Genomic DNA, 72,089 nt, shown 5'->3' on the forward strand with positions numbered 1-72,089 from the left:
CTGCTCTCACCAGGTACAACTAAAACTCCTTATAAATCACAAGATATTGAACAAAGTATTGGGAGAAATTTTGCCAGTAGTGATGCAAAATTAGCCCTAAATATATTCTCTTAGTCCTACTAGATGCTTAAAATAAATACAGAGAATAAAACTAGCTCCTTGTAAGTTAACTGTATCAGAATTAAACACAATAATATAATTAGGAATGTAAAAATATTTAACATCGAAAGTAAAATAGAGAAATTAATCATCCCAGATATTACACAGACAATTGTTTTACCTTCTCTGTTGATTAATTCTATTATGACTTGCAGTTGTCCAAAATGCTGTAGCAAAGATTGAAAATATTAAGTGGAAATTTCAAAAGTATATCAACAGAAAAAACACAGCAATGTTTTAGAGATGAAAACAACAAGGACCAAGTTGAAAAATATAGTCTCTGGGATTAATGGCATATCAGAATGGCAGAAAAAGACAATATCAAGTATTAATATTAAACTTCAATGCATAGCACTAGAATCTATCCAAAATTAAGAATAATAAAAATAAATAAATAAATAGGATATCAGTGATCTGTGGAAAATATCAGATTACCCTATGTACGTATAAATTTGGAATCCCCAATAAGAATGGAAGTTGGACAACAGAACTATTTGAAAAAATGATGACAAAACATTTCCAAATTTGTTTAATAATATAAATTTACATAGCAAATAAGCTCAATAAAACACAAGCAGAATAAATATGAAGAAAACTACACCTTTTCATATCATGATCAAATTGCTGAAAAATAGTAAGGAAGAAATTTTTTTAGATCAGCCAAAGGTGGAAAAGTACAGGTGAACAAAAATCAGAATTATAGCTGATGTGTCTTCATGTAAGAATAAAGGAGACCTTTAAAAACTGCCTTCAATGGGCGCCTGGGTGGCTCAGTGGGTTAAGCCGCTGCCTTCGGCTCAGGTCATGATCTCAGGGTCCTGGGATCGAGTCCCACATCGGGCTTTCTGCTTGGCAGGGAGCCTGCTTCCCTCTCTCTCTCTCTCTGCCTGCCTCTCCGTCTACTTGTGATTTCTCTTTGTCAAATAAATAAATAAAATCTTTAAAAAAAATAAAAATAAATAAATAAATAAATAAATAAAAACTGCCTTCAAGTGTTGTAAAGCTGTCAAACTAGCAATCTATACTTCATACAAACATATTGAAAAACAAAAGCTTTCAGGCAAATAGAAGCTGATATGTCACCTATAGCATTTGGTAAAAAACAATTAGAAGGAATTCTTTCAGGCAGAAAAAAGAAATACCAAAAATAAATCTAAATTAAGAAATGGAAAACACTCCAAAAGTAGCAAATTTTTTTCTTATTTAAATAATAACTAGTGCCCCAGGGTGGCTCACTCACTTTAGTATCTCACACCTGATTTTGGGTCAAGTCATGATCTCAGGGTTGTGGGTTGGAGCCCCACATTAGGCTCCATGTTGAATATGGAGCCTGCTTGAATTCTCTCCCTTCTCTCTCTCTCTCTGTCTTTCCTCCCTGCTTGTTCACTTGCTTTCTTTCTCTCAGAAATAAATTAATAAATTGTTATTTTATTTAACTAAAATTAATATATACTGTGAAGTTTATAGTCTATTTTGAAGTAAGAAAATTAACAATAGTGCAATTGTTAAAAGGAAAGAAAATTATAATATTTTAGGATTCTTATACAGGAAGTGATATAATCACTTGAAGGAAGAGTATATTAAGTTTAAAATGAATAATACACTCCAAAAAGAAATCACTGAAATGACATTACAGGAGTTGTAGATAATTATTCTAAAAAGATGAAATCACAAAAAATATTCAATTAATTTAAAAGTAGACAGCAAAATGAGTGAAATAAGATAGTACAAGTACAAAATAGAAAAATGATAGAGGCAAACCTAAGTACATTAACAATTGCTTTAAATGTTAATGGGCTAAAGGCCTTCATTAAAAGGGAGAGGTTAATAGACTGCATAATAAAGGCAAGATTCATCTATATAGGGTGCCTACACAATCCATGTTAGACTTAAGGCATAGTTAGATGAAAAGAAAAAGAAAAAGCAATGATAATTCACACTAACATTAATCACAAAAAGCAGAAGTGGTAGTATTATTGGACAAAAGATATTCCAGGGAATAGAATATTGCTAATGATAAAGAAGATCATTTCATAATACAAAAGAGGTAAATTCGTCAAAAGGAACTATAATTTCTAATAAAGGTCAGAATACATGAGGTAAAAATAAAAAGAATTAAAAAGAGAAATAGACAAATCTTCACTGAAAATTATTGATTTCAGACCTTCTCTAAATATTTATAGAAAAATTCAATAGGAGAGAACCCAGAAATGGACCTTCAACTCTATGGTCAACTAATCATCAACAACGCAGGAAAGGATATCCAATGGAAAATAAAGACAGCCTTTTCAAAAATTGTATTAGGAAAATTGGATAGCCATATGTAGAAGAATGAAACTGGACCATTTTCTTATTCTACACACATCAAAATGGATGAAAAACCTAAATGTGAGACAAAAATCCATCAAAATCCTATAGGAAAACACAAGCAGTAACCTCTGTGACCTTGGTCACAGCCACTTCTTGCTAGACAAATTTCCAAAGACAAAAATGAACTATTGAGACTTCCTTATGAAACAACAACAACAACAACAGTTTTGCACAGGAAAGGAAACAATCAACAAAACCAAAAGACTACTGACAGAATGGGAGAAGATGTTTACAAATGACCTATGAGATAAAGAACTAGTATCCAAATTCTATAAAGAATTTATCAAACTCAACACCCAAAGTACAAATAATCCAATCAAGAAATGGGCAGAAGACATGAACACACATATCTGCAAAAAAGACATCCAAATGGCCAACAGACACATGAAAAAATGCTCAATATTACTCAGCATCAGGGAAATTTAAATCAAAACCACAATGAGATATTACCTCAAACCACTCAGAATAGCTAAATGACAAGTCAAGAAACAACTAATGTTGGTAAAGATGCAGAGAAAGGGGAACCCTCTTTCACTGTTGGTGCGAATGCAAGCTGGTATAGTCCACTCTGAAAAACAAGATGGAGGTTCCTCAAGATGGTAAAAATAGAGCTACCCTATGACCCAGCAATTGCACTACTAGGTATTTATCCACAGGTATTAACATAATGATCTGAAGGGGCAACTACACCACAATGTTTATAGTAGCAATGTCCACAGTAATGAAACTATAGAAAGAACCCAGATATCCATGGATAGATGAATAGATAAAAAAAAAGATGTGGTATATGTATATAATGGAATACTACTCAGCCATCCAAGAAAAAGAAATCTTGCCATTTGCAATGATGTGGTAGAACTATAGGGTATTAAGCTCAGGAAAATAAGTCAGAGAAAAACAATTATCATCTGATCTCACTCATTTGTAGAATTTAAGAAACCAAAGAGAGGATCATAGGGGAAGGGAGGGAAAAATAAAATAAGATCAAGTCAGAAAGGGAGACAAACCATAAGAGACTCTTAATCATCAGAAAAAAACTGAGGGTTGCTGAAGGGGAGGAGGCTGGGGTAACCGGGTAACTGGGTGAAGGACATGAAGGAAGGCATGAGATGTAATGAGCATTGAGTATATGTAAGACTGATGAATCACTGAACTCTACCTCTGAAACTAATAATACACTACATATTAATTAATTGAATTTAAATTTTAAAAAGTCAATAGGAAAATCTGGTTGTAAATTACATAAAGATAATATTTGGCACTTCAAGGACAGCTACATGATTGCAACTGAGATAAACATTATTTAGGTACTTTTACTAAAATGATCTGTAACTGGTACAGGTCTCACCTATTATCAGCATTAACATGACAAAATTGTAAATTTTACATATGGGCCTTAGTCCCAAGTTTCAGTCTCTTTAAAAGCTACAAATGGAATTTGAGTTTTTCTTTGTCACTGTGTTTCTTATCCTTAGGATGACCTAAGTCCCAGAAAAATGCAGTTCTGATAGTGGGACTATGATTGTTTTGTTGTTGTTGTTGTTGTTGTTGTTGTTTTCAATTTTGTATAGTCAGCCTAGAATTTTCAACTTCCAGATACAATGGCATCAATTTTTAGTGGTACTATTATTAAGAAACTTTCCTATTATTTAGAAACATCATTGTTCCTATCAGCCTAAATCAGTAGGGAAAACAAACAGTGGCATTCATAAAATGCCATTTTGAATATTGATGTTGAACTGGCCAAACTATCTGACACTCATGGACTTCCTTGCTTGAATGTTACCTCTAGTCCTCAGGGCTATGGGATCCACACTCTTTCACATTCCTCCATGCTTAGCATGTGAAGTTTCAAGATGTCTTCCCGTGAATTTGTGTGTTTTTTCCTGATAGGGATTTTGCTTCTGGTTGACATAGAAATACTGCCAAGGAATCATGTAATATCATTATATTCTAATTCATTATATATCATTATATATATAAGCTGCATTTCCTTTCTATCCTCTAAAGCAGATTATCCATGACATAAAACTCAGACCCTTTTCTTTTAAAATATATAAATTGCAGGAAATCATCTTGGTCAGCCAAAGGCAATTTTAGTAAACATGCTTGTTCCTTCTTAAACATGCTTCAAAATAATATAAACAATGAAAATAAGAAAGGAAAACTACACAGAAACTATGCCTTTAGCATAATGTGAAGACAGAGAATGCCTAGAATTTAAAATAACCTAAGGTAACAAGAAAAATCACAAAATCCCAGTGCACAATCTCTAACGCATTAACAAATACCCGCCTCACCATATGACTTTGTGGTTAGCAAAAGCAAACAGTTAGTGTGGGCAAGAGATAGAGAACTGTGATTAAGGAACCAAAGTCTGATATTAAAATTCAGGCAGAAAGATAATGTTCAAAATAAATTTGAAAATTCTAAAATAGAAGTATCTGGGTAAAAATAGAGACTATATAGAATAAGCTTTAAGATAGGTGTCACTTAAAAGAACAGGCATGATATAAGGGCAGCAATAACTTAAAATGCATGAGTGAAACAAAAGAGATATCTTAGAGACACAGGTTCTGGAAGAGAAATAAGATGAAAAGCAACTTTTACAAATTCAGGTGTAAAGGGGAAAGAATGAAAGGGGTGGGGGGGACTATAGTTCTGAAAGACAAAAGCAAACCATGTAATCAGAGCACTCAAAACTCCTACTCCTTCATGACAAAGAAATAGATCCTGCCAAATAACATGGACTTCAGTATGCTGACAGAAGTTTGTGCCATTAAACTAGAAATATTTTAATCTCCAAGCCATAAAATGAACAAGAAGAAAATTCCATACATACTAGTTGAAGAAAATGTTCTGCTTCTAAAAACAAAACAAAACCATCAACCAGAAAATAACTGTTAACACTCAAAAGAGAATCAAATATATTCAAGCAAGTATATTAGGGGGTATTAAAGATAACTAGAAATCTGAAATCCAGAAACAAAGAAATGTAAAAACAAAACAAACAAACAAACAAACAGAAAAAGGAAGAAAAATGGGGAGAGTTAATTGAACTCAAGAGGAAAAGCACAATTATCACAGAAGTGAAAAATTACATAAATGAAAGGCAGGAAAGCTATAACTAGGAGAAAGAAAATGACAAAGAAGAAAAGTTCAAAAGAAAGTAATAAAAATGGAAGACAGGTAAAGAATTATATCATCTTAAAACAGGCTTAACATGTAAAACTAATCCAAGAAATTAGGTTTCAGAAAAAGAAAGTGTGAATGTTGAAAGGGCTCAGGGAGTATCTGGCAGTGAAGGGAGGGGAGAACAATGTAATGACCTCCCTGCTTCTGAGACAAAATATAACTGGAAGACAGAGTTTAAAATGAAGAGGAGCAATAGCTTTCTTGCTTTTTCAGGCAAAGAAGGCTGCAGCTGGCTATGGCTTTCAACAACTGCAAGCCCTGCTAGAAGAATGAGGGATTTTGTAACGAAATATAGGATCTAGGCAGTTCCGTCAGGAGTTGTGTTTGGGTGGCCAGCCTCTTTTGTCCTATCTTTAGGGTGGTACAAGGCTCCAGCAACAAAAGGTTTAGAAGGGAGGAGGGGATGTTTGCAGAAGAGAGAAAAAAAGTTTCCTTTAAAATCAAGGTTCACTGAAGCATTAGTGCAGCCATTTTGATTTTTGTTCAACTTTATTCTTTTAAGTTGTCTCAGGAGTACCAAATAAAATACACAGATTTCAAAAGTAAAGGTGAAGTCTTCAAGACAAAAGGATCAAACTTCAAAGGAAATAAGCAGTAGCTTAGCATCTTATTTTTCAAAACCAGTGTATAAAACAGGGTAACAATGAAATATATTTTTAACTTTTTTAATTCAATGAATAAAGTTGAAGAGTTTTACAACTAGCCATGATTTCATTAAATCACAAAGGCTATAGGGAAAAACTTTTAACATAAACTTAAGGAATTCTGCATTCATCAGCTCTTCTTAAAGAATGTATTAGAGGATGACCTTCTTCCAACAAAATATTGACTGAAAAACTTGAGCAAAAATTCCTAATGGTGAATATTTTATTTTGTTTAAAGATTTTTTTTTTTTAATAGAGAGAATGTGGGGGGAGGGAAAGAGGGACAGAGAGAATCTCAGGCAGATTCCCTACTGAGTGTGGTGCCCAATGCAGGGCCAGATCTCACACCGTTGAGTTCATGCCATGAGCCAAAATCAAGTATTGGATGCTTAACCAACCAAGTCACCCAGGCACCCCCTAATGATGAGTATTTTTAAAAGGCTAAATATATAAGACCCTTCCCAAAAAGAAAGAGACAAGATGGGGAAATAATTTGAACTAATATCTGATAAAATAAAAATATATCAACAAAGTAGGAGGAGAAGGGAGAGAGAAACTGAAAATTTAAATTCTTTGTATTGACAATAGGTTGGAATTAAATATTATGAATGAATATAATAAATCAGTGAAAGGCTAATTAAGGAGAGGACTAAGCGTAATGAAACTATGTGAGTACAAGTGTGGACATTATAATAAAATGATAAAACTTCCCCCCCAAATTAAAAACTTTTCCTAAAATTGCAAAAAGTAGCTTTTAAGATTTATTTATTTTATTTTACTTATTTTTAGAAGCTTTTGTTTATTTATTTGACAGAGAGAGACACACAGTGAGAGAGAGAACACAAGCAGAGGGAGTGGGAGAGGGTGAAGTAAGTTTCCCACAGAGCAGGGAGCCCGATATAGGGCTCAATCCCAGGACCCTGGGATCATGACCTGAGCTGAAGGCAGACACTTAATGACTAAGCAACCCAGGTGCTCCTAGATTGATCTGTTTTAGAGAGGGACAAAGAGAGAGCATGTGTGTGAATTTGTGAGGGGAGGGACAAAGGGAGAAAATTTTCAAGCAGACTCTCTACTGAGCATGGAGCCCCATGAGGGCTCTCACAACCCGTGAGATCATGACGTGAGCCGAGATCAAGAACCAGACATTTAACTAACTGAGCTACCCAGGTGCCCTGCAAAAAGTATTTTATAGAGAAAATAACAGCTTATAAAGCAAAATATACATTATTACAAAAATTGTGACTTAGATTATAGTGATATGAGTCAAATAACTAAATATGAATTACTTTAATTCATGTGATAAATATCTTTTCACTTTGGCTCACAAATGAAAACCTAACTGTGCTCTAACTTGAGAGACACCTGAAACTGGGAAAAAAAAAATTATATATACATATAATTTTTTAATATATATATACAAAAAAAAAAAACAAAATGAAAACAAAACAAAGAAAAAACATAAAGGTGAAAATAAAGCTGGAGAAAAGTATATCATATAAAAAAAACCAAAGAAAGAAATTAGGAGTAATACCAACGTAGCATTTAAACCGCAAACATTAATCCTAACAAAGAACACTTTGTTTTTGTTTTTTTTTTTAAAGATTTTATTTATTTATTTGACAGAGAGATAGAGTACAAGCAGGCAGAGAAGCAGGCAGAGAGAGTGGAGGGGAAGCAGGCTCCCCGCTGAGCAGAGAGCCCGATGAGGGGCTCGATCCCAGGATCCTGGGATCATGTCCTGAGCCAAAGGCAGAGGCTTTAACCCACTGAGCCACCCAGGTGCCCCCAAAGAACACTTTCTAATGCTAAAAGCCACAAGTCACAATGAATTCACAATGTATACCTAATACATATGGCAGTTTATGTACCAATAACATAGTAAATTAGGTTTCACACAAAAACTATAGAGGATGCAAAGATAAATATGAATAGAAACACACTAATAATATATTTAAATATGTGACCCAGTACAAAGAAAGCAGATGAAATGGATAAGTAAGTAAGGAGATAAAATACTTAAACACAATACAAAAAGGTGGACCCATTGATATATTTCAAACTCTACCTCTTGATAAAAGAAAATACATCTTCTTTTCAAGTATCCAAGAAATATTTACAAAAAGTTCTTTAAGGTAACAAACATTAATTCTCATAAGGTAGAAATATTACATTTTTTCATCAAATAACAAAAAGGAAACCATAGAAATTACCAAGAAAAAAACAACAAACAAAAACAAAACAAAACAATACACCCTTTCAGCAAAGCAGAAAAGAAACCACTTTCTTCCACCATACACAGAAATAAATTCAAAATGTATGAGAGACCTAAATGTGAGATAGGAAACAATCAAAACCCCAGAGGAGAACACAGGCAACAACTTCTTTGACCTTGGCCATAGCAAGTTCTTACTAGATACATCTTCAGAGGCAAGCAAATATCAACTATTGGTACTTCATCAAGAGAAAAGCTTCTGAACATGGAGGAAATGATCAACCAAACTAAAAGGCAACCTATGGAATGGGAGAAGATATTTGAAATGATCTATCTGATAAAGGGTTAGTATCCGAAGTTTATTAAAACAAACAAACAAACATACAAACTTACCAAATCAACACCCTAAATAAATAAAAATAATCCAGTTAAGAATGGGTAAGAGACATGGAGAGACTTTTTTTTTTTTTTTTTTTTTTTTGCCCCAAGAAGACATCCAGATGGCTAAGAGACACATGACAATATACTCAACATCACACATCAGGGAACTACAAATCAAAACCACGATGAGATACCATCTCACACCTGTCAGAAGGGCTAAAATTAACAACACAAGAAACAAGTTTTGATAATGAGTCAGAAAAGGAGAATGCTTTGCACTGTTGATGAGGATGCAAACTGGTGTAGCCACTTTGGAAAACAGTATGGAGGTCCTCAAAAGGTAAAAGTAGAATTACCCTATGATCCAGAAATTGCACTACTAGATATTTACCCAAGTGATATAAAACTACTGATTTGAAGGGAGGACATGCACCCCAATGTTTATAGTAGCACTACCAAAAAAAAAAAATTATGGAAACAGCCCAAGTATCCATCTACTGATGAATGGATAAAGAAATACACACACACACAATATATTCCACCATCAAAAAGAATGATTTGCAATGACCTGGATGTAACTAGAGTGTGTTAGGTAGCAAAATAAGTCCATCAAAGAAAGACAAATACCATATGATTTCACCTGTATGTGGAATTTAAGAAACAAAACAGATGAACATACGGGAAAGGAGGAAAATAGAGAGGTAGGCAAACCATAAGAGATTCTTCACAACAGAAAGCAGAGTTTCTGAAAGGGAGCTGGGGAGGGGATGGGCTAAATGGTTGATGAACACTGGATGTTACATAGAAATGATGCATCAGCAAATTCTATTCCTGAAACCAACATTACATTGTATGTTAAGTAACTAAATTTGAAATAAAAACTGAAAAAAAAAGGTCCTTCCATTCAGAACTTTTCAGACCCTTTATCAAACAAATCTTGAATAGAAGGGAAAGTATACACTGTAACCAGACTTTTAAAAAGTTAGTGACAAGGAAAATACTACTCATCAGAATATGATACATTTAAATCAATAATAGATGAAAATTTATTTGTATCACTAATTTGTGATCTAATTACTTTATGATTATTATAATAATCATAATCACTTTTTGATATTATTAAATTTATATCACTAATCATTTTCTCAGTAATCTAGAAAGAAGGAAAATAATCTCTGCTTAGAAAACTAGGCAAAGGAAAACAATGTGCATCTTTTCATATGGAAATTTAAGGGAAGAAAAAATAACACAATATTATGAGAAAAACTAGATATAATTAATCAAAATTCAGAAAGTGGCAGTTAATTTGTTCAGAGATAAACAGAAAACAAGTAATGCAAAGGGAGAAAATAACCACTGAAACATGCGAAATAGTCTACCAATATTGATGTCATTAGCTTACATATTTTAAAAACAAATCAAGTAAATCATGATTAACTGTTAAGAAAATACACTCTCCCCTACCACCACACATACACAAAGCAGCAGCAGTAGGAAGGACTTATTTAACAAAGGAGTTCTAACAGATAGTCATTGGTCAGATACTGTATTCATTGTATAAATTCCATATTAAAAATGTAGAGGAACTTTCCAAACTTTTAATAAAGCAAGTATAATAGCGACACATAAAATTATAGACCTATAATTCTTGTGAATATATTATATAAAAATATCAGTAAAAATAATCTAATATGCTGACTCTGGTGTTCTCATATAAAGATTGTCTGGACCAATCATCTCCAGAGAAATAAAAGTGCAAACATCAAAAGAAAGGTTTGCAAAATGCCTGTCTTTTTCTATTACTTAATTCTGTATATTTTTCTTATAACTATTTGTTATAATCTTATATACTGGTTTATGGCCTAGTGACTTAAGGTTAAAGACAATTGTAGTATTCATTTTAAATTATACTATGATTATAAAGAAAGTCATATTATCTCTCCAGGGCTCATAAGAAAAAGTCTGTCAATTCATATTTTGAAACTGCTTTATAATCCTTTACCAAATTATTTTGTGAAGTTGGTTTCATAGAAACCTTTTTTTTTTTTTTAGAGTTATGGTTATTATTTTTTTTTAATTTTAGAGTGAGAGAGAGCATGGTGGGGAGGGGCAGGAGAGGGAGAGGGAGAACCTCAAGAAGACTTCCCCTGAGGGCAGAGCCCAACACAGGGCTCAATGTCATGACCCTGAGATTATAATCTGAACCAAAATCAAGAGTCTGTCACTTAACCAACTGAGCCATCCAGATGCCACAATTCCATGGAAAGTCTTAAACATAGAAAACAATATACAATATGTCATTCCACTTCCTCCACATTTCTAACCTTTATTGAAAAATTCATTTGTTCCAGCTGTCATCACAAATTTTGCCTGTCAATTATAATGCTAATTAGTATGTAGATCTGTTTATTTACAGAAGTGTCTCATGGTCTCTAGTGGTGCATTGCATATGTGCATTATGAAAAGCAGACTGGCATTCACCAAAACAAATCACTGAAAACAGCCAGAAAAAAGATTGAGTTTTTTTTTTAATTAATATTAAAGTTTTAATTTTTAGAACAGCTTTAGGTTCACAGCAAAACTGAGCAGAAAATAGTGCTCACATACTCCCTGCCACCTCATACACAGAGCTCACCCCACTACCTACATCCTGCACTATAGCGGTATACTTGTTACAATGAGTGAACCTACAATGATGCATCATGTTCCCCCAAGGTCCATAGTTTACACTAGTGTTCAGTCTTGGTATTGTACCTTCTTAACCTCCTATTTTGCAACATTTGCTTAGGTTTTATGTTTTTTAGTCTTAAGAAATAAAATATTAATTATGGATTGAGTTTTATAAAATCAGTCAGTTTGGATTTGCCTAAGACCTTTTCTGCCTTCCTCCTATCAAATATACCTGTCAAAGAGTAGGAATTTTGTTGGCCATTCAGGTTAGAAAGATTAATTCTTAACAGTAACATGAAAGAAAACGGGAGTCCAGAAAATCATAAGACTATTATATCTGTGTAAAGGGCATGTAAAAAAGGATTTCAGATATGCAAAAATAAATTAATTGTCAGAGTTCCTCAAGAACAGAGGAGCAGAAAGCTGTGCCTCTAATTTTCAGTTTCCTGGACTGCTTGAAAGTGACATCTTGATATTAAATAGTACTATTAATAATACTACCATTAATGATATCTACCTCTTGCTGAATACTTTTTGTCTCCCAAAGAAACTTACTCAAATTTTCTCTAATCCTAACAGCAACCCTTGTAAGCAGTCTAAGGTGAAAGAGGATAACTGTTTCCCAGGGTAACAAAGCTAATAAGGAGAACAGGTAATGTGAAAATGTGTATCAGTCTTCTTTCAAAACCATTTTTTTCTTTTCATGATACCGTATCTCTTATTCTACTCATATTAATGAGCCATATGTCATCGGTGTGGCAGTTATACTTGATATATTGCTTTCTTTTAGTATCTATCCGTAGGTCTCCCACCCTAATTCAACACACTGTGTACTTCCTTCCTGCCTTACCAAAACACTTTCTTTGATAACTTGGTCTCCTTGAAATGATTAATGCTGTTCTTTTTACTTGGACATCTCCTAACTCTTATTTTTACTCAGGTGAAACATTATTTACCCAGGAAAAGGCTTCCCCAAGTCTCCAGAAACAAAATTTTCTCCCCTTGTATTATACAGTCATATATCCTATTTTTAGCATTTGAATTATCACAAGTATGATGAATAATTGATAATGAAGTTATGTCTTTAAAATCACTATTCATTAGAATTTTAGTTAATAAAATTAGGGAAAATACGGGTCTTATTCAAGGATATAACCCTAATGCCTAACACCTATCTGGAGCTCAATAAATATTTATCAAAAAATAAACAAGATTTAAGGTTATTTGGGGTAACCACATAGAAAATAGTTGTGGTTATCTCTTGTATGCACTCGTGTGTCTCTCTTCCCAGTTTCTGCTTCATGGGAACAGTTGAGTAATATTCAAAATACAGATAAAATGTTAATGTTGTAAAGGTCTTTAAAGTTCATCTAGTTCTAGGTTAAATACTTAGAGTTTAGCTATAATATCTATTTAAACTGTCACGTGTTCTGTGGTTAAACATCTTTAATCTCAGAAAATTTAGTGTCCAGAGGAAACCCACTTTATATTGTTATTTAAGATCATTTCACCAAATCCAGGAATAATTCAATTAAAATGCCCACTTGGGTAGCATGTCAAACTTCTATCCAACACACTCATTACTGAATTTCTACTTTTCCAACCATAGAGAAGAAGTCCAATTAACAACTGGGAAATATTAAGAATAATGTCTGTCAGGGTGCCTGCGTGGCTCAGTGGGTTAAAGCCTCAGCCTTCGGCTCAGGTCATGATCCCATGGTCCTGGAATAGAGCCCCGCATCGGGCTCTCTGCTTAGCAGGGAGTCTGCTTTCCTTCCTCTCTCTCTGCCTGCCTCTCTGCCTACTTGTAATCTCTGTCAAATAAATAAATAAAATCTTAAAAAAAAAAAAAGGAATGATGTCTGTAACCCTTTTACATAGGCATAGACAATGTAGACTCTTAATATATACATTTACGTATAAACTCTGTGGATCTTTTTGACAATTAGATGCAATTCCACCTTGTGCTTTAGGTAAAAATCAGTTTGCTAAAATATCCACTGAGGGAGATTGTTCCAACTCACTAGAATTTTATTCTTTAGAGAATAATATCTAGCCCAGAACAACAAAGCTCTATGATTTTGAAATGTCACCATTTTGAAAGAGCCATAAATTGGACTCCTCTGAGAGTACTTATATAAAGTTTGGGGTGAAAAAAAAGTGAACAGATAGTAGTACAGTAGGATAATTTCCCAGTAGTCATAATGCTATTTTTGTATTAAATATTGGAGAGATATGCACATAAAAAGAAAATGCTCAGAGATCCATATTTCATTTCTAGAGTCACAGTTATGTTGTAAACTTTAATAGTGCCAAATCTTTTTTTTTATTTTTTTATTTATTCAGTCTTCTTTTGGAGCATATGTGCTTAAAGTGGAAACACTCACATAAATAGCTATGACATTAAGTGAAGGGAAATCTCTACTTTTATTCAATATGTTAGTCTCCCCTGGTCCTCAAGTATGAGAAGCTAGAGAAACTAGCTATTAGGACCTCTTATATCATACTGTCAGTAAAAGTAATTTTTTGCTAAAATAATTTTAAAAATCCATGCTTCTTCACAATAACTGTTTGCATTATAAGTTGCTTTTTCTTATGCAGTTGAGCCAATTCTCCACATGTCCTATACATGAAATGACAAACTAGTATTAAAATTTGAGCAAAGAGAAATGATTATACCTGCACATGTATGCAGTCACAACTAATTATATACCCATAACTGGTGGCGATAAATATTTTCCCACAAACATGGGCTGATGTTATAAAAACACTCACATTTACCCACAGATTCATGTTGTTCCCCATGGTGCATTGCAATATTTGTTTTGCTGACAACAAACACTGAAGAATCTGACATTAGATCACTTTCAATTAAGTATGAGAGAGTGGCAGACAGAAGCTTAGGGGAAGATACATTTTGACTTAATGCCAGTATAAAATACAAAAGTTCTTACTCTAGAAAACAGCAGTGTCAAATAAAATTCCAGACATTTTAGAATCAAAGTTGGTATAAAATGTTTATGATATACTTTATATTGGAGTATCTGGTGGGTCTTTTTTTTTTTTTTCTGGTGGTTTTATTCAGTTTTACCCAGAGTAGGAAAATAAGGCTATTGATTTGCATCCCTCCAAATTTGTTACTGTTAACAAAATATTGACTTTGCAACTAAGCCGAATACTTTTTAAAAAATATTTAACAAAATGAAAGGGAGTACCTGATATAGATTAAACATGCACTAAGAAATTACTACAATGGCGGTAAAAATAAATAAGTAATTCTATGAGATGGAGCTAAGAGAATCATTTCATAGAACACATTATAGATTAAGTAAATTGGCAAGCAAGTATGTACATAGTTGTGTTCTATTTGAATACCTTAGGTCTAAATGGGCAAAGTTCTCAGGGATTAGATTCTTTATATCTGTGCTTGTCCATTCTATTAGAGACTTCAAGCGGCAATATCTGACTGATTCTTTGAAACCACTTTTGGCACACAGCATCAGATGAGAGTTTAGTTAAATATCTGGTATATAGGTAACTGTGTCAGCAAAACAAGCCACATCTACTATCAGAAACTATCCATAAATCAAATGGAAATGCATTGAATTTTCATTTTATAAAGTTTATTTCTCAAGGCCAAGATCAATGCACAATAGAGGATAGAGTGGGAAAGTTCGTACCAGTGTTGGTGGTAGTTTAATAGTTCAAAGAGGAAAAGGATTTTTTTCCATTTCAGCACTTTTGCCCTAGCTCCCATCATAAATCCACTATTTCATATTTCAGAAATTATGTTGATATTAATTTCTTCACCCATTCACTGAGGTGTAGGCAGAATGAATATACGCTACCTAAACTATTCTAAGCTACAATTTACCAGGTTTTTCAACTCCTTTACTCTTTCAGCATACCCATTATCAACTAAAATCAAATGTTCTCTTTTTCTATTATTCTGAATACATTACAGCCTTCTTACCTTTTCATACCTTTTAATTGTAAATAGGGACTACAATCTTCATCCTTTTCTTTTCAAGTTACTGAAAATATCCTGCATTTATCTTAAACAAGGTTTCAGAAAAACTATCTTAGTCACAATGCTCCAATGTATGGACTCAGCATATAAATCCTCATGGTTTCTGCAAAAAAAAAAAAAAAATGAGGCTGCTTTATTTCTATTTAAGATTGTCCTATATTGTATGTAAAGTAAATGCATGAGGAAATTGTATTTAGGAGTAAAAATAAAATCAGTCTCCTTTTGATTTTGTTTTGAACTTGTATTTACTCACCACTGTATAATCACTCAATTAAATTATTGTTAATTATAATGATAACCAGTCATTATACTGAGTTACCAACATGTTTACCAATTGTTCTATTCACCCTTACTGATTATTACCCATTCTTTTCTTCTGGAATTAATTTCCCTCTTATTGTAGGACATTATTAGTATTTTTAAAATTCCCCTAAAAATTGAGCTATGATTAATTCTGTGTTTAAAGTGTCATTTTATTCTCTGTCTTGAGTGACCTATTAGCAGAATATATAATTCTAGTTTGACAGTTGTTTACCCTCAACACATTGACGGTATTACTTAGTTTTATAGATGCTATTGAGTGTGGTGAGAAATATAATATTTAAAGAACTGTTATTATTTTGGTATAATATATCCTTTAATAATTGCTATTATAAAGACATTATATTCTTTAGGAACTAAAAAACATTGTGTATGGAATTGTTCTTACTATTCCAATTCATTACTTGGTGCATTCCTTCGCTACATGGGTTCTTGCTTGTCTTCCAATCTAGGACATTCTCAACCATTATCTCTTTTAATACTCCCATACCTATGTTGTATATAAGTAACCTAAAAGAATAGAAAATTAAATATGTTTCTTTAGAGAACCTTGAGTTAAGTAGTAACATACATTTAAGTAGATCCAAACTCCCAAATATATATAGTAAGTAAAGTTCTAAATAAAACTAGAATATGGAGACAGTTATAATAAGGTAGAAAACAATGTATCAAAAAGGAATTAGTGAAAGCTAAAAGAATGAACAATCAGAAGAATACATATAATAATAGGAAAATATGGAGAACAGAATTTAATGGCAAATATTACATGGTAATATAATTATTGCACTGCCTATAGAACAAAAGTGATAGAGTATAGCAATGTCCACAGATCAGTAAGGAACCCATGGGGGAATTATCCTGACTTCTGTAGAAGTAGACCACAGACTGAGGGCTGCTGGAGGGGAGGTGGAGAGGACGATAGGGTAACTGGGTGATGGACATTAAGAAGGGCATGTGATGTAATGAGTACTGGGTACTATATAAGATTGAAGAATCACTGACCTCTACTTCTGAAATCAATAATATATTATATATTAATTGAATTTAAATTTAAAAATAAATAAAGTGTGGGGGACGGGAAGGAAAACCCCACTCTATCCCCCTCCCCCCAAAAAAGAAGTAGACCATGGCTCCCCAAAAGAGGAACAGTGATGTCAGAAGGGAAATGTAAAGTCTGATATTAGCCTAAATGCTGAAAAAGTATATGATATTAATACAATTCACCAATGGGTTAACTGGTTAGTTCCTATTAAAGTTAAGAGAAAAGCCAAATAAACAGTGCGAAGGTAAATTTTAGAAAGCAAGATTTGCGGACTTGGAAAATAAGAAACAAATAATGTAGAATTTTAGATAAAATTGATAATTCCTCCTAGATATCAATTAAAACAGAAACCTTACAGGCTTTCACATCCAGGTAACACAAATTTTACCTATTGGTAAGACCCAATGAGAATATCTGCTTGGTTCTGTGGACATACCTGAGTAAGGAAAAGAGTTGAGACCACTAAATGTTAGAATCTAATAAGATTCTATAAATATAAATATAAATATAAATATAAATATAAATATAAATATAAATATAAATCTGGCTTCATGAGTAAGATGGATTACCATGTACTAAAATTTCCCTGAGTCATGTATTCATGCTTCTTAAAAAAGAGAAAGTGGCAAGTATATTATCAACTAGTCAGTTTAAACAAAGCAATTTTTTTTTCTTTTTCTTTTCTTTTTCTTTTTCTTTTTTTTTTTTAAGATTTTATATATTTGACCGGAGAGAGAGAGAGTTCAAGCAGGGGGAGTGGCAGACAGAGGGAGAGGGAGAGGCAGATTCCCAGCTGAGCAAGAAGCCATATGTGGGGCTTGATCTCAGGACCCTGGGATCATGACTGAAGCTGAAGACAGATGCTTAACCAACTGAGCCACCCAGGTACCCCAAAACTGAGAATTTTCTTTTGTAACTTTAATTATTTTTCCTTATCTTTTATAAAATATTTTGGTATAAGCTTTAAAGAAATGATACTGTATAGTGTGAGAAAGGTAGACTCTATTTGAAAATACAGAGTAGCTATGACATAAAAGGCTAACACAAGGATAAATGGTGAAATACTAACAGCTTCTCCTCTGAATTTAGGAAGAAGAAAAAGCATGTCTGCTTTCACCAATTCTATTCAACCTTATAGTGCAAGTTCCAACTGGTACTATAAAGGGAGGAAAATAAAATGTATACATATTGGATAGGAAAAATTAACTTTATTCCCAGATGGCATGTTTGTATGTGGAGTAAATGTAAAAGAATCCAGAAAAAAATAATTACAAATAATAAAATTATCACCACTATATAATTCAATATATAAAATTCAATTATATTTCCATACACTGGGAACCAATAATTAAATAATAAACTATTCCTTACAACAGCATTACAAACTTTATCAGAGTTATAAAATTACAAAATTTATCAGTTTATTTTAGTTCTAAAATTTTAGTTCTAAAATTTATTTTAGTTCTAAAATTTACTTTATCAGAGGAAATAACATACATATAATATATATATTATATATGGATGTATATATACATACATATACTTCTGTACTTCAAACTATGGAACCTTGAAAAGGTAACCTACTGAATGGAAGAGTATTTTGCAAATAATATATCTGATGAAGGGTTAGTGTCCAAAAGATAGAAAGAACTGATATATCTCAACACCCATAAAACAAATATTTTAACTAAAAATAGGCAGAAATCATGAGCAGACAATTCTCCAAAGAAGACATACAAATAACCAATAGACACATGAAAAGATGTTCAACATCACTCATCACCAGGGTGCACTCTGCTACTTATTTAACCAAAGAATACAAGAGCACTTATTCAAAAAGATATATGCACCCTATTGTTTATAGCAGCATTATTTAAAACAACCAAATTATGGAAGCAGCCCAAGTGCCCATTGATTATTGAATGGATAAAGAAGTAAAATGTATGTATATATAATGGAATATTATTCATCCATAGGAAAGAATGGACTCTTGCCATTTGCAACAGTATGCATGTAGCTAAAGAGTATAATGTTAAGTGAAATAGGCACTGAGAAAAAGACAAATACCATATGATGTCACTCCTATGTGGAATTTAAGAAACAAAACAAAGGAGCAAAGGAGGGAAAAAACAGTCAAACCAAGAAACAGACACTTAATTCGAGAGAACAAAGTGATGGTTATCAGAGGAGAGGTAGGTAAGGGGATGGAGGAAAGTAGAGGATGGGGATTAAAGAGTACATTTATCATGATTAAAAAAAATAACAAAACTATAGAACATTGTTGAAATAATAAATATAAAGCTGGAGAGTTTAAACTATGTCCATGAATTGACAGATACAAAATTATTGTATTTTTTTCCAAAACTCTTCTAAAATTTTACTATAATCTCATTCCAAGTGTTGGCAGACATTGAGAATGCCAAACTAAATATCAAATACTAAGATATAATAATTATGTCAGGATAGTCATTAGTATAAGGAGAGAAAATAAATTATTCAGACAGATTTGTGTCAAGAAAAAGAACCACAGACCTGATTTTCAACAGACACCATTTAAATATGATGTTTTTTTTTTTCCCTTAAAATGATGCTGGATCACATATATTCACATGAAAAAAAAATGAATTTGTCCTTAGATCACATTATACTGAGAAAACTGAAAACCTGTATGTGGAAACTAAAACAAATAAGCTTCCAGAATAACTCACAAGAAAATACTCTATGATCTTGTGGTAGGCAAGAATTTCTTACACTCAACACAAACAAGTACTAGCCATAAAAGAAAAAAAATTATTAAGTTAAAAGAAAAAAAAAGTTTGGTCATTAAAATATAATACTAATGGAGTGAGTAGTAAAGCTACAGACAGAAGGTAATATAGACGTAATAAGAATGGAAAGATGACAGAATAAATGAATGGATAGAAACCTATACTGAATTATAAATTCATAACTGTGATATGTGTGAATATATGTTACATATATACTAAAGAACACATATATGGGATAAAGAATAATAAAAGCACTAATAAATTTCTCAGACTTTCAAAGGAATAACAAAAAGATAAACAAAAGCAAAACAACATTAATAGATTGAATAGGCCAATGAGACTATCCAAATAGTAAATAATATATGAAATACATCATTTATTTTTCAAAAAAATTAAATTAAACCACTAAGTTTCCAGCAGAAGAGCCAAAAGGAAATACCGAATATTGATAAATTGGAGGATATCTATCATACATTGCTGAAGGGAGTATAAATTGAAATTGTTCCTTTGGAAAATTGTTTGGCATTATACACTAAACCAAACTATTTTTCTAGCCTATGAGTCAGTCTCTAATTTTAGGAATAGATGAAGGAAAAAAATATATATATACCCCAATATACAAAAAGATATATATATAAACATGTTTGTACAAATTTATCATTTTTATTAAAATATAATTGATATAGCAAACTATTAGTTTTGAGTGTACATTATAATATTTGATGCTTGTATAGAAAAATTATCACTGTAAGTTTGTATAGAAAAAATATCACTATAAGCCTTGTTTGTTTACAGAGAAAGAATTCAAGTATGCATAGCCGCAGACAGAGAGAGGGAGAAGCAGGCTCCCTACTGAGCAGAGATATGAGGCTCCATCATGACCCTGGACTGAGCCACACAGGCAGCTCCACAGTAAGTCTAGTTAACATTTGTCATCATATGTTGTTATAATATTTTTGTTGTGTTAAGAATTTTTAAGACCTACTCTTAACAATTTTCAAATAGGCAATATGATATATAATAGTCAACAAGCTGTGCATTACATTTCCCAAACTTTCTTATTTTGTAACTAGAAATTTGTTCCTTCCTACCTGCTTCACAAATTTCACCCAACCCCCAATGCAACTACTAATCTGTTCTCTGTATTTAAGAGCATGTGTTTGTTTTATTTTGTTTTTTAATATCTATACATAAGTGACATCATATGCTATGTATTTTTCTCTATCTGACTTACTTCACTTAAAATCTCCTCAAGGAGATATTATCTCCTCCATCCATGTTGTCTGAAATGCCAAGATTTCAATCTTTTTTATGGTGGAAAAGTATTTCAGTATGTATGTATCTATATGTATATACCAAAATTTCTCTACTCATTCATCAAGGGACACTTAGGATGTTTCATGTCTTGGCTAAGGTAAGCAATTCTGATATAAACATGGGATCCATATATCTTCTTGAGTTTGCTTTTATTTTATTTATTTATTTATTTATGGTTAAATACTCAAAAGTAGAATGGCTGGATCAAAAGGTAGTCGTATTTTGTGAGACATTTCCATATTGTTTTCCAAAATAGCAGCACCAATTTCCATTTCTAGCAGTGCACAAAGTTTCCCCTTTCACCACATGCTCACCCACACTTATTATTTCCTTTTTACTGGTAGCCATTGTAAAAAGGTGTGGTGAAATATCTCCTTGTGGTTTTTATTAGCAATTCTCTGAGTACTAGTGATCTTGAACATCTGTTCCCGTATTGTCCATTTGTATATCTTCTTTGTAAATCTTTTTGTTAAAATGTCTCTGCAGATTCTCTTCCCATTTAAAAATTTCTGTTGAGTTGTATTTTTTCTGTATATATTTTGGATATTAACCGCTTATTGGACACATGATTTGCAAATATTTTCTTCCATTCAGTAGCCTGTCTTTTCACTTTGTTGATGTTGTCTGCTATGCAGAAACTTTTAGATTTGATGTAGTCTCAGTTTTGTTTTTCTTGCCTTTGCTTTTGGTGTCAAAGCCAAAACCCATCACCAAGGGCAATGCCAAAGAGCTTATTGCCTATATTTTCTTCTAGAAGTTTTGTGCTTTCAGGTCTTATATTCAAGTCTAATTAATTTTGAGTTAATTTTTGTGTATGATGTAACATAGTGGATACATTTCATTCTTTTGCATGTGGCTGTCCAGTTTCCGTTTTAACATTCATTTCATAATCTGTATGAAATATGTTTCTGTTTATTTGTGCCTTCTTTAATTTTTGTTTATTAATGCCTTATAGTTTTCTGTGTATGGGTCTTTCACCTCCTTTGTTAAATATATTTCTAGCTTTTTTGTTCATTTCAATGCAATTGCAAATGGGATAGATTTCTTAGTTTTTCTTCCCAATTGCTATTTGTGGTAATTTTTTTTTTAATTTTTAATTTTTTATAAACATATATTTTTATCCCCAGGGGTACAGGTCTGTGAATTACCAGGTTTACACACTTCACAGCACTCACCAAAGCACATACCCTCCCCAATTGCTATTTGTGTATATAAATGCAACAAAATTTTTTATATCGATTTCATTTCCTGTAATTTTAGTAAAGTCAGTGGTTAGTTCTAATAGTTTTTGGATAGTCTAGGAGCTTTCTCTATATATCATCATATCACTTATAAATACGGACAGTTTTACTTCTTCTGTTTTGTTTTGTTTTTTTCACCCCAATATGAATGCCTTCTATTTCTTTGTCTTAATGTCTTAGCCCCTGCCTAATTGCGTAGGCTTGGCCCTCTAATACCATGTTGAATACAAGTAATTAGAATGGGCATCGTTGTCTTATTCCTAATCTTAGGGGAAAACTGTTCAGTTTTTCAGCATTGTGTATGATGTTATCTGTGGATTTTTCATGTATGGCCTTAATTATCTTGAAGTGTTTTCTCTCTATATCCATTTTATTGAGAGTTCTTATCAGACAAAAGATGTTGAGCTTTGTCAAATGATTTTTATGCATCTATTGAGATTATTATATAATTTTTTATCCTTTATTTGTTAATGTGGTGTATCACCTTGATTGATATGTCAATGCTGAACCATCCTTGCATCTCTGGAATAAGATCCGCTTCATCATACCATATAATCCTCTTCATATATTATTGAATTGATTTTGCTAATGTTTTGTTGAGGATTCTTGCATGTATGTTCATCATGGATATTCATCTATAATTTTCTTTTGTTATGGAGTCCTTGTTTGGTTTTGGTTTCAGAATAATGCTGGCTTCATAAAATGAGGTTGGAAGTATGCTATATTTTGGAAGACATTGAGAAGGACTGGTATAAATTTTACTCTGAATCTTTACTAGAATTTACCAATAAAGACTTCTGGTTCTGGGGTGCCTGGGTGGCTCAGTGGGTTAAGCCTCTGCCTTCGGCTCCAGTCATGATCTCAGGGTCCTGGGATTGAGGCCTGCATCAGTCTCTCTGCATAGCTGGGAGCCTGCTTCCTCTCCTTTCTCTCTGCCTGCCTCTCTTCCTGCTTGTGATCTCTGTCTGTCAAATAAATAAATAAAGTCTAAAAAAATTTTTTTTTGTTAAAGCTGCATGTGCTCCTTGTCCATTCTCTACCCAGCCACTGGATACTGCACACATTCACTGCACTGAGCCCACAGGTGCTGTGGGGCACCTGTCCAGCTGCGCACATAGTTGCCTCAAGCACCATGTCCAGCCATCATACACTATGGCCCAGACTTGTGCCCCAGCTGCCACAGTGTTTCAGGCAATCTTTCAAGCTCCCCAATGGTTATGTCCTGCTCAGAGCTGGTCTGACTGGACCCCAGTAACATCACAGAGAGCAAGCATAGACCAAAACAACCAGACAGTCTGTGCAGATGACTACACTGTAAGGAAAAGTAACTCAGACACAAGAGCCAGGCATAAGGAACACACATGCTCTCCTGAAGTGCTGAGTTCTGAAATGGTACAGGGTACTACAGGGCACTCAAGAACCTCTTCTTCATAAAGTCACTATTTTTAAAAGCAGAAGACACAACTGGCTTCCTTAACATACAGAAACAGACACAGAGAGGCAGACAAAATGAGGAGATAGAGAAATTTATCCCAAATGAGAGAATAGGAAAAGGCCACAGCCAGAGATCTAAACAAAACAGACATAAGTAATATGCCTGATAAAGAATTTAAAGCAATGATCATAAAGATACTCACTGAACTTGCAAAAAAGAGGAGGAGACATGAGTGAAAGGAAACCTTAACACAGAGGTAAGGAATAACTTAACAGAGATAAAGGGCCCAAAAACAAAATGAGAAACTTGTTTGATGGAACAAATTGATGGAAGAAGCAGAGGAATAAATTAGTGACCTAGAAGACAGAGAGATGGAAATTAATCAAGTTAAACAAAAGAGAGAAAAGAAGAATAGAGTAAAAGGAGAATAGACCTTGAAAACTTAGTGACTCCATCAAAAATAGTAGCATTCTTATGTATAGAAGAATAGTGGAAAGGGGGCATAAAATTTGTTTGAAGAGATAATAGCTGAAAACTTCCCTGACTTGTGGAAGAAAACAGTTATCCAGATCCAGGAGGCACAGAGAGCCTACAACATACAAAAGAAAACCATTAAGGCTAGCAAGAGATTTTTTCAGCAGGGACTTTCCAAAGAAGAAGAGAGTAGTATGATATATCCAAAGTGCCAAATGAGAAAAAAATATACAGCTAAGAATCTTCTCTCCAACAAAGCTATTGTTCAGAAGAAGAGAAAGAGTTTCCCAAACAAGGGCAGAGGGGTGGGTGGTTCATTGTTTAAGCATCTGACTCTTGGTTGAGATTTAGGGTTGAGATCTAGGTTGAGATCTAGGCTGAAGCCTAGATTATGATCTCAGGGTCATGAGATCAAGCCCTGCATTGGGCTCCATACTCAGCACAGAGTCTGCTTGAAAATTCTTTCTATCACCTTCTCCCTCTTCCTTTGCTCTTCCCCCTGCTCACTCTTTCTGTCTCTCAAAGAAATGAATAAATTAAATCTAAAAAAAAAAAAAAATTTCCCAAACAAAAACTAAAGAAGTTCATGATCCTAAATCAGCTCTAAGAAACATTAAAAGGAACACTTTGAGTGGAAATGGGAGACAAAAAGTCACAGCATAGAGGTAGGAAACACAAAAGCAGTAAAAAATACATATTTATCTAAAAATTAAGTCAAGGAACTAACAAAAAAAGGATATGAAATATAAGAACATATACTTAAAACATGGGGAGGAGAGGAAAAAAGAATGGATTCAAACTTAAATGACCACCTACTTAATAGTCACCACTGTATTCAGGAGAGATTATATATACAAACATAATGGTAACCATATTCAAAAACCATTAATAAAGAATAAAGAGAAAGACCTCCAAACGTAACACCAAAGGAAATCAGCAAAACATGAGAGAGAAAGACAATAAAGAATCAAAGGAAATCTTCAGGAACAACCACAAAATAAGTAAAAAGAAAAAGTGGCAACAAATACTTATCTATCAATGATTACTTTAGATGTGAATGGACAACATGATCCAATCAAAAGACATAGGGTATGACAGTAGGAAACAATCAAAGACTCATCTATCTGCTGCCTACAAAAGACCTATTTTAGACCATGAGGATGGAGAAACAACTCCCACACAAAAGGATGTCATAAGAAAACTGGAGTAGCAATGATTTTATCAGACAAACTAGAGTTTAAAACAAATACTGGAATAAGAGACAAAGAAGAACACTATATAATAATAAAAGGGATAATCCAACAAGAAGATCAAACAATTGTAAATATATATGCACCCCTCACAGGAGCACCCAAATACATAAAATAGTTAATGACAAACATAAAGGAACTGATTGATAATAATATGGTAAATAGTAGGTTACTTTAACACCACACATAAAAGGACAGATCATTTAAACAAAAAATCAACAAGCAAACAATGGCTTTGAATGACACACTAGATTAGGTGGAGTTAACAGATGTATTCAGAACATCCCATTCTAAAGCAGCAGAATACAAATACTTTTTAATTACGCATAGAACACTCTCTAGAATAGATCATATATTAGCCCACAAAACGAGCTTCAACCAATGCAAGATGATCAAAATAATAGCATGCATATTTTCTGACCACAATGCTGTGAAACTATAAGTTAAACCCAGGAAAAAAATCTGGAAGCAACACATATACATGGAGATTAAATAATACGCTACTAAACAGTGAATAGGTCAACCAGGAAGTCAAAGATGAAATTTAAAAGTACATGGAAATAGGGGCGCCTGGGTTGCTCAGTGGGTTAAGGCCTCTGCCTTCGGCTCGGGTCGTGATCCCAGGGTCCTGGGATCGAGCCCCATATCGGGCTCTCTTCTCAGCAGGGAGCCTGCTTCCCTTCCTCTCTCTCTCTCTCTGCCTCCCTCTCTGCCTATTTGCGTTCTCTGTGAAATAAATAAAATCTTTAAAAAAAATAAAATAAAAATAAAAGTACATGGAAATAAATGAAAATGAAAACACAATGATCCAAAATCTCTGGGATGCTACAAAAGCTGTTCTAGGAGGGGAGTTCATACCAATACAAGCCTACCTCAAGAAGCAAGAAAAATCTCAAAAATCTTCAATCTAACCTTGCACCTTGGATATAGGAAAAGAACAAACAAAACCTAAACAACCAGAAGGAAGGAAATATAAAAATAGAACATAAATAAATGATACAGAAACCAAATGGACAATAGAAAAGATCAATGAAATCATGAGCTGGTTGTTTGGGAAAAAAATCGATAAAACTAATAAACCCATAGCCAGACTTATCAAGAAAAAAAAGGGAAAAGACTCAAATAAATAAAATCACAACTGAAAGAGGAGAAGTAACAACCAACACCATGGAAATACAACAATCCTAAGATAATTAAAGGTTTATTTATTTATTTATTTGAAAGAGAGAGAGTGAGCCAGTGGAGGGAGGGGCAGAGGGAGAGAATCTCAAGCAGACTCCCCACTGATCCAGGAGGCTGACACAGGAGGGACTTTATCCCAGAACACTGAGATCATAACCTCAGCTGAAACCAAGAGTCAGATGTTTAACTGACTTAGGCAACCAAATGCCCCTCATAGAAGGATATTATGAAAAACTATATCTCAACAAATTGGACAACCTACAAAAAAAATGGATAAATTCTTAGACACATAAACTACCAAAAGTGAAACAGGAAGAAAAAATAAATTTGAAGAGAGCAATTACCAGCAAAGAAATTGAATCAGTAATCAAGAATCTCCCAAAAAAATGAATGTCCAGAAACAGATGGCTTCACCGATGATTTCTACCAAATGTTTAAAGAGTTAGTACCTGTTCTTCTCAAGCTATTCTAAAAATAGAAAAGGAAGGGAAACTTCCACATTCATTCTATGAGGCCAGGATTGCCCTGATAACAAAACCAGATAAAGACACCACAAAGGAAGAGAACTATCAGCCAGTATCTCTGATAAACACAGATGCAAAAGTTCTTAACAAAATACTAGCAAAATGAATCTAACAATACATTAAAAAATCATTCTCCATGATCAAGTAGGATTTATTCTTGGATTCCAATTGTGGTTTACTATTTGCAAATCAATCTGTGTGATACATCACATCCATGAGAAAGGATCAAAACCATATTATCACTTCAATAGATGCAGATAAATCATTTGACAAACTCTAACATTTATTCATAATAAAAGCTCTCAAAAAAGTAGGGTTAGAGGGAACATACCTCACCCTGGTAAAGCTTATTCTCTGAGATCAGGAACAAGACAAGGATGTCCACTTTAACCACTTTTATTCAACACAGTACTGGAAGTGCTAACCATAGCAGTCAGGCGTGCATATATATACATACATACATACATCTAAATCACTAAGAAAGAAGTAAAACTTTCACTATTTGCATATGACATGATATTATATATAGAAAACCTGAAAGACTTCACCAAAAAAAAATAAAAGCTAGAACTGATAAACTCAGTGAAATTGTAGTTATAAGATTAATGTACAGAAATATTACATTTCAATACATTAATTTTGAAGCAGGAGAAAGAGAAATTAAGAAAATAACCATATTCACTAACTGTACCCACAACAGTAAGATACCTATGAATAAACCTAACCAAAGAGGTGAAAGATCTGTACTCTGGAAACTATAAAATATTGATGGAAGAAACTGAAAATGACACAAAGAAATGGGAAGACATTTTGGAGCAAAAAATATTGTTAAAATATCTACATTACCTAAAGCATTCTACACATTTTATACAATCCCTATCAAAATATCAACAGCATTTTTTTCCAGAACTAGAGGGAAAAAAACTAAAATTTGTATGGAACCAGAAAAGACCTCAAATAGCCAAAGCAATCTTGAAGAAGAAAGACAAAGCTGGAGGCACCACAATTCCATACTTCAAGCTATATTACAAAGCTGTAGTAAACAAAATGATATGGTACTCACACAAAAATAGACATATATATCAATAAATTGGAACAGAAAATCCAGAAATAAATGTAAAATTATACGGTCAATTAATCTTCAACAAAAGAGGAGAGAACATCCAATGGGAAAAGACATTCTCTTCAACAAATGGTATTGGGAAAACTGGACAGCAACATGCAAAAAATGATACTGGACCACTTTTTAATGCCATACACAAAAATAAATTCAAAACTGATTAAAGGCCTAAATGTGGGGCCTGACACCATAAAAATTTTAAAAGAGAACACACACAGTAGCTTTGACATAAGGCATAGCAACCCTTTTTCTAGATATGTCTCCTAAGGAAAGTGGAACAAAAACAAAATTAAACTATTAGATCATATCAAAAATAAAGTTCTGCACAGTGAAGAAAGCAATCAACAAAACTGAAAGGAAACCTAATCAATAGGAAAAGATATTTTCAAAGGACATATCTGATAAAAGGTTAGTTTCCAAAATATATAAAGAATTTTACATCTGAACACCCAAAAAGCATACAATCCAATTAAAAAATAGGAAAAAAACATGAATAGACATTTCTCTAAAGAAGAGATCTAGATGGCCAACAGACACATGAGAAGATGCTCAATATCATGTACCATCAGCAAATGTAATAACTAAATCAAACTACAATGAGATATCACTTCACACTAGTGAGAATAGCTAAAATTAACAACACAAGTAACAATAGGTGTGGAGAATAAGGAACCCTCTTCCACTGTTGGTGTGAAATCAAACTGGTGTAGCCACTGTGGAAAACAGAATAGAGTTTTCTCAAAAAATTAAAAATAGAACTACCTTATGATCCAGCAACTGCACTATGGGTATTTACCCAAAGAAAACAAGAACACTAATTCAGAAGGGTATATGCACCCTGTTGTTTATAGCAGCATTATTTACAATAGCCAGACTATAGAGGCAGGCCAAGTATCCACTGATTGATGAATGGGATAAAGAAGGTCTCTAGATCTATATAGATGATATAGATAGATATAGGCATATAATTTAATATATATGTGAAGTTGAATATTGGCATAAATAATGGAATGAATATATGTAATGGAATATTATTCAGCCATAAAAAGAATGAAATTTTGCCATTTGCAATGGCATGTATGAAACTAGAGAAAATAGTGTTAAGTGAAATATATCAGAGATTGACAAATACCATATCATTTCACTCACATAAAGGAATTAAGAAACAAAACAAACAAGCAAAGGGAATAAATAGGCAATTCCCTTAAGTTATTAGGAATTGTGAGAGAAAAGTTAGTTTACTTAATAACAGAGACTTACACACATTTGAATCCTAAGCATAAGGTTTATACATCTACATAACTCATCACAACATCTACTTAAGAAGAAGAAATCTGAGATATTACAAAGACCCTAATTCTGTTCTGTGTGGCATCTCAAATGTTACACTTAATAAATGTTTGCTAAAAATAACATTTCTATAATCAGTTAGTCCACTGATATCCATTTATAAATATAAGGTCCATCAAATGGGTACTAGGGTTAATAAACTTGCTATTTAAAAATGATTTCTGGGACGCCTGGGTGGCTCAGTTGGTTAAGCAGCTGCCTTAGGCTCAGGTCATGATCCCAGCGTCCTGAGATCAAGTCCCACATCGGGCTCCTTGCTCGTCAGGGAGCCTGCTTCTCCCTCTGCCTCTGCCTGCCATTCTGTCTGCCTGTGCTCGCTCTCTCTCTCTCTCTCTCTGATAAATAAATAAAATCTTTAAAAAAAAAGTTAAAAAGAAAGATTTCTTATTCCCATAAAATGATAAAAGTGAATCAATGCTTTTTAGAATAAAAAGATAAACAATACATAGTTATTTCCAACTTATGTGTATTTATCTATGGCTGTGTATTTACATATATACATATATATCTGTCCGTGTTGTTATTTATTATTAAAATTGCTAATTTTCAAAATTCATATGTATATTCCTCAGTTAACACCTTGATCAGAACAGATTTTTTGGTGTAGCAACTGCTTATAATAAGGAGATGCCATATCTTTCTATTTTTTATTTTTTTTTTTAGATATTTGCTCAATTTTGCTGTAATATTAACAGAGAAAACAAAGCAGTATTTTCTTGGTAAACCACTCTAAATGGTTTGGTGATAACGAAAATTTTACAATGTATTTTGTAAGCCTTCTTAGAACCATTTCAACCTTTCTCATCCCAATAAGTAAAAAGTGACAGGTGTTATGCTAATTAGCTTTGCCTACAAAGTGCATCTTTATTAGAAAAATTTGCCACCTAGTATTCAGTCCTTGTAATTTTCTTTCCTTAATACAACTTCTAAATAGAAACATTTATTGAATGCATAATTGTGCTAGCCATATGCTAAGCACTGATTATGTAAATATGAAAAGAAGCTTGCCCTTCTTCCAAGAATTTATAAACTAATAGAGTAAAAGGTAAATTTGCAAGTATGAGGCTAAAGCATGTAAAATATACAAGTAGAAAAAATGATCCACAAATAGTGTTAGCCAAATATCTAATTTCAAAATTCCTCTTTAAGCACTTGAGTTAAACTCACTGAAACCAAGCAATTTAATAATTATAAACTCATATATGCAGATCTGTCACATATACAGCTTTTACAATGGCTCATAAGTATCCATTTCTCAAATTTTCTTTTTGCCTCCATTAAAATGAAAGGTTTTGTGTGTGCATAGAAATCTTACTTTGGACTCTTGCTGAAAATATGTATCTGTTTCCTCATAATTATATACTTTAATCTTTGGATGGAATATAAATGTTTTAAATCTGACTTTTAAAAATTCTAATTTCATTAAAAAATAAATGATTGGAATGCCTTGGGTGGCTCAGTGGATTAAGCAGCTGCCTTTGGCTCAGGTCATGATCCCAGGGTCCTGGGATCAAGTCCCATATCAGGTTCCTTGCTCAGTGGGAAGCCAGCTTCTTCCTCTGTCTGCTGCTCCCCTGCTTGTTCTCGGTCTCTCTGACAAATAAATAAAATCTTAAAAAATAAATAAATAAAAATAAATGATCATAATTAAACTAGAAAATTTTTGTTGCTAATTTATTTTGAACACTGGCCAGTTTCCTGAATGCTTGAAGGTTGAAGCCCTCTCAGCTTTTCTTCAATAAATGGCATTAAATTTATTAATACTCCAATTGCAAAAGTTAACATAGCTTTAAAATTCAAACCCTAAAATGTTATAGTGTACCAATAATTAAAATACCCTATGTTTAAAGACTTTAGAATTCCTATAAGTAGAACATCTGGCCTAAATAATTTGATTACCACCAATCTAGTAAGATATGTTTAGTCAATTAAATGGACATACAGCATGATTAGTCATTAAAATCATGATTGCAATGATTAATTTTTGCTCTGTTTTTTTGTTGTATCTTTCCTACTGAATAGCACAGAAGACAAATCATGCAACTAACTAGAACAGTGAAAATTTATGATTTCCAAAGTCACCTGGTTTCCTGATGCCTTCTAGTATCTTCCAAGAGGTCCCTAATTAGTCCTCTTTCCTGTTCATCAAATTTTCTATTTCAGAATATCTGTATTGTCTCTGATCATCCAATCTGACTACCATTACAGCAAATGACCTCACTTTCAACTTTATAGAGAAAACAGTGATTATTATATACATCCAGAAAGTTCTATTATTTTAATTCTAAATTACTCAAGTTTTTATAAAATATTTTATTTATTTATTTGACAGAGAGATAGAGACAGCAAGAGATGGAATACAAGCGGGGGAGTGGGAGAGGGAGAAACAGGCCTCCCACTAAATAGGGAGCCTGATGTGGGACTTTGGTCGCAAGACCCTGGGATCACAACTTAAGCTAAAGGCAAATGCTTAAGGACTGAGCCACGCAGGCGCCCCTAAATTATTCAAGTTTTAGATTCTATTCAAGTTCTAAGTTCTTCTTAAAAGATTACAAGTTATATGATATGGCAAAATATTTGGTTATCATAATCTATTTCTTCTGTACCTGTCATGCCTTTTTTCATGAAAATGAAAGAGTTCTTCTCCTATTGGCACCAAATATTTCATACACATTTTGGATCTCATATTTTCAGCACACCCAGTAATGTTGCTCCATTAATTGTCTCTTGTTCTTCTCATTGGTTTATTTTCCATGAGAATTTATTTTCCATCCTTAAAACTTTTATTCAAATTTAAATCTCTCTTTAGATCTACCACCCTTTTTCCTGACTCCCTTATTTAGCCACTACTTTATCATAGCAAATATTTCTACAAATTGTACCCATTACCTTATCCCCACATACAACAGGATTCATTTTTGCATTAATGAATTGTATTGAACTCTTTGCTTCAGACCCTACACTACATGCTAGAATTATGTAGTAAAAATTCTATTGGTGATAGGAATTAAATTAATCATGAAAATTAAGCAAATATCTCAGGCAATGATAAAGGGTATGAAGAATACTAAACCAGAGTAAAGGTTTAGCAAGAAGAGGTGGTAAAGCCCTGTCTGGTGAGAAAATATATAGAGAGATCCAAGAATGTGGAAATCAGATAAAAGGCCACTGTATATAAATGAGCTAAGGCTGGGCCATGTTCACAATCACATATAATCTGATATTTATTATGACCCCTTCAACCATCTTAAAAAATGCCTCACTGAAGCCGAAAGACAAGTGCAATAAAAGACTGTTGAATTCAACCTGCCTGAAACAAAACATGTTGGTAAGACAAAGCCAAAATTATTCTTTCTGTGTAAGGAAGAATACTAACTTGTTTACTAACATAAAGTAATGAGTCTGGAAGATAGAGAAAACAATCCAGAATTCATCTTTTTTTTATTTTTATTTTTATTTTTATTTATTTATTTATTTATTTTTATTTTTATTTTTTTTATTTTTATTTTTTTCAGAATTCATCTTGAATAGTTAGGATTTTGGTTCTCAAATTTAAATTTTACTTCTGTTTCTTATTACCTCATTTTCATAGAGGGAAAGCTAATGGACCAAATAGATTATAAATGATTCCATGTCAGTTACTATGCTGAAGTCAGTCATTAGTTTACAGATTTAAGACTTATTTCTCCAGTTTTCAGGTAACAACTAATGGGCTTTTGTTCTACAAATTCATACCAGTCATCAGGCATCAAAAACAACTTTTTTTTTTCCCCCTACCCCAACCCTCTTGCCTAACATACTGCCCACCACCCAGGAGCTAATGAAATACTGTTGTAATGTTTTGGTACCACTTACTGAGAATTGTCCAGGGCCAGGCAATAAAATCTTTACAATAGTACAATAGAGAAGTAGTACATTTTACTTTTAATATCTATAAAATTATAACAGCTTCCAAATATAAAAAATCTATTTCTTAGTTCTCTTCCAATTTCTGTTTTGTGAAGGTATCACAATAGCTGCTTTCCTCAAAACTTCTCTTAGCATTGATTTAGTAGAGAAGAGAGCCTGCTTTTCTAGGTGTAACATGACAGAAGGCTTTAAATTTCTGGCTCTCTTAATTGTAATATTTTCCATCTAAAATATCATCTAACCGATGAGTCCAATTACCCAAGAAACCATCTGATTAATTACAAACAATTAAAAAGAATAAACTGTTATCAGGAGAAGCTAGAGAATTTCCATAAAAAATGTGTGTTAAATATCACAAGTCAGTTTAATTGTATGCTTTAATCCATTAATAAGTATATTTGAACCAGACATAGTTTTGAAATCTAGAAAAGATTAAGAAGACAGAAAGCAATATTAAGAATATTAACTTAAAATAATATTTACTAATATTAATATTAATAATTAGTAATATAAAGTGCCTTTAAGAGTGATATAGTTAAGGGTATCCTTAGACAAAGAAAGCATAAGATTATAAGAAAAATAGAGAAGAAATGAATGGAGATTAAATTGTAAATATCTATGTTAATGTTCCATTGATCCTGGGTGGAAGATATTTAAATTCACTGTAGTTTTCTAATTAATCTAGAATTATTGGATAGGAGGTATTTCCTTCCAAAAAGCATATGCTGCTGGAAGGTTCCTAATAATCCTCATTTGAGATTTCTGGTAGGAGTGAACTTCTGGCCATTTGTGAGGAGGATAATTTATATTCTTTTTAGTTGAGATATAGGGATTCAAAGATCAGTTCCTTGGAATATCACTGTTGTACTAATTGTTACCATTTGATAGGATCCTTTCCTTCAGGATTTAAGAGCTCTCTTTCATTGATATTTCTTAATGAATGCAAGTTTTTTTGGAAATTTAGTAGGAATTTAGAAAAAATCAAGCAAACGTCTTATTAATTATTATGTGAGTTACTTCCAATATTTGTCCGTGTCTAATTGCAAAAATAGTGTGGAGCTGAGAATAGGAAAAAATATTTCAATGTGTATGAAACAGCATTTATTAACTCATCAGGAAATAGTTTTGGACAAGGAGTTGTTAATATGCCAGTGGAAATTACTTAGGTCAGAAGTACAATAAGCTACAGTGCACATGCCAAATCTGAGTTGAGGCCTGGTTTTGTACTGTTCCACTTCCAAGTCTACCTCTTCATGAGTATACTCTAGCTCAGTGCTAGGAAGTCCTTAAAGTCTTTTCACATTTTGTCATTACTCTTCCTTCAATGCTTAAGAATTATTTTCATTATTTCCCATTTCAATAACTATGAGGTTTCTTTTTCTTAATTGAACTCAGGCTGATGAGTCTGATCTGTAGTGAATGCAATGAGTTCATTATCTGGGAAGATTTGTCTGTGTTAAAGGATATGATTTTAAGAGTAAAGTGAGATCCATTAGGATAACTCCTGCCTAATATTTTCCAATTTCAGTCTTTACACATGACCCATCAGCAAACATTACTAGGTAAATCTAGGTAATCTAAATGAGTTTCTAACAAACATATATAGAACACAGATAGCACAGCTTGCAAGTTATCTCTTCATTAGTTATCTCTTCATTAAAGAAGTGATTCAGGACTTTAAATGTTATAATAATGAATAGAAATGTCTGAGAAATTGAAACAAAATTTCATTGGAGGTAAGTATATATATATATAGTGACATATGTGTATATTCAATAAGCAGCCAAGATCATACAGGATGAGGAAGCATCAATTTAAAGAAAACCCTAAAACAAAGTTAGCAGATGCATTCAATAGCTTGATGTTTGTGTCTATTACTTTTATCCAAGGTGGGTCAAGGGTGAGACTGTAGTAAGCTTTTGGTCTCTAATGATTATCGCAGTGTTGCATCAAAAACCCAGTGGCTTGTCAAGATCACCCATATAATAGAAATAAATGTTTATGATAATTAGAAAGGGAGGAAGGAAGAAGAAAATTAGAGCCTGGATCCAATATGAGGTTATGACGCTGGAACAGCTGTGGAGTTCCCTTGGTGGGAGGTGCCAGGGACTCAGAGGGGTGTGTTGCTTCCAAGATAGGACCTTGGGTCATAGCTGTATGAAGATTTCAACTTGATTTTTGTGGGAACTAAGAATGTCAAATGTTGGATCCCATAAAATATCACCCTGAACAATTTGTCAGTAATGTGAAGATGAGGTTTTTTTTGTTTTTTTGTTTTTTGTTTTGTTTTATTTTGTTTTTTCAGTGCAGTAAGGGAGAGGACTACCTTGATAGATCTTTAGTGTCTTGGAGAAGGTTGGGAAATTTTTGAATATTTATATTGTTTTGGATTTTACTGTAAGGTGGATCTTCCAATATAAAGTCTTGGTTAGAACCAAGGAAGGATCATGAGAGAATAGTTTACGGTTGGTAGACAAAGCAAGACGAGGATTTTGAGAAAAGATTTTCCAAGATGCTTATCGATAATCAGTCACTTAATGTTATCTATAGTATATAGATTGAAGTTTGCTCTTAAAATAAGGTGTTATAGAAAACTTTTCATGATACTTGTTAAAGATGATAAAGGAAACTTTATTAAAGAAAGATTATTATGGTGAGGTTTTTACAGCAGGGGAGACAGATTAGAATTTGCACATGGCAAGAAAAAGTGGGGGTTTATAGGCAAGTATCAGAGTGGAGGTCTGTGGATGAAAAATTACCAAGAGGAAATATCAGGGGTATGGAGGATTCTGGCTAAACCGACTTGATGGGATTCTTGATGACGGCAGGCCAGAGTGATAAGATATTCAATGTGGGGGATGAGGAACTTGATCAGATACAGAGGAGATCAGATACCCAGGGTAAGGGGTTTTTCGCTAAATGACTCAACAAGATTCTTGCTAAAACTGGACCAAAGGGCCAAGGACAGAGCCCAAAGTCAGGGCCTGGCAGGCAGAGGGCTAAGAGGATCTGCATGCGTCTTTGATTAAGGAGAGAGTCACTGTGGGAAGAAGAGGTTTATCTATAACAAACAGTGGAGATATTGGCAACTTTTTATCTTTCTGAGAAACGTGAAATAGTTATGTAGGTTTGAAAAAGTGGAGTAATAAAATCGTGTTAGTGAATATAGCTGAAAGGTATATAATGTGATTAGGCATATAATAAATTGTGTGGGAGTACATGATTTCCATTTTCAAAACTTCAGTAAATGAAAGAGGACTTCAGCTACCTCCATTTGGACCTCAGTATGTACTTTCTGAGTTCTTCTTTCAGCTATTTTTAACTGGCAGAAGATCCAGAGGGTAAAATATCCTGTGATGGAAAGAGAAACTACCCCCTCATGCAATAGCGACTACCCTGATGCCAGCAAGACCCTGTATGACTGACCCTAAGAAAATTATCTACTTGACCTTTACTGCCTACCTGCCAGTACGCACACACCTTTATTGCACACTTTCCTTATATAAACCAGAAGTATTTTTAACACTTTGGAGACAGTATTTGAGATGTTAGTTCACTGTCTCCCTGGTATTGGCTTCACTGAAATCAATCCCTTTCTGATTTTACCATGACTTGTCTCTCTGCCTGTGGATTTTATCAGCCATCAGTGGCTCATCCTAGTCTGTTTGGGACCCATGGAGCCAGGTGGCTTGAACCCTTGGGCCCCAGTTATATAAATACATTTGCCAATCCCGATTAAGGGGAGTGAAGACATCTCTTTATGCCTCACTCTAGGGCTTGTCAGTGGGGGTGGAGAAGGTCTGTTTAATTTCACCTTGTATACTAAAGTTGGATGTTGGCTTAAGAATCTCAAAACTCATTTTTTTTTTTAAATTTTGCTTTGAAAAACTACAAAAATAATATAGTCCCTCTCCTTAGAATGGAGTGTACTTTGCAGCCATTGTTCTGTTTTCAGGGCAAAACAGACAAAAGTTTAATAGCAATATCCTTTAATAAAAATATGACTGATAATTCCTTGAGAACATTACTGGGGTACTCTTCCCCCCACCTCTTTCTTGTCAAATTGTTAGGCAGCTATTAATACAATTTAACCAGCCCAATTAGAAAAGATACTTTCTAACTTGATCTTTAAATTTTATTTTCGTTGACTTTAAGGATTCCTCACTGAGTTTTTAAAATTATTTGTAAGTTTATCTTTACATTTAAAATTACTATGTGTACAGTTAATTTTGCATCTATTTGTATCTATTTTGACTTTAAGATACTAACTAAATTTAGCATGTCTTATGTGACAAAATTTAAAGAATGCATCAATTCATTACCTTATACAATGACCTTTAAGGAGGGAAGATCATTTTACTGCAGTATGCAGGGCAGAAACTAAGAAATAGGGGAGAAAGTGCCACATCTATGGTCAGTGAAGTATTAAATAATGACATGCTGGGAACAGTATCAGATTATGGGGTTGTCCACCTAGTATTCCTGGATTCACTCATTCTTTACCTATAGCACAGTTCTGTAATTTTGACATTAACACGTCTGATAAACAAAGCCCTGTTCATAGGTGAAGTTTTATAAAGATGTGATTTTGTCAAGACAAACTTGCACATGTACAATGTAAAATTTAAACCATACTGAATATAAAGAAAGTTGGCAGATTTCCAGGTTTCCCAACACTCTAAGATTTCAATAAAAACTGCCAATAAAGAAATGAAAGAAGTTGTTTCTCTCTCTCTCCCCCCGCCCCATGGATGTCAAACTCTTTTTGTAGGACAAAAAGCAAACTAGGATCCTTAATCATCATCATTATTATTATACCATTTAGGCAGATACATGATTAAAATTTTATTTTAATCTGTAACTCTACCAAAGCATTTAGAGAACTCATTAAGATGTGCAAGTTTTTCAGGTTGTTGCCATTAGCTAGACACAATCATTGTCAATAAAAATGAGGAAGAAGCAAAATTTGGGTATTGACATGCAAATGAGTACCATAAGCTCTTCACTCTGCTGTAGAATTTATGTATCTCAGCTGTCACAACACTAGTTCCTAAAGCAAAGTAGGTGTGTTGTGACATCTCTTAATACAGGGATGCTAAAGTTAAACAAGGTGTGTGATGTGACTATTTGTATGTGACATGCAAAACATTCACATAGGCTATTACTTAATTCTAACGGATTTAGAAGGACCCGCCCAAGAACAAAGGAATTATCATGCTAAGTCAGAACTATGGTCGATTGAGTATATCAGTAGTAGCCAACAAAATTTTCAAATAAGTTTTAGGAGAATAGGTGTCAACACTTCTCAGTGTTGAAGGTTAGACTCACAGGACATCTGATGCATGGAGAAAAATGATCATCATGTTTCAGACCAGATTTCCTAGTGGACTCATACTGGTTATTTCTCACAAACACCTTTTGTAGAGGATTTTGTTATAACTATTTAATAGATGAGAAAACTGAAATTCAAAGTTAAGAAATTATCCCAAGATTTCAAAGTCATTAAATGGCAGAGAATGAATTCAAAGCACATTTGTATTTTTCACCTAGGAATTCCCCAATTTCCTTCTTAAAATCTTTATCAGGAATGTTTTTCTTCATCACTTTTTTTTTTATACTTTAAGCAACTTTTTATTATACAAAGTTTGTCACATAATTGGATATTTCTCTACTTTGTATACAATTATTCATACTCCCCACAGAAAGACTTCTTCTTTACTTTTCATCTGGTAATGGCAAGCACTAAAATCCTGAATTTAACAGAATCGTAGTAAAAGTGCCTCAGTGATTTAAGTTGAAAGCAGTACATTGGTACATGGCTCTTGCACTCAGTTATCAGGAATGTGAAAATTTCTTTTTATTCAAAAATATGAAATAAATTTTCCTTAGGGGTTGTTGCCAAACCTGGACTGGATCCTGGAAGAACCAAGTGGCACTCAGAGACTTTGGAGGATCGGAGGTTTATTTAACACCAGTGGACTCAGAGGAGGTTGTTCTCCAAAGGTCTTAGCCCTGAGCACAAGCAGGGAGGGGGATTTAGGGGCACCTGGGTGGCTCAGTGGGTTAAAGTCTCCGCTTTCGGCTCAGGTCATGACCTCAGGGTCCTGGGATGGATCCCCACATTGGGCTCTCTGCTCAGCAGGGAGCCTGCTTCCCCCTCTCTATCTGCCTGTCTCTCTGCCTACTTGTGATCTCTGCCTGTCAAAATAAATTAATAAAATATTTAAAAAAAAAGGGAGGGGGATTTATACCCTTCTACTTCCACATACTTGGTACTTTTGGTGTACCTGGGAAACAGGGAAGGGCTTTGAGACAGGGACTGCAATTCCTTTGTTGGTTTGGTCAGCCATCTTAGAGTACAGTTTTGCCCTATCAGTATGAACAATGACAGTGGTAAACCATTATATGTTGTCAACTCAAACCAGTAACTGATGGTTAGGGTGATTTTTCTTAAATATCAGCCAGGTTTTTCTTTAGTCATTTCCTTCAACTGGCTTCTCAGAAGTTATCATTGAGGAGGAATGTCGTGAGCTTCCTCTCACAGTTCATCACTGGGGCACCTCTCAAGCATTGGGGCACCTGAGTGGCTCAGTCTGTTAAGCATCTGCCTTTGGCTCAGGTCATGATCTCAGGGTCCTGGGATCAAGCCCAAGACAGGCTCCCTGCTCAGTGGGAAGCCTGCTTCTCCCTCTCCTCCCCACTCATGCTCTCTCTTGCAATTATGCCTCTCTCTCAAATAAATAAATACAATCTTTATTAAAAAAAAATAATAGGGGCGCCTGGGTGGCTCAGAGGGTTGAGCCTCTGCCTTTGGCTCGGGTCATGATCTCAGGATCCTGGGATCGAGTCCCACATCCGGCTCTCTGCTCGGGGGGGAGCCTGCTTCCTCCTCTCTCTCTCTCTGCCTGCCTCTCTACCTGCTTGTGATCTCTGTCTGTCAAATAGGTAGATAAAATCTTTAAAAAAATAAAAAATAAAAAAAATAATAAAGGTAAAGCACTATTCTGAGAAGCAGAACATTCCACTTCCCATACAACCTTCCATTCCACCCATTCTGCCCATTCCTGGGTCTTTTTCTTTTTCAGGAATTTCAGTGACTATAGCTTCTGCTGTAGTTAACAGAGAGGCCAGTCCAGCAGCATCCAAGAAAGCAATTCTTGCAACCTTATTTGGATCAATGGTTCCTTTTCCCACCATATTCACAAAGTCTCCAAGCATAGTGTCATAACCAATTTCTGAGGAGCTCTCCAAAATTTTCTCAACTATCAGTGATCCTTCAACGCCTGCATTCTTAGCAATGGTCATTGCAAAAATTTTGAGTGTTCTCTTAATTTCTACACTGGTTTTTGATCTTCATTAGCTGGAGTTATTGAACCCAAGGTGAGAATACAGTGAAGCAGGGCACAACCCCCTCCCAGAGCAATGCTTTTTCAACAGCAGCTCGTATACCCTTGAGGGTATCTGTAACTCTGTCTTTCATTCACTTGATCATCACTGTTCCACCAGACTTCAACAAAGCTACTCCGAGTTTTTCCAGATATTCATTCGGCTTTTCCTTTTCATATTTTCTAGTTATGATATCTAATTGCTCAATGATTTCCTTGAATACATTTTTCAGTTTGAGCCTTCTCACCTTTTCATTTTAAGAGCATGGCATCATCATTGGTCACAAAGACCTCTCCAACTTTTTCTAAGTTGTGAGGTCAGGTCTTCTGCAAACACTGCACCGCCAGGAGCAATACTCATGTCTTTAAGCTGCTTCTTTCTATTGTCACCAAAACCTGGAGCTTTGGCTGCAATAGCCTGAAGACCAACTTTTAGCCTACTCAAAACAAGTATATTCAGAGCTTCTCCATTAACATCTTCAGCAATTATGACCAAGGACTTACAGGAAACATTGGCAATTTTAAGAGCAGGTATGATGGACTGAACACTAGAGATTTTCTTTTCACTCAATAGAATACAGGCATCTTGAAATTCACATTGCTGACCTTTTGATGTATTAGTAAAGTGTAGAGAAATATAACCTTGATCAAATTTCATGCCTTCAGTAATTTCTATTATTCTATATAATATTTCTATTATTCTAAACACAATCATTTGTGTTTTTTTCTATCCTTTACTGAGATGACACCCTTTCTTCCAAACTTTTTCATTGCATCAGAAATGGTGTTGCCAATTTGTCTCCATTTATAAAATCATAGCACCCTGAGCAATTTCTTCAGGGATTGTCAATGAAGGCTGCTTCTTAAGTTCAGCAGTTCCAGGATCAACAGCTAACATCACACGTCTCCTGATTTCCACAGGATTAGCACCTTTAATCTTCTCAAAGCCTTCCTTGGCAATGGAGTGTGTCAGGACAGTAGTGGTAGTGGTGCCATCCCCAGTCTCTTCAAAATTGTTATTGGCAACATCTTAAAGAACAAGTTTAGCACGACTATTTTTATATTTATCTTTTAAGTCAATTGTCTTTGTGACAGTCACAACATTTCTTGTTACTTTGGGATTTTCCAGCTCTGTTCAGTAATCACTGTTTTTCCCTTTGGCTCCATAGTAAGGGCTACAACATTGGCTAAAAGGTCTATACCTTAAAGCATTAAGGCTCAAGCGTTTGCACCAAATTTTATGCCTTTGGCATAGCCCTAAGTGAGATGAGGAGCCAGTGCTCTGGACACTGGCCTAATTTGGTGAAAAACTGGGGGTAACAGAAGTACTTGTGAGGGCAGTGGCAGGGCATGTGGAGAGTGAGATAGGCCATTGGAGGTGAGTAGAGGGTTCTTTGCCATCATCTTAATTTGACAGAAACAATTTCACTATGAAATCACTAGGGGGAACCTGGTGGCTCAGTGGGTTAAGCCTCTGCCTTTGGCTCAGGTCATGATCTCCGGGTCCTGGGATCAAGCCCTGCATCAGGCTCTCTGCTCAGTAGGGAGCCTGCTCCCCCCACCCCCCACCGCCTGCTGCTCTGTCTACTTGTGATCTCTGTCTGTCAAATAAAATCTTAAAAAAAAAAAGAAAAGAAAAATCTAGGTATCTAATATCTATATATATTTTCCCCAAAAATTGTCCCTAACTTCCTACAAATTAGTTAATACCTCTCTTTGGTGATCTTGATATGGGGTCCTCTAATGCAATTTTCAAGAAAATTTTCTTGAGATGCTTACAGTGCAACTCACTAACCTTATTTAAGTAGCACAGAGACAGGACCTGTGGGCAGAAAGAGTTGCACTTTTTACTGTGTGAGGCTCGTTCTTATATGCTTAGTAATCAAAGGGGAAGGGGTATGTAGGGAGTATCAGATTACAAAAGTTTCTTCAAATTTCTTTGAATTTCTACTTATAAAATTACTTTTGCAAGATTCCTCTGGTGCTTATCATTCAGGTCAACATTAACTACCAGTGAAGCATACAGGTAATTATAAGACCTTTAAAGAATGTAGAAATCAGCATTTATTTTATTCTTATCAAAACTATGCAGACTTTAGTTCAGCCTTCCATGATAAGAGTAAACATTTTCCTGCTTCTGTCCCTCATATTCCTAATATTGTATTAAACACATTTCACAATAGTTAGGTTTAATTACCCATCTCCCTCACTAGAGAGTGTGTTTCTTGATGGCTAAAATAGTCAGTCTCAAGTCCTTAATCATGATTATACTCTGTTTGGCTTATATAGATTTGCCACATAGTAGGTGCTCAATAGAAGTTCAATTTACAAATGAATGAACCAATTTCTGAATTATATTGGTAGAGATTTATTAGCTCTAGTAAATATTGATATTTTGGTTTCAAAAACTGAAATAACACAATTCATGTGGTCTGATCAAGACTTACATGAGGGTGCGCTTGGGTGGCTCAGTGGGTTAAGCATCTGCGTTAGGATCAGGTCATGATCTCAGGGTCCATGGATGGAGCCCTGCTCAGAGGGGAGCCTGCTTCTCTCTCTCCCTCTGCCTACCACTCCCTCTCCTTGTGTTCTCTCCCTCTTTGTCAAATAAATATCTAAACTCTTAAAAAAAAAAAAAGACAAAGAAAAAGAAAGAAAATAAACTTAAGAAAAAAAAAAAGGCTAACATAACTCATTATGTAGAATTTCCCTCTTTAGTTTCTCTAGGGCTCATTTGGTCCTGCTCCAGATTTTTATCTGTCCATATTACTCATCCATGAATACTTTGTAATATAACTTCAGCCTATGTTAACTCTCTCATCCTTAACCTGCCATAGCATATGGAGTTTCCAGCAAACAACTTAGGGCTTGATATTCATGATGCTGTGCTATTTTAAATATGTATTTTCATGTGGGTGGATGTATTTTTTAGTATAGATGTCAGGAAAAACGAGTCAGATTGAGTACTGAGTATTTCCACCAAATATTCCAAGTAGAATGCTATAGAATTGTATTGAGTGGTAGTATTAACTTCATCATTAGACACATTTGAAATCCAGCTTACTGTATTAAGACACATGAAAATCTCCTGAGCCTCACTTATCCTATATAAAACTAGGGGAAAAATAGTACCTGCAGTTCAGAGTTGTCTGAGAAATTAAATAATATAATGAATATAAGGCATGTGGTACTCTGTACCACACAAATGACAACCAATGTTAGGTTCCTTTCTCCCACTTTTTTCCCATTTTAAAAGGTCTCTTCAGATAGCCTTTGTGGTAGGAAAAGGCAAAATAAGTATTGTTGATTTTCTGTTTTTATTTTAACTTTTTCCTTTGGCTCTACACATATTGAATTATTGATATTCTCCTCTTTTATTATTTCTCTCAAAACTTTATATCAAATGTGCTCACTGTGTCTCTGACTGGAGCTGGGCCAGAGTGAATGTGTGGGAGACTCAGGTTCTGTTCTTCCTGCTGTTGTTCCTTCAGTATTTCTTTCTTTGAACAGATTCTCATGATTTATCTCATTTGTACTCCGTGTTCTTAAAGTTCTCTTTTCCATCTCTTCATTTATCTTTTTAGGTGCCTAAAACACCTCCTACCACAGCCCAAACTCTTTCACAGCTTTCTCTCAGCATGTACCCTTCATTTGCAAACAAGGAAAAATACTTTGATTTTCAAAAAAAACCAACAAAGCAGTGTAAGTCACAGGGCAACTACCTTATAGCTCCTGATCTTGCTCAGAGGCACCAGACTTAGACTGACTGAGCAGCCCCAGTCCTTTCCACAAGGCCAGTTATATGTTAATTTCCAAAATATTTCAAAGGCATGTTGTCTTAACTACATTGCGCTGAAATTTCCTTACTTTTACGTAAAGGCAAATTAAAGGACTTGAGATTTTTCTTGGTTTTCAATTTTTGATGATCTTTAAAATTATGCTCTGAAAATTGAGAAAACACAAAGTGGGTAAGAGAAATTTTGTTGCTGGAGAGGGATGTGATTTCAAAAATTGGGCAGAGAAAATCTATTAAAAAATATTTCTATTTGTTGCCATGTATGTTATTATAACTCTGCAGTCTCATTATTTTTACATTTTATTCTCCCAGGAGATGTTATTTCCAGTAAAAACAGAAAATACAACATATTAAGCACAGTTAGCATGTGTAATGGAACAGGTAAAAAAAAAAATTAGTCCCTACAAGGGCTTCCTTTGATATGACATATGACATACACTCATTTCCCTCCATACCACCCTGTTATTGTGTTCCTACTACAAATGTGACTCATAATAAGTGTTCAAAAATCATTATTGAATGACTAAATCAATGAACTTCAATTATTTGTTACTATATTAAGAATTGGCATTAAGCCACAATAAGCCTTCTGACTTAGGTGTATTTTAGGAAACTTTACCAAAATATTAGTAGAGGTGTTTTGTTTTGTTTTGTTTTGTTTTGTTTAAAGCATTTTGGAAAGTTCCTAAAGGAAAAAAATGGAATTAGTCAGAAGCAGCTAGTTGAGGCTGTTTTGTTTTAGATATAAGTTATAAATAGTAGCAATAAAACCTAGAAAAGTTGGGAATGTCTCTGTGACTTTCTTTTATCACTTTAGATATTTACTCTTATTTTTTGTCCCTGACTGCTCTGTAACTTCAGCAACATCAGAGTAAAGTAAATTGACACTCACCTGCTCTATGCCAGACTTTTTTTTTTTTTAATGTAAGCCATAAGAAGTCAACAGATTGTACAAACATTATTTAAAATGGCACCATGCTGACCCAACACTCTGGCTTACAGCCTCTTTTAGGAGTGTAGTGACTGTCCTACCAGGATGCCTTAGAAGGCCACATACAAACCACAAAGGCTGAAAGTGGCTCATTGCAAAGCACAGCAAATTATTTACAGTTACTAAATATGCTCACTTAGCAAAATGAGATCCCAAGTTAAAAAAAAAAAAAAAAATAGACAACCTTCCTTTCATAGTTACATTCCAAAACTCAAAAAGGAGTAAAAGTGTAAATTTTTATGCAGTTGAAATATCTAGGTTTAATGATGTCTTAAACTACTTTTCTTAATAATTCAAAAAATTGCAAGTGAAAGATAAACAATTACAGGTAGAAAATCTACTTGGGAAAAACAAGAAATGTTCATGTAAGTTATAATTTAAAAATAAAATATAGAGAATAGATACCAATTTAAATGTTTTTATTCCCTTGAGGTTAAAAAGCTACCTTCTATAAATATAACTAGTATAATTGAAATAAAAGCACAGTATCAAAATTTGGTAGTGTTTCTATATGTAAACAGTGTTTCTATATACTAATAGTAACAAAAGAGCAGAATGAAAATTAAAAAAAAAACTCCATTTATAATTCTACCAAAGAATAAAATACCCAAAGAGGTTAAAGACCTGTATCCTGAAAACTATAAAACACTGATGAAAGAGATTGAAGATGATAAGAATGGAAAGATATTCCATGCTCATGGATTGGAAGAATTAATATTATTAAAATGCCCATACTATAAACATTGGGGTACAGATGGTCCTTCTTTTCACGATATCTGTATCTTTGGGGTAAATACCCAGGAGTGCAATTGCAGGGTCATAGGGAAGCTCTATTTTTAATTTCTTGAGGAATCTCCACACTGTTCTCCAAAGAGGCTGCACCAACTTGCATTCCCACCAACAGTGGAAGAGGGTTCCCCTTTCTCCACATCCCCTCCAATGCACGTTGTTTCCTGTCTTGTTAATTTTTGCCATTCTAACTGGTGTAAGTTGATATCTCAATGTGGTTTTAATTTGAATCTCCCTGATAGCTAGTGATGATGAACATTTTTTCATGTGTCTGATGGCCATTTGTATGTCTTGATAGGAGAAGTGTCTGTTCATATCTTCTGCCCATTTTTTGATATAATTGCCTGTTTTGTGTATGTTGAGTTTAAGGAGTTCATTATAGATCCTGGATATCAACCTTTTGTCTGTACTGTCATTTGCAACCTATGGAAATAACCAAGATGCCCTTCAATGGACGAATGGATAAGGAAAATGTGGTCCATATATACTATGGAGTATTATGCCCCCATCAAAAAGGATGAATACCCAACTTTTGTAGCAACATGGACAGGACTGGAAGAGATTATGCTGAGTGAAATAAGTCAAGCAGAGAGAGTCAATTATCATATGGTTTCACTTATTTGTGGAGCATAACAAATAGCATGGAGGACATGGGGAGTTAGAGAGGAGAAGAGAGTTGGGGTAAATTGGAAGGGGAGGTGAACCATGAGAGACTATGGACTCTGAAAAACAATCTGAGGGGTTTGAAGTGGCAGGGGGTGTGGGAGGTTGGGGTACCGTGTGGTGGGTATTATAGAGGGCATGGATTACATGGAGCACTGGGTGTGGTGAAAAAATAATGAATACTGTTATGCTGAAAATAAATAAATTAATTTTAAAAAATGCCCATACTATCCAAAGCCATCTACAGATTCAGTGCAATACCTATCAAAATACAAATAACATTTTTCACAAACTAGAAAAAATAATAATAAAATTTGTGTGGAACCACATAAGACCCTGAATAATCAAAACAATATTGAGAAAGAACAAAGCTAAAGGTATCAGGATCACAGATTTCAAGATAGAGTACAAAGCTCTGGTAATCAACAGTATGTTACTTACATAAAAATAGACACATTGGTCAATAAAACAGAATTGAGTCTAGAAATAAATCTATACTTATATGGTTAGCTAATCTACAACAAAAAAGTAAGACTTTGCAATGGGAAAATACAGTTTCTTTAATAAGTAGTGCTCAGAAAACTGGACCACTTTCTATAACACCATACACAAAAATAAACTCAAAATGGATTAAAGATCTAAATGTGAGATCTGAAAGTATAAAAATCCTAGCAAGAAACACAAGCAATAATTTCTCTGATATCAGCCATAACAACATTTTTTTAGATATGCCTTCTTAGGCCAGAGAAACAAAAGCAAAAATGAACTATTGGGACCACGTTAAAAGAAAAAGCTTTTGTATAGTGAAAGAAACCATCAACAGAATAAAAAAGGCAATCTGCTGAATGGGAGAAGATATTTGCAAATGAGATATATCTGATAAGGGGAAATGTCCCAAATGTATAAAGAATTTGTACAACTCAACATCATAAAAACAAATCAATTTTAAAATGGGTAGAGAACCTAAATAAGCATTTTTCCCAAGAAGACATACAGATGGCCAACAGACTGCATGAATGATGTGCAACATCACTAACCATCAGGAAAATGTAAATCAAAACCACAATGATACATAACTTTCCACATATCAGAATGGCTAAGATCATAAAGACAAGAAATAAGAGTTGTTGAGGATGTAGAGAAAAGGAACACGTATACACTGTTGGTGGGAATGTAAATTGATACAACCAATGTGGAAAACATTACGGAGGTTCCTCAAAAAATTGAAAGCGGAAATACCAAATACCAATACTTCCACTACTGGGTATTTGCCAAAAGAAAATGAAAACACTAATTCAAAAAAGTATATTCACCCTTCTGTTTATTATGGAATTATTTACAATTTACAATAGCTAAGATGTATGAGTGTCTAAGCATCTATCCAATCAATAAATGGATAAGGATAGTATTGATAGTATGGGCATTTTAATAATCACTATGGAATGGATAAGGAAAAGTACTTTTTTATGGCATATACCATAGGTATATGCCATAAAAAAAAAAAAAAGAAGAAGAACATCTCAATTGACAAAACATGATGGACCTAGTGTATTATGCTAAGCAAAATAAATCAGACTGAAGAAGAGAAACGCCATATGATTTCACTCATATATGAAATCTTAAAAAACAAACAAACAAAAAACAGAATCAGACTTATAAATACAGAGAACAAACTGATAAACTGATGATTTCCAGGAAGGAGGTGTGTGGAGGAGATGGGTAAAATGGATGATGCCACAGTTTTTCAATTATGGAAAGAATAAATCATGGGAATAAAAGGCACAGCATAGGGAATATAGTCAATGATAGTGTTGCATGGTGACAGATGATAGGTTACTTGTGGTGAGCATGACATAACATATAAACTTGTTGAATCACTATGTCATATGCCTCACGATAATGTAACATTGTTTCCCAACTATATTCAAAACAAAATTTAAAATATAAGAGCACAGATTCTTATAAAAACAATAGTGTTCCACTTACAGGGTGAAAACAAGGATGTTTTATGAGGAAGCGAATAAACTCGGGTGTACTCCAAAGGCTCACCACCAATAACAAAGACACCCCTACACTCAGAAAATTTCAAAAATTCAGTCTTCTTCCAAGGAATCTTGAACAAAAACAAGTCCAATTATTTATCATATAGCACTTCCTAAGAGATTTGTTGTGAGAGTAATGCTTTTAGAAGAGTATGATATATAGGAGTCATGTAATAAATGATGAAAGAAAGAAAGAAAGAAAGAAAGAAAGAAAGAAAGAAAGAAAGAAAGAAAGAAAGAACGAACATCACACTAGGATGGTAATCTGATGGATAGATGGCCAGGTATTCCTTCAGTTTGATGATCCAGAAAATTAGAGCCTCATATTTTGTAACTTGATATAACACAGAATTCTTTATACAGAACTAAGGTACACACCTGAGTGCTGATATGACAATTACCCTAGAATAATGGTTTAAAAGACAAAGGCCTCAGTTCTGAGCTTTTCTGTCATGGTGGGTTTCTTAATTAATATTAAACTATATTGGCTGACAAGCTTGGGTATACATGATGAACTAAGACATCTGAGCATTTTGTTCACTCATTTGTTTCCTTATCTAGTCTGCCTGTTTGCCTGTTTGATTGTAAACTGAAGCAACCCTGAACTGAGCCTAAGTTGCATTCCAACCAATCTTTGATTAAAGATAAGGTTTGTGGGACGCCTGGGTGGTTCAGTTGGTTAAGCCACTGCCTTCAGCTCAGGTCATGATCCCAGGCTCCCGGGATTGAGTCCTGCATCCGGCTCCTTGCTCAGCAGGGTGCCTGCTTCTTTCGCTGCCTCTGCTCGCCTCTCTGCCTGCTTGAGTGTTCTTTCTCTCTCTCTCTCACAAATGAATAAAATCTTTAAAAAAAAAAAAAAGATAAGGTTTGTGACCTGGCTTGACTCATTGGCCTTTGTAATCATAACGGTTTACTTCCTATAAGACTTTAGTGGGGCTACTCCTAACTCTCTGAAACTTAGTTTCCTTACTCTGAAATAGATATAATATATTTCTGCATTTGCCACAGGATATTTGTATCACACAAAACAACGCATATTAAAGCACTTGGAAAATAACAAGATATTATATCATATATTATTGTGCATTATTTGTATATTAGTATACTACATTTACATATATTTGTATATTAGTACACTTATATACATATGGTATAAGTTACATACATACATACATACATACAGTAAAAGTTACCTTGAAATTTTACTTTGAAATCCCTTAAAAACAAGTAAATCCAAAGACAGAAGACATGGTCTAGTCTTCTAAGAACATGTAATCAAATAAAGAGAAAGAACATAAAATTAATAAATGTAGTATATTTTCTATTGTTGGATAAGAAATTGCTACATACTTAGCAGCTTAAAATAATACATATTTATTTTCTCAGTGTCTGTGGGTCAGGAAATGGCATAGCTTAGTTTGATGTTATCCCTAGGATCTCAGAAGGCTGCAAACAATGTTATGCTATGGATGTGGTTTTCTCTGAGGATCACCAATAAAAAAATCTCACAAGATCACTTAAGTTTTTGACAGAATTAGTTTTCTTATAAATTTAGGAATATGTGCTTCAGTTTCTGGGTAACTGGCTGCTCTCAGCTTCCAGAAGCTATGTGGATTTCCTTGCCAAATGGGCCTCCCATCTTAGGTAGCCCACTATATAGCAGTTTGCATCTAACAACTAAAAAGGAGAAACAGATACTCCAGAAAAATTAGCGCTAACACCTTACATGATACAATAACATAATCAAGTACATATAATCATTTACATCCTATCATTTTTGTCGTATCCTTTTGGTTAGAAGCTGACAGGTTCTGCATATACTCAAGACCCAAAGGAATCACATGAAGGGTAAATACCAGTATGGGGAATAATGGAGACCAACTTAAGAGTCTGTCTACCACACATAGTATGTCCTGGGCGTTCAGTATATGTTGTCTGTAGGGATTATTCCATGAAAACAATATGTGTTAGATGATGCCCCCCCGCCATTAAACAAAGAAATTTGATTATATAGGTTGTCATGTTCCTCTGTGATCCAAGCTAATTTACTTCATATGAAAATGGTGCTCATCACAGTGTCAGGAATGCTTGTTCTTGTGCATGTATTTCACATGCCCATATCTATAACAATAGGACACTCTTCAAGTTAAATACAAGGATTGTGGAAGATATTTGATTGTTTTTCTGTTTTCAATAAGTCAAAAAATGTTATTCATTAATTGGCTAATACAAGCTTAAACCAATATTATTGCATTTATTGAAAGAACTAACAAGCATTGATATTTCTACAAAAAATATTTTCACTGAAAAAAAACTTGTATTTTGGGACCAGATTTGATGTCTGATTTCCCTATGTCAGTAATCCAAGCAGACAGCCTTAATTCAAAAATATTTCTCAAACATAGATATACTACCAGAAGGACAAGCTATCATTTTCAGTTAGAAGTTATTATGGTTTTAGAACAATCTCAGAAAAGGGGAATGACAATAGAGTGTAATGAGCAACAAAGTAGGGAATGGGATGATAGAAAGGGCCCAGAAGATCTGGGGGTCAACTTCATATACATTAACTGAATTCTCACAATATCCCTACACGTTATTATATTTTCCATTTTCCCTAAAAAACCATTGGAACTCTAAGACTCCACACATCCTGCTCTGATTCAGCAGGCAGGTAATAATGAATGAGAATTCCCAGGCTTACCTTTGAAGCTCATGGCTCGCTCCTTCACTTATCCCCCTGTATGTTGTACTGGGATTCTGAAACCATGCACATAAAAATTATTTCTGGAATACACTAAAATGCAAATTCCTGGAACCTGCCTCAAATTTTTAGGATGATAATTTGTAAAGGTGGTAATCCATAAATCTGCATTTTAAACAAGCACTTCAAGTAAATTTTATGCCAGTTGAGATCAAGGACACAGTACTCAATACTAAACTCACTGATTTAGATAAAGTAAACCTAGGCTCAATTCCCATTTTCAAACAGTCATAGTTTAATTGTGAGGTAGGAAAGTCACAAATTCCCTTAGCCTTAGTTTTTAGTACTTTTAATACACCTGTCACTGCTTTCTAGCCCCCATAGTTACTGAAGTGAAGTCTACAGATAATCATATTGCGCTTCTATTGTACAGGATGAGTAGTTTTTCTCTTACTGCTTTCAAAATTTTCTGTATTTGGTTTTCAGCATTTAAAAAATGATTTGTATCAGGGTGGATCCGTTTTCATCCACTGAACTGGAGGTCATTAAACTTCTGGATGTGCAGCTGAATGTCTTCCACCCAATTTGGGGGGTTTTCAGGCATTATTTTCTTGTAGATTTTTTCTGCTGCTTTCTCTTTTGCATCTCTGATAAAACCATTATGTATGTCTTTTTTCTTTTCTTTTCAAATTTATACTTAAGTCTTAGTTAGTTAATATATGGTGCAGTATTGTTTTTAGGAGTAGAACTTAGTGATTCATCACTTACATATAGCACTCAGTGCTGATTTTTTCTTTTGCCAGTTAAATCTACTTTTGGTGAACAATTTTCTGAGTGATTCCTTGCTAATACTTTTAGTACTGATCAGGGCAATAACCTCTGGTCTTCTCATTCCTTGGTGGAACTTCCATTCTAGAAGCAAGCTGAGATGAAAGTTATCATGGCCTCATTATTCTCAGCTTGTCTCACCTGGGGTAGAGCCTACACACAATACATAGGGATTAGGTGATTGAAGAAAGCTCTGACTTCTCAATTGTACTCACCAGGAACTTAACCTTCTCAAAACTGAGTTGAAGGAGATGAGAATACTGGCATCTTTTCCCTCTTGGTGATATAGGATAAGGCTTAACAGAGAGCTGAGGGGAGAAGAAAGCCAGTCCCTTGGCCACACCCACCCAGAGCCAGGGTACAGCATTGCCAAATTGAGTGGCGAGTGGCATGGGGAGGGGATTGTGGCTTAAATGACAAAGAAAATCTTGTTTTCCCCACTGAGCTTTAGAAGATTTTCTTGAAAAAATGTTTCTTCATTTGCTACATGTCCTTAGGACAATTTTTAGAAGGCATAAATGGTTGATTTTGTTAATAGTTTGTACCAGATTTGCCTGTTTTGCTGGGGAATGGGTCTGTGAAATTCCTATCCTGACATCATAGAAGTGGAACTCTTAGTTTTAGTTTTCACCATTTATAAAATAAAGAATACTTAACTTACAGATTGATATTTAAATTAAATATGACAATATATGTGGAAGATTTTATAAACAAAACATATGTTAATATGGTGAAAGAACATTTGGACAACATTTATGTAAGAAAAATATTAATTTTTTTAATAAATATGAACGTTTGAGTTAGGCTTTGGAAAGAATAATGGAGAAGTCTGGTTAAAGACAGCAATTTAAGCATAAGAAAACATATCCTTCCTCCTATTTCTAACAAGATAAAATAAATTGATATGGCACTTGGTTTCTGTCCCTATTGCAGAAATTAAAATAGGAGCATTTGAATAAATGTTGCTATGCAAATAATTATTTTCTGGATTTTGGTAAGAGACCTTCATGGAGGAAAATCTCTATGAAGTACATTAAAATTGTTCAAAATTCATTGCAGGATTTCATTTAATAGTCTTATCAGTTGACTTGAAGATAAAGAAGTTATCTTTATTAGAGGTGCATATTAAAATATTTATGGGTAAAATTACATTATGTCTAGGATTTTGCTGAAAATGCTGCAGCAAAACCAAAGACATGATGAAGAAAGAATACATAAATAAAACCATTTATTAAATGTCTGACAACTATTTTTTTTTTTTTAAGATTTTATTTATTTATTTGACAGAGAGAGATCACAAGTAGACAGAGAGGCAGGCAGAGAGAGAGACAGGGAAGCAGGCTCCCTGCTGAGCAGAGAGCCCGATGTGGGACTCGATCCCAGGACCCTGAGATCATGACCTGAGCTGAAGGCAGCGGCTTAACCACTGAGCCACCCAGGCGCCCCAAATGTTTGACAACTATTAAAGGGAGGTAGTGGATATGTAGAAATTCATGTTAAAATTCTATTTCTGTAAATGTCGAGATATCCCCCTGCCCAAAAAATGAATTGAAAATAAAAAGAACATATAGAATAATGCCTGGAATTTGAGAAGTTGAGGAACATAAGCTAGATATCTTTTTTTCTTTCTCTCTCTCTCTCTCTCTTTTTTTTTTTTTTTTCAAATGATATCTAAATCCCCTGGCCATAACAACTTATTAATAGCAGGTCCCTTCTCCCAATTACTGAGACTTAAAAACAAAACAAAACAAACAACAACAACAACAACAACAACAAAAAAAACAGTGGGAAGGTACATGATGATTGCTTACTTGGTTGCACTATACTTTGTTATTAATATATAAACCTTAATATATGGATGTAAATTGTGTATAAAGTCTCTTCATTTTATAAAATCCACAAATTTTCAAAAACTAGATTCTAATGAGTTAAGTTAAAACTACTTATATTGTTTTAATTTATTTTCTATTTGGCCTGAATTGCATGTTGATGGGATTAGCTCATAACAGTGTATAAACCTAAGATTAGCATATAATTTGCCATCCAAGATGAGATATTTTTAAATGTAGTTGTTATTAATAATTTTGTAAGAACACAGGCATACATTGGGCAAAATGCATTATTATGTCATATGGACATTCTGTTCTTATCCGAAATGAGAAGTGTATTTAGTATGGAGCCTTCCTTTAAAAAATTGAATAAAAATGTTGAAAAGAACCAAAAATATTATTTGTTTCAAATTCCTCTCTTCTTTTTCTTTTTGTCTCTGTCTCTCTCTGGCTCAATACATTAATAAATTGGATCCCAGCAAGTTAAAATAAGTTATTTGCTCGAAGTCATATAACTCACAAGAAATTGAAGATCATAATTTGTTTATTTCGATAATCAGTACAGTGCTATTTCCACTCAGTGAATAACAACATTGGATTTGAAAACACCAAAATCTATTTATGAGTCCAGTTTTACAACAGCTGTTACATATTTTAGCTAAATAATAGCTAGAAAGAGTGGCCAATTTTGTCTGCTGATAATTGAAACCCATAAATTCTAACCATATAGAATATACTTTAAATGTTTTCTGAAAAAGTTGGTAAGGGGATGATATAAGAACATAAAAGAATGTCTAGCTCAACATCAGAAATTCTGTCAGTGGACACATTAGGGAAATTAGAGCAATGTGAACATGCAGGAGAGGCTTTTTTTTTTTTAAGATTTTATTTTTATTTGACAGACAGAGATTACAAGTAGGCAGAGAGACAGGCAGAGAGAGAGAGAGAGGAGGAAGCAGGATCCCTGCAGAGCAGAGAGCCCGATGTGGGGCTCAATCCCAGGACTCTGAGATCATGACCTGAGCCAAAGGCAGAGGGTTAACCCAATGAGCCACCCAAGTGCCCAAGAGTTTATTTTTTTATGTGACCTAGAGGATGTTTACTGTCCTTGTTTCATCTAATTTCATAATGAACTTATTTTTTTAATGATTTTTTGTTTATTTATTTGACAGAGAGAGAACACATGTAGGCAGAGAAGCAGGCGGCAGGGGTGGTGGGGAGAAGGCTCCCTGCTGAGCAGAGAGCCCAATGTGGGGCTGGATCCCAAGACCCTGAGATCATGACCTGAGCCAAAGGCAGAGGCTTAACCCACTGGCCCACCGAGGCACCCCTCATAATAAACTTCTTAGAACTCTCTTACCTAGTAGGTATTCTCTAGAGTAAACAAATAGATATTTTAATAATTGTCAATACACTATACTTAGAATTTATTTCAAATATTTCTTAAACAGAGCTTTGTTTGGGGGATGGATTCCATTTGATGCAATTCTGAGAAATTGTCCTGACAAAACATTGGTGTAGAGGCCTGATAACCCCTTCTTTCTACAGAAAGAATTTGCTTTGAAGGGGTTCTTTTCCAAACTGTATGGTATCTTCATTGGTACTGACAGTCTTCTCTTTGTACTGCTGAAGGACTGACAGCAGCAACCATTTTCACTGTAATCTAGAAATCAAGTGAATGGTACTGATCTCAAATAACTAAGAATAGAGGAAAAGAGCTTTGTCTAAAAATCTGGTTCATCTCTACAATTTCAAATATTAGACTTGAATCTAAATTACATCTCCCATGAAAGTGTCACATTCATTTAATTTCTGACTTTGATACCCACAGTGCCTGGTGCCTGGCTGGTATCGTGACAATAACTAAGAATCTTAAATATATGCCCATTACTTGGGAAATAGATGAAATACACAGACAGACACACACACACACACACACACACACACACACACAGACACATACACACACACACACACCTCCATGAAGAAGGTTATAGTATTTTTAATTTAATGACATGATATGAAATAAAGCTAAACAAGGTAAAGTTGTTGTTGTTGTTTTTTGCAAGAGCTAATACAATATTGAGTATTGTTGACTAAATTATATCTTAATGGCCAGAAAACATACATATAATGCTAAGCAGTTCAAAGAGGATAAGCCAGCAAATCATAGTATATGTGGTCTGTATAACTCTAACTTACTAAAATAAAAAACAAATGGTTTTCATTCATCAAATGACTGATTTTTATGAAAAAAAAATTCTCTTAAATAGCTTTTGTATGGTTTCTAAAATTGGCAAGTTACATTTTCCTCACTGGCAGGAGAGGTCTATAGTCTAGTATTCCTTAAGAGAAATGATGTAATTGAGATAAATGTTGATCAGGAAGCATATTGATGGTTCACTTTCCCCACCAAATAACTACATGACAAGAAGCAAGAATTTGTAACTCATCTACAGAAAGGTTAATCAGCACACATTTTGAATCATTTATTAATTTATTTATTCTGAAATATTTTATGTAGAATCTATTCCTTAACAAGTACTCTGTGAGTCACTTTTAGATACTGTATACCTAGAAAGGCACTTGTGTATCGAGGACCTTTAGAATCATTTTTGCTTCAGTAAAAGCAACCATAGTAAATTAAATTAAGCTTCTGTCCTTCCCTCCTTTAGTCCCTGTTTCTCAAAACATCACTTGCCTCCACCATTTCTTCACTTTCGTTCTACACAATGCAATTTTTTTTTACAATCTGAAATGTCTCTCTTCTTTAAACATGCCTAATTTCTATTAGAGTCACAAATCAACCTTGGAATCTGGACTGGATTTTCATAGTCTAGTAGCTGTTTCATTTTTCGGATTGCCAGCAAGAATATGGGAAGCTGAATGAGATAGTGTTGTCTAAGTGAAAAATAAGGTCCTACATACCCCTTTTCAACTATATACCATTGGACAGTCATGGAGGAAAGATAAAAATAACTAAAAGATACAAAATCGGTTCTTAAATAGCTTGTAATTTAAAAGGAAATCCAATCACACTATTTTTTAACTCTTATTGAGGTTAATATCCTGCCTGCTGAAAATATATTTTTTATTTTCTATTATTAATTGATATTTCAAAGAGATGAAGCCTTGAAGTTTGCCTGTGGAGAGCCTATGCAAGACATGGCCCATAGCAAGTTGAGCATATCTATCCTGAGGACCTTCAATTAGCAAAAGTAATAGAAACTAAAAGCTACTGCCTAAACACAGACACATTAAAACAACCCCTTTCCCCATTGCTTTATGGATAGAACAATCAACTATATTTTAGAACAAGTCCCTAGCAGTAGAAAATTAGGAAATTTAATCTACTGGTCATACATTTTAAAAATGTATATGATATGTCCGTATGACTCATATTTCTTCTCGAAAATAATAGTTTGGTTATTTGACTTAAAAATATAAAGCATGTTTCAAGGTAATATAATATAAAAACTTGCATAGAATTATTTGTGACCCTTTAAAATAGTTAATGAAATTATTATAATTTAAAGTACAGTTAGGAAACCACATGAAAACACAGTGGCCAAAAATAATTGCTACCTACTATGTTCCAGTAAAAAAACTGATCAACATAACTATAGGATTTTTTTTAAGTAAAGACATCTTATCCTTACCATAGAATAATTGATTCAAAATCTCTGTGGGTTGATCATGTACCTGTGTATTTTAAAAGTTAGAAAAGTGATTCCAATATCACACACTATTCCTGCATATGCTCAACTCCATTTAAATAGGAGAATAAACCATAAATTTAAGTTTTATCATTATTGTGCATAGAGTGATAGCTAAAGAACAACACAGAGAAGCTATGCTATTTAATTCTAATTTGAGAAATAGTAAACTTATACTGCAATCAAAGAAAGCTATTAGCAGACAAGGATAGGTTGTGTATTTTCCTAATTACTTATGTAGGTATATAAATCTTTGAAAATATTTTGTCACTAAAATATTGTTAAAATTCTATACTGACTTACAGGTGAAGAAGCTGATGCAGATTAAGTTTAAGTAACCAGGCTTATATCACTTTCATTGTAAATGTCTGAGCTGGAATAGAATGTATCTGTTTTTCTCAACTAATTGATCAAGATATAACAATATACTAATTTTAATTGGGAATATGAACTTAAGAACAGAATAGCTGGCAGTATTTGCCTATTAGAAACATCACAGATCATAGAGAGAATAGAATCCATGTAATGGTTGTAAATAAGGGACTGCTGCTTTGTGTTTTAATCTTTTTGATAACATTATTTGACTTTCTCATTTATTCACGTGAAAGTTAGGATTTTGTGAAATCCTTAGCTTTTTTAAACATTTTGGGAAGCAAACTGTATCTCAACACATGACACTGATGAACAAAATTTTAATTCTTTTTTTAAATTATTTTTTTAAATTAAATTCTCCCACAAACTTAGCTAGAATCACAGCAATAAGGGAAACACTTGGTTGTTTTATTTAAGAAAGACATTACTTGCACTTGAATAGCACTGCATATTTTTATATCTACAAAGCATTAACTTCAGTATATTCTCTATATTTTTATCACAACATTCCTACCTAACATTAATCACTGAATTTAAAGCCAAGTACCCTGAAGCATGATGGGAAAAAATGTTCTGATTGTTTCCCAATGGCACAGTTAAAGCAAAGCCAAGGTTAACATGTAAAAATCTGGACTCCTGAGGCACCTAGATGGTTCAGTCAGTTAAGCATCTGTCTTTGGTTCAGGTCATGGTCTCAGGGTCTTGGAATTGAGCCCCATGTTGGGTTCTCTGCTCAGCATGGAGTCCGCTTCTCCCTCTCCCTCTGTATTTTCCCTCTCCTTTTTTTCAAATAAATAAATAAAATCTTTAAAAAAAATCTAGATTCCCATCATAGTGATCTTCCTGTTAAAGCATATGATGCTGATATAAACTCTCTTTTATTTATTTTTTTTTGAAGATTTTTTTTTTTTTTTTAAGTAATCTCTATACCCAATGTGGGGCTCAAACTCACAACCCTGAGATCAAGAGTTGCATGCTCCACCAACTGAGCCAGCCAGGCACCCCTGGTATTGACTTTTAGTATGTGCTTAAGGATGAAAGTATGTAAGAGATGTTGAAGAAAGGTGGAATTTTATTCTAGTCAAATAATCCAAGAAGGAAATTTCTGAAGATTATGCCTCCTTTTTGGACGCATTTAAATCTTCAGAAAGGAAATGTGAATTTGTTTTAGAGAGTTGAGACATTCATTTTCCCCCAAAAGATGGGTTTATCCATGTATTCTCAGTGAAATCTTTATGATGTATGATACTATAGCACAGTGAATAATCCATCTCAATATAGAAATATAATAATCCATTCTTATTAGAATTGAATAGAGGACCTATGGTATGTTTACATTTTTTCTGCCATTTTTTGTTATAAAGATTAGAAATATTATTCCAGTGCTTGTGTGGCTCAGTGGATAGAAGCCTCTGCCTTTGGCTCAGGTTATGATGGCAGGGTCCTGGGATCAAGCCTTGCATCAGGCTCTCTGCTCAGCAGGGAGCCTGCTTCCCCCCCCCAACCCCCATCGCTGCCTGCCTCTCTGCCTACTTCCTTAATTTCTTAAGGAGTCTTCTGTCTGTCAAATACACAAATAAATAAATAAATAAATAAATGTCTTTAAAAATATGTTAAGAACTAAAACAGTAATTAAAAAAAAAAAAAAAAAAGATGAGCGCCTGGGTGGCTCAGTGGGTTAAGCCGCTGCCTTCGGCTCAGGTCAAGATCTCAGGGTCCTGGGATTGAGTCCCATGTCAGGCTCTCTGCTCAGCAGGGAGCCTGCTTCCTCCTCTCTCTCTCTGCCTGCCTCTCTGCCTACTTGTGATCTCTCTGTCAAATAAATAAATAAAATCTTTAAAAAAATAAAATTAAATTAAAAAAGAAAGAAAGAAATATTATTCCAAAGTGGGAATTCTGGAAAGACAAGAGTTTATGCAATATATTCAACAAATACTATGCCCCTTTTTGCATGCCAGAAAATGTAATAGGAACTAGAATCATCCCAGTGAACAAGGCAAACTAAGTTCCATCTTTCATGACCTTATATTCTATACGGAAACAGAAAGATAGCAAATGAGGAAACAAAGATATACTCAGGTAGTCCTAAATATTAAAAAGAAAATAAGACAGGGTAGGGAATGTCCAGAGAATAATTAAGGTTTTCCTTTAGATTAGAGGTCAGACAAATCTCTAAGTTGATATTTGACCTGAGACTTGCATTCATAAAGCTGTGTGCAGGGATTGAGTAAATAAGCATCCAACTCAGAGGAAACAGTAGATGCAACTACTTTCACCAGGATAATAAACTCTGCACATTTGGGGAATAGAAAGGATGGTGAGACTACAACTGAACTTAACAATTGGACCAAGTCGCAATAGCACACAGTACAATGGCTTAGAAATGTGCAGAAACATCAGTATTCCTAGTCCTCAAGGCAGTGGGGCCCAAATCCATTGGTCATAAGCAGTTTCTTTAATTCACCTCAGTGTGTCATGAAAAAATTATCTTTTTCTGTGTGTGTTAATATTGAGGGAGAACTGAAAAGCATGGATCCCAGAGTGGAATGAATATGAGCTATAAGATAAGTGGAAGAACAGGCAGAAGCCGATTCTTGCAAAGCCTCATAGCTCATGGTGAAGAGTTTAGAATTTAGATGGAAAGGCATTTATAAGGGGAGACATGATTTAATTGATATTTTGATAAGATCTCTCCAGTTGCTATACAGAGAGTACACAAAGAAAAGTATTAGAATTAAGGAGCACTCCACATATTCATCATTAGGTTGACCTTGGGGTTGTCATTTGCTATCTCAGTACCTCAGTTTTTATCAAATTATCAAAGATAACAGCATTTGTCCTGGGTTTGCATCACAGGTGTCTTGTGAAAGGAAGTTGTATGATGTCTGTGCTTGCCCGAAGAAAGATAAAAGGGATCTTGTTATTCCTGTTACTGACACCACACATTCCAACCTGCCAACTATCTCTTGAAGATCAGTTTGTGAACCAGGGCTGATTGGTATATTAACTTCCCAGAAGGAGAGAGCTAACAGAGCAGTAAGTCACTGGGGATTCCTTTGACACTAATCAGTTCCCTGTGGCCATTCTACTCAGAATAAAGATGAATAGCAATGGAGATATATATTTATCTGTGACCCTTTTCTATCAATTAAGGTCCTAAATAAACCATGAAGGCATGTATCACCCCACTGTTGCGTTGCTATTTTTCTAGTTAAGTACTTTAGGAGTAAAACATGACTCTTAAGATCTTGTGTTCACAGTCATGCCTGCAGGTGTTAAAAAAGACAAGCATCACAGATCTACCCTATGTGACACAGAACAACTTGTAGATCTTATACAAATAAGATTTTCAAGATGCCTAGATCTGAAAAACCAAGAAAATTAATTTGTTTTCTGTTTTTACAGAGTGTAGTGTTGCTTTATTTTCCCTTGAATAAAGAAAATGTTTTTATTCTACCTCTTCAAGCCATATTTAAAAATGAAATAAAAATAGCACTAACATGACATTGAGCTAAAAAAATTATTTATATATTGATTCTTTAAATATGAGTAAAAGCATGATTCTTTCTTTCAAAATGCTAAATATTTTCAAAAGGTAAGTGGTACCTGAAAGGCAGTTAAGGAAAGGGTTTTTGGAATGATAAAAACACTAGAGCAAGAGACTATGAAGGTGATACAAGGAGGATGCACCATTTGTGGCTCAGCTGGGTAAGTGACTGCCTTTGGCTCAGGTCATGGTCCTGGAGTCTCAGGATTGAGTCCCACATGGGGCTCCTGGCTCCACAGAGAGTCTGCTTCTCCCTCTAACCTCTGCCCTCTCATGTGTTCTCTCTCTCTCTCTCTCTCAAATAAATAAATAAAATCTTAAAAAAAATGTGATACAAGGGAAGTACTCAGAAGAGAGGAATTGATGGGGGGGGGGATTGGATACCACTATATTAAAAGAAAAGGGAGGATTAATTTTAGGGATGATATTCTTGAGTATGTGACTAAACAGAGATCCAAACTAAGAAAGGGAAGTTTAGACTTTGAATGAAGTAGGTCCACTTCATCCATTTTTATAGGAGAAAAAGGCAAAAATACAAGTACAGGTTCACTGGGTAGGTACATGGAGTATAGACATGAAAGCATTTCAAATAAATCTGCATACCTTTATTTTCTATGTGAATTTTGAAGCAAGATCATCAACTGTGAGTCAGTCAAGAAGCATGTCAGAGGAGGTTTGAGGGGGGAAAAAAGAGGCTGGGAATAAATTCAAATGAAGGGACGTATACAATTTCATTGAGTGCTGCAGTTTCAACTTTCTTAAGTTCACTTCACTGGGTCATCATTGCTCACAGACCTGTGTTCCTTAGTAAGAAACTTCAGGAAGATTCCCTTTATTCTCATGTAACAATTCTCAGGAGAGTTTTTGTTATTTAGTTGTGAGTAATGAAAATAAGTAATGAAATAATATAAATAAGACTAGTTTAAAAATCAGAGTATCATTCAAGATTTTATTCCACTGTATATAGGCTATGCTAGTCTTTGCCAAGTTCCATAACTTCTTTTAAAGAGAAGTTTTTGCTGAAACGTGGTACTAGAAAGAAGAGAAGCAGTTGCCTGGAGATGAGAGAGGGAAGAAGGGGGGTCTACAAAGGGCAAGAGGAAACTCTTTTGGCAGTTAAAGATACGTTCATTACCAGATTGTGGTAATAGTTTCCTAGGCATATAAGTAAGAAAAACTTATCAGATCTCAGGTTTTAAATGTGTGCAATATATTATATTCAACTATACATCAATAGAACTCTAAATGAAAGAAACAGTGTTCACAAGGTATGACCTAATTCATATATTTTTGTATAAATTTCAAATAATAGTACACATACAAATGACTCAAATTCTGAAGTGCTTTATAAGATGGTTTTATGAAAGTAAGGTTTTACAATAGGAAGAGTTTCTCAACCTTGAATAACAATAAATACTTATATCTCAGACTAAATAATTGAAGAAACATGAAGGAAGTTTTTATCCATCTGCACAATGGAGTTAAAATGATTGTATGCATGTCTGTTGATAGTTTAGCTCAATATGACAATCTGTACAAGGAGTATCAATGGGTAGGGGTGCCACATGAGACTATTATTAGGGAAATTTCCAGAGCTGATGCTGTTTAGCTTCTTTTGTCTGCTTCATCTATTTTACTATCTAGGCATCAAATTATCTCCTTTGCTAAAGTCCTCTTTGTCATGCTTCTCAACTCAGCTGCAAAGAAGCTAATTGATTCAACCCTAATAATATATTTAAGTACTTAATGTGTCACCTGTAACTGGAAAACCTGTATTTTCAAAGGAAGTCCATAGAAGCTTTTATATGCATTCAATCAATTATTCCATAACTCATTTATCCCTCTTATAATAGGTACTTTAACCATAAATATATAAAACCATAAAAATATGAGTAACATAAAATTATTTATTTTATGCTATTTTATTATAACTGTTACTAAGAATGTTTCTCTTTTTTCTTATTCAAATTTAACCAATTATTTAAACATCATCGCTAGTTTTATTTTCTGTGTGATGTCTCTGCTCCCACCTTATTTTGCACTTAAAATTGGTACATTTTCTGACACTTAATAAGTGTTGTTCATTTTACATAGATGATAAGATATGTCATAGTAGAAGCTCTGTTTTTTTAGCCTATAGTATATATAATACACCATAGGGAACTATAAAAATATTTTCACCAACATTCAAATTATATCTGTGGACATCTAACTTAATGAAGGAAAATCTGTAAGTCCTCCAAACTCAGCTCTTTTAAATTACCTAGGCAATATTGATATTTCTCATTTCCCCAATGCACTTATAGTTTATTACTGCATTTTCACATTGCCAATGAGTTTGATATATATTCTTTTTTTCAACATAAAATTTTATATTCCAGTTAAACTATTATTTTTAATTAATTTATTTTTTTCAGCATAACAGTATTCATTGTTTTTGTACCACACCCAGTGCTCCATGCAATCCGTGCCCTCTCTAATACCAACTACCTGGTTCCCCCAACTTCCCACCCCCCCACCCCTTCAAAACCCTCAGATTGTTTTTCAGAGTCCATAGTCTCATGGCTCACCTCTCCTTCCAATTTCTTTCAACTGCCTTTTCCTCTCCATCTCCCCTTGTCCTCCATGCTATTTGTTATGCTCCACAAATAAGTGAAACCATAGGATAATTGACTCTCTCTGCCTGACTTATTTCACTCAACATAATCTCTTCAGTCCTGTCCCTTTTGGTACAAAAATTGGGTATTCATCCTTTCTGATGGAGGCATAATACTCCATAGTGTATATGGACCACATCTTCCTTATCCATTCATCCGTTGAAGGGCATCTTGGTTCTTTCCACAGTTTGGCGACTGTGGCCATTGCTGCTATAAACATTAGGGTACAGATGGCCCTTCTTTTCACTATATCTGTATCTTTGGGGTAAATACCCAGGAGTGCAATTGCAGGGTCATAGGGAAGCTCTATTTTTAATTTTTTGAGGAATCTCCACACTGTTTTCCAAAGTGTTTGCACCAACTTGCATTCCCACCAACAGTGTAGGAGGGTTCCCTTTTCTCCACATCCCCTCCAACACGTGTTGTTTCCTGTCTTGCTAATTTTGGCCATTCTAACTGGTGTAAGGTGGTATCTCAATGTGGTTTTCATTTGAATCTCCCTGATGGCTAGTGATGATGAACATTTTTTCATGTGTCTTATAGCCATTTGTATGTCTTTATTGGAGAAGTGTCTGTTCATATCTTCTGCCAATTTTTTTTATATAATTGTCTGTTTTGTGTGTGTTGAGTTTGAGGAGATCTTTATAGATCCTGGATATCAAACTTTTGTCTGTACTGTCATTTGCAAATACCTTCTCCCATTCCGTGAGTTGCCTTTTTGTTTTGTTCACTGTTTCCTTGGCTGTGCAGATGCTTTTGATCTTGATGAAGTCTCAAAAGTTCATCTTCGCTTTTGTTTCCTTTGCCTTTGGAGACATATCTTGAAAGAAGTTGCTGTGCCTGATATCAAAGAGATTACTGCCTATGTTCTCCTCTAGGACTCTGATGGATTCCTGTCTCACGTTGAGGTCCTTTATCCATTTTGAGTTTATCTTTGTGTACGGTGTAAGAAAATGGTCGAGTTTCATTCTTCTACATATACCTGTCCAGTTTTCTGAGCACTATTTATTGAAGAGACTGTCTTTTTTCCACTGTATATTTTTTCCTGTTTTGTCGAAGATTATTTGAACATAGAGTTGAGGGTCCATATCCAGGCTCTCTACTCGGTTCTACTGGTCTATGTGTCTGTTTTTATGCCAGTGCCACGCTGTCTTTGGTGATCACAGCTTTGTAGTAAAGCTTGAAATCAGGTAACGTGATGCCCCCAGTTATATTTTTGTTTTTCAACATTTCCTTAGCGATTCAGGGTCTCTTCTGATTCCATACAAATTTTTGGATTATTTCCTCCAGCCCTTTGAAAAATACTGGTGGAATTTTGATTGGAATGGGATTAAAAGTATAAATTGCTCTAGGTAATATAGACATTTTAATAATGTTTATTCTTCTGATCCAAGAGCATGGAATGGTCTTCAATCCTTTTGCGTCTTCTTCAATTTCTTTCATGAGTGTTCTGAAGTTCCTCGAGTACAGATCTTTTACCTCTTTGGTTAGGTTTATTCCCAGGTATCTTATGATTCTTGATGCTATAGTAAATGGAATCGATTCTCTAATTTCCCTTTCTGTATTTTCATTGTTAGTGTATAAGAAAGCCAGTGATTTCTGTACATTTACTTTGTATCCTGCCACGTTGCTGAATTGTTGTATGAGTTCTAGTAATTTGGGGGTGGAGTCTTTTGGGTTTTCCATATAAAGAATCATGTCATCTGCAAAGAGAGAGAATTTGACTTCTTCTTCGCCAATTTGGATACCTTTTATTTCTCTTTGCTATCTGATTGCTGTTTCTAGGACTTCTAATACTATGTTGAAAAAGAGTGGTGAGAGTGGGCATCCTTGTCATATTCCTGATCTCAATGGGAAGGCTGCAAGCTTTTTCCCATTGAGGATGATATTTTCTGTGGGTCTTTCATAGATGGATTTTATGAAGTTCAGGAATGTTCCCTCTATCCCTATACTTTGAAGCGTTTTAATCAGGAACAGATGCTGGATTTTGTCAAATGCTTTTTCTGCATCAATTGAAAGGACCATGTGGTAATTTTCTCTTCTCTTATTAATTTGTTCTATCACATTGATTGAATGCGAATGTTTGAACCATCCTTGTAGCCCAGGGATGAATCCCACCTGGTCATGGTGGATAATCTTTTTAATGTGCTTTGTTAGGATCTTGTTGAGAATCTTAGCATCCATATTCATCAGTGATATTGGTCTGAAATTCTTTTTGATAGGGTCTTTGCCTGGTTTGGGGATCAGGTTAATGCTGACTTCATAGAAAGGGTCTGGAAGTTTTCCTTCTGCTTCAATTTTTTGAAACAGCTTCAGGAGAATAGGTGTTATTTCTTCTTTAACGTTTGGTAGAATTCCCCAGGGAATCCATCAGGTCCTGGGCTCTTGTTTTTTTGGGGAGGTTTTTGATCACAGCTTCAATCTCGTTACTAGATACCGGTCTATCAGGTTGTCAATTTCTTCCTGGTTCAATTTTGGGAGTTTATAGTTTTCCAGGAATGCATCCATTTAATCTAGGTTGCTAAGCTTAGTGGCATATAACTGTTGATAATAACTTCTGATGATTGTTTCTACTTCCTTGGTGTTAGTTGTGATCTCTCCGTTTTCATTCATAATTTTATGTATTTGAGCTTTCTCTCTTTTCTTTTGGATTAGTGTGGCCAATGGTTTATCGATCTTAGTGATTCTTTCAAAATACCAGCTTCTAGTTTCATTGATACGTTCTACTGTATCTCTGGTTTAAGAATTATGTAGAGTCCTTCTGTAACTCTGACTATAGTCTTTAGTTGAAAATCTATTTTGACTGATATGAGAATCACTACCCTGGCCTTCTTTTGAGGCTCATTGGCATGAAAGATTCTTCTCCATCCCTTCACTTTCAGTTTGGTTGTATCTTTAGGTTCAAAATGGGTCTCTTGTAGACAACATATGGATGGGTCTTGTTGTTTTATCCAATCTGCAACCCTGTGCCATTTTATGGGCACATTTAGGCTGTTCACATTGAGAGTCATTATTGATAGATATGTTTTTATTGACATCGTGTTTACTTTGAAGTTTTTCTTTCTGTAGATTGTTTCTATATTTCTGTTCAATGCTATTCTTAAGATATTTCCTCTTTTATAGAACCCCCCCTTAATATTTCCTGTAGTGTCGGCTTGGTCGTTGCATAGTCTTTTAAGCCTTGCCGGTCTTGGAAACTCTTTATCTCTCTATCCATTTTGAATGTCAGTCTTGCTGGATAAAGTATTCTTGGCTGCATGTTCTTCTCTTTCACTGCCCTGAATATATCTTGCCAGCCCTTTCTGGCTTGCCAGGTCTCTGTGGACAGGTCTGACGTTATTCTGATGGGCTTTTCCCTGTAAGTAAGGAGACTCTTTGTCCTAGCGTCTTTCAAGAGATTATATCTACAATTATAATTCCTCAATTTGACTATCAGAAGCCTTGATGTTTTTCTGGAATCTATAATCTTGGGTAGAGACTGTTCAGCCTCTAGTACTTCAATGGGACTTGGAGCTTCACAGTTACTGTAGCTTTATTTATACCCAGGAGCTGCTTTACATGACCTCTAAAATTGTTTGAATCCAAAATATCTAAGAAGAAAAAGGCATTGACATATTTCTGAATGACTGTATTTGCAAATACAAATTGGCTTATAAGATATTGACAGTAGGATGTTAAATATGGGCCCTTAATTACCATATCAAGATTCACAAAATACTTGATTCTATACTCTAAATACACATTGCATTGTCATCACAATTAAGTTTCTTAAAAAATTCTAGGCTCAAAAGATATAAAAGAGACTCTAAAATTAGATATTGAGTGACCTTTTACTCAACAACTGTCAGCAGCATTCTTCTCACGTAATCATTAAACTAAAAATATCAATTCCTTATGGGTCACATTTTCATTTAAGGAATTCTCATCAGTGCTCAGTAAGAGGAGAGTCTTTGCCTTCTCTTGCTCTCATTCTGCCACTTCTCTATTTATTTGATTTCTGTCCCTTCTTTAATATCAAACAGTTCTTTTGCTTAACCCCTCACACTATTAACTTGATTCTAGACTTTCCTAACAATGTTAACTATTTTTTCTGTGTTTTTTTTCCCTTCTTGATCTTATTCTCCTTTACTTTCATTGATAAATTTCTCACTCCTCTTTCCTATGCTGTTCTTTATACTCTGCATGAATATACCCATGTCCTTCCCAAACAGGTATGAAAAAAATATTCACATTTTCTAACTTATAGGGTTTACTTATAAAACTGGCTATAAAGATACTTATTGAAAACCTACAGTTAAATAGGATGAATGTCCTAGAGATTATTTTTCTTCAATATTATAGTTTTATATAAGTATTTATTGAATGAATCATGATAAATAAATTTCTCTAAGTTTTTAGTAGGTTTATATCTCTGACCTGTATAAGTTATTAAATTATATTAAAACCATTCAAACTAAAATCTTTTTTTTTTTTTAAGAATTTATTTATTTATTTGACAGAGAGAAATCTCAAGTAGTCAGAGAGGCAGGCAGAGAGAGAGAGAGGGAAGCAGGCTCCCTGCTGAGCAGAGAGCCCGATGCGGGACTCGATCCCAGGACCCTGAGATCATGACCTGAGCCGAAGGCAGTGGCTTAACTCACTGAGCCACCCAGGCGCCCCTCAAACTAAAATCTTATGATGATTGGTTTTCCTTTCTCTCAGGAAGCAAAGGGCTTTCTTTGATATTTCATGTGAATAGATAATGCTAGTTCATCCTGCTCATTTGCCAGGTGTGTTAAATGAAGACAATCCTAGTGCCCACCTCATTGAGTTGCTGCAAGCACTGAAGGAGATTTTATTGATAATTCCATATAATACTTTCTGGCACACAGTCATGTGATATACATATGATAGCTTTTCTAATACTGGCCAGAGTATAAACACGATTTTTATCATGTGAAACCTAATGCTTAGAGAGGACAGAGAATTAGAGAATTGCTCATGGTCAAATAACTACTAAAAGCAGAGACGGGATTTAAAACCAGATATATACAATCCTGCAACCAATACAGACTGACTTACCCATGCAATATTCCCTTACCTGGATTGCACTCTGGTTTTACCTGCCCTTTCAATGGCTGGATACCTCTCAAGTGAGGTAGAAGGAAACCAACAGAAAAGTTGTGGGAGCCTCAGTCTGGCTGCAGAGCCCAAATAAATCCCCCCGTGGTCCCTGACAGAGCAGGTTCCCAGTCGTGGTCCCTGGGGATGCAGGATTTTTTGCTTGTACCCAAAACCATGGCAGAGGTGGCTGTCTGGGCAGCTCCAGACTGCCAGAGAATTTCCAAGCAGTGATCACACACTGAGATTTTCCTGCTGGCCCAGGCTGGGGGCTGAGAGTGCCTGGTCTCTGAAGAGCACTGGGCTGGCACCTGTGTGCACCTCTCTCAGGGGAGTTGGGGGGTGCAACTTGGACTCTGATACAGGGCAGGCACTTGCATGGGGACTGCAAAAAGGTTGTGCTTCTGTTGGCTGGCGAGGCTCCCAGCTCCTCACAGGAGCTCAGGCGCCCTGGTGGCTCGGGGATCAAGACTTGGTTTCTCCGCCATACTCTCTCTGGCTATGTGCCAGGGGTGGCTGTCCTGTGTCTTGGGATTTAGCCCTTGTCCCTAACACCCCGATTTACCCCCTCCCCATGATCCTTTGTTCTTTTTGAGTGCTTTCTACCAGACTCCCAAGTTAATGCTGGTCCCCAGATGCAGGGCATTCTCGTATTGGGATATTACTTTCCAATGGGTCGCCTCTGGTGCCTCCCTCCCCCTTTTGTTTATCTTCCAATATCAGTCCAACTTTCCCACTCTGCTTTAGATTCTGACGTGTATAATTCTGATCTCAGGCTGATTTCATGGATGATCCGAGTACTTTGGTAGGTAATCAGCTCACATTAGGGCACAGATTGAAAGGGCGCCTTCTCCTACTTCCCCGCCATCTTGTCTCCCCTTGATATATATTCTTACATTTACCAGTTTACATTCTTTAAACCCTTAATGCAGGATATATACTGTATTCACCTTTAAAAAAATTTTTTTTTTTTTAAATTTTCAGCCTAACAGAATTCATTGTTTATGCACCACACCGAGTGCTCCATGCAATCCGTGCTATCTCTAATACCCACCACCTGGCTCCTCCAACTTCCCCCCCCACCCCCTTCAAAACCCTCAGATTGTTTTTCAGAGTCCATAGTCTCTCATGGTTCATCTCCCCTTCCAATGTTCCTCAACTCCCTTCTCTTCTCCATCTCCCTATGTCCTCCATGTTATTTGTTATGCTCCACAAATAAGTGAAGCCATATGATAATTGACTCTCTCTGCTTGACTTATTTCACTCAGCATAATCGTCCATGTTGATATGAAAGTTAGGTATTCATCCTTTCTGATGGAGGCATAATATTCCATTGTGTATATGGACCAAATCTTCCTTATCCTTTCGTCCATTGAAGGGCATCATGGTTCTTTCCACAGTTTGGCGATCATGACCATTACTGCTATAAACATTGGGGTACAGATGGCCCTTCTTTTCACTACATCTGTATCTTTGGGGTAAATACCCATTAGTGTAATTGCAGGGTCAAGGAAATCTCTATTTTTAATTACTTAAGGAATCTCCACACTGTTCTCCAAAGTGGCTGCACCAACTTGCATTCCCACCAACAGTGTAAGAGGGTTCCCCTTTCTCCATTTAAACGCTCAGAAGTAAGAAAGTTCCTGGCATTTAACAAATGATAACTCTTGAAGAAGAGAAGGAAGAAACAAAGAAAAGGAGGAAGAGAGGGACTCACTATTTCAGAAATAAATGTTATCTTAGGAAATGGAAGTTCAAAAATAAAACTACACAATATCATAGAGTTTACAGTCTAAGTGATCCATTTTGGATCTATTTATTATATATTAAGCAATTAGGACTATTCTTATTTCTTTTGACTGAATTATGAAGACAGACTTGATCTAAATATATATTTTCCAGTTCCAGTTACTCCAAGTTTCTAATTACTCATTAAGATATATTTCACTTGTTGGGTTTTAAAAACATTGTATTCAAAGTATGCATTGTCTTATTTCAGATTTACAAGAGGCCTAAAGGTCAGTTTTAGCAACACTTGATAACCCTTGATAACTCGACTTAGATTTTCTTTCT

At 34.6% G+C, this 72,089-nt stretch overlaps 1 pseudogene across 1 annotated transcript; it reads right to left on the minus strand.

Annotated features, from left to right (window-relative positions):
- Nucleotides 1-40,596: 40,596 nt before the first annotated feature.
- On the minus strand, nucleotides 40,597-42,383 carry LOC309840261 (60 kDa heat shock protein, mitochondrial pseudogene; annotated as a pseudogene). The gene has a single exon. The product of its transcript is annotated as a 60 kDa heat shock protein, mitochondrial pseudogene (transcript).
- Between the last annotated feature and the right edge of the window lie 29,706 nt (nucleotides 42,384-72,089).

Source organism: Mustela nivalis (assembly GCF_964662115.1).
Source record: "Mustela nivalis genome assembly, chromosome: 9".
Classification (NCBI taxonomy): domain Eukaryota; kingdom Metazoa; phylum Chordata; class Mammalia; order Carnivora; family Mustelidae; genus Mustela; species Mustela nivalis.